Consider the following 72,089-nt stretch of genomic DNA (forward strand, 5'->3'; position numbering starts at 1 on the left):
TTTTCAAAATATGTTCAATTATCTCCAGTGTAAGGTCCTATCAAACTAGGGGCATTTTACTCAGACACCACCGAGGGTTTTCACGGATTTTGCTCAGACGCCGCCGAGGATTTTCTTGGATTTTGCTCAAATACCGTCGAGGGCTTTCTCAGATTTTGCTCAGATGCCGCCGAGGGTTTTTTCGGATTTTACTTAGACCCGCCGAGATTCATCTCGGATTATTCTCAGACTTACTCAGACCTACCAAGATTCTTTCTCGGATTTTGCTCAGATACCACCGAGGGTTTTCTCAGATTTTGCTCAGACGCCGCCTAGGGTTTTCTCGAATTTTGCTCAGATACCGCCGAGGGTTCTATCGGATTTTGCTCAGACCCGCCGAGATTCGTCTAAGATTATTCTTAGACTTACTCAAACCTACCGAGATTCTTTATCAGATTTTGCTTAGATACCGCCGAGGATTTTTTCGGATTTTGCTCACACCCGCTGAGATTCGTCTTTGATTTTACTCAAACCTGCTCAGTTTATTATCAGATTTTACTCAGTTTTATCTGATTTCCTGCAAAAACATGTTACACAGATTTTATGTTGACCTTACACAGTTTGCTATCATCTTAGCATGAATGTGTAGAATGGAGATGTGCATTTTCAAAATCATCACTACACAATGGCACACACGTGCACTCACATTGCATTTGCATTAGTCAAGGAGAATTTTTCAAAATTCAAGGATCTAACATTTTTCCAAGGAAGTTATCCTCAAGGATCTGGATACTTTGACAAATTGCCGAATCAGGCTGAAAAATAGACTGTCACTAGCTTTGGCATTCGGATGTCACACTATTTACCACAATTGATTGGGCATCTAGTTTACTTCCACCCTCTGCTAAAGAGGGGCATCTGTAGATACCCCATTATTGCATCTACCTAATTCGATAATTCGTCACCTGATTTTGGTGGATTCCTAATGGTGAACATAAAATAACTTAGACACTTGTGAGTACTGCTTGATCTTTTTTATTTCTGGTCTTTTCATTCTCTCTACTCATCACGAATCGACATAGAAATTTACGCACGCTTAGGATCGCTACATCTTACGACCGACTTAGCAAGCACGTACGCTTAGGTTCGTTACATATTTTGACAACTTAGAGACCTCACTACGCTAGAAAAATATGACTTTGAGACTTAGAAATAATCACGTAGGAACTAAAAGAAATCTCACGCTAAAATTTGTAAAAATCACAAAAATGACGAAAATACCCCTCATAAATTTTGGACCCCCGAAAAGTCTCGAAAGTACCTCCATTACACTCAGAAGGTGATTTCAAATCTAACGGGACCTAAATTGATGAAAACAGAGAAATTCATAAAAATCTGTAAAAAAATCGTCAAAATGACGAAAATACCCCTCATAAATTTCGGACCCCCGAAAAGCCTCTAAAGTACCTCCATTGCACTCAGAAGGTGATTTCGAGTCTAACGGGATCCAAATCGATAAAAATAGAGAAATTTAAGAAAAATCATCAAAAATCGTAAAAATGACCAAAACGCCCCTTAACATCCAACTCCAACATAGAGACCTTGATCCCTAGGAAAATAAAATTCAAATAAAAAATTAAACCAAAATAAAATTCAAATTGAAAATTAAACTAAAATTTAACTAAGATCCAATTAAAATCTAAAATTTAAATCAATTTAAAATTGTAAAATCAAATTAAATCTTAATTAAAATACAAAATAAAAATTACATTTAAATTAAAAATCAATAAATCGATTCAAATACAAAATTAAATTAAAAATCAAGTTAAAAATCATTCAAACAATCAAAATGTAAAATTGAATTAAAATTTTAAAATCAATCAACAAAATCAACCAATCAAAGTGCAATTAACAAATTAAAACACATTCGATTAAATCAAAATCTAATTAATCGACCAATTGAACTTCAAAGTCAATTTAAAATTTAAATTTAAATTAATCAACCCATTCAAAATTTAAATTAAAATTAAACAATTAAAACTCAAATCGAAATTCAAAACGAACCAAATTGAAATTAAACCAACCTAAATCGCAATCCAAAAAATTTGACAAATCCAAAATGCAAGTTCAAATAAAAAATTCAACCAATCAGAATTCAATGACAGTAAATTACCGTAGTACGAGTAGCATAGGATCCCCACCCCCATTCTTAAAAAAAATATATAAATAAAAAATAAAAAAATAAAAGAGAGATACGTGGGCACTCTTTCTTCCCCAACGACTTCTTCTTCTCCACCTTCTCTAACACCCCATTCTCTCCCATAACTGTTCCCAACGTCCTCACCCCTTTCTCCCTCTTTCTTCCCCACTTCTTCTCCCATCTCTTTGATCTGTGAACCGACCCATATCCTTTTGGAGTTAATTTTGGTTCCTAGATTTAAACTAGGTGGCAACTCCCTATTCTTTTAAAATCCTTGAGATACGTAGATCGGACCCCTATCCGCTATTTAGCGGGACGGTTGGGGGTCGAGACGATTTTAGAAACACAATAAGCCCACTTGAGGCCCAAGGTCTTAAACTATTCTGATTCGATTTATTAACGAATAGTTTTGTTTCTATTTTTTTGTTGGAATCATTGGTTAGAAAAATCCAGTTTGTTTAGTTTTCCAAAATTTGGGATTCCCATTGAGGGTGTCGTTAATGTTAAATAGCGATTAGGAATTTCACAAATCTGGTTTGTGTTCATTCCTCGTTCCAAATTCATACTGGTCCGTGTTTGGAGCATGGATAGAACTATCATTGTCTTATCCGTGCTTTAAGCATAGATGAGACATTCATTGTTCTATTCATGCTTCAAACACGGATGATGCTTATTTATGGTTATCCGTGTTATGAGCACGAACCATAAAGAAATCCAGTTCTTAAAATTCATAGAAACTGGATTCGTGGTCTCTAATTTGAAGGTTCTCCACTATTTTTTTCTTTTTTTTTGAACATGATGTAGTAAGCACATCTTCCCCTTTTACCTAAGGGGAAAGCAAAGAAATGAAAGGAAATGCAATCATAATTTATACAAGGTTGCCTTTGTGGGCTTACATCTTGGGCTTTGAAGCCCGATAACAACTTAAGCAAAAACAACTTTGTTTTGGGGGTCGATACATTCTTGAAAACTTGTGTCCTAAAACATCTAATCGGGCACATGCATGTGGCTAATAGGTGGATTTATGGTTGCCCGATCTTCAAACCTTGATGCATACCAGAGTACACACGTCGCTAGTTGGTGATCGGACTTGATGTGTTCATCCCCGACACTTGAAATAACAATCTCAAGCCATAGAACTACTAGGTATCAGGGTTAGATATATTGAGGGTAGGGGTGGTTTGTGCAATGGGCTATGCTTGCAAGTACTTGTGCATTTTTTTCCATCATCAACCGCCTTACAAGTATGTAATAAAAGAAAGAAAGTAAATAAATATTACAACTTTTCATATGTAAATAAAAGAAATAATACAAATAAAAGTAATGTTAGCAAACAAATATGAAATTCCTTTTTTGTTTTTTTCCTAAAATGACTAAGTTGACACAAAGGTTGAACCTAGTATCCCCAGTGGAGTTGCCAGCTATAGATGCGTGATTTTCAATTTTCAAATATCACTTCTACGAAGGTTTTGAGTTGCCAATATTTATTTTGTAAGAGGGGGTGAGTGGTCACCCAAAATGTATTTTTTTTTTGAAATAGTATTATTTTGGCATTTAGTGACTCTCGTTTGGATAATGTACCAATCAACTTAAGATTGGGACAAGTGGCTCGGTTAGAGAAAAGAAAAAGTTTTAGGCATCATTTCTCTCTACTAAGTGGTGGTAACCTCAACATAACTCGACCATTTTAGATGCAAACATAAATAAAATAAAAGTATCATGTGTTGATGACTTGTATCCTAAGTAGGGATTTGTTATTGACTTAGACTATAGGGATCATCTCATCGAAGGAGATGACTCTAAAAAAAATATAACATTGAAACAACATGTTTTTGAAGAGTGTTAGCTAATGGTTAGGGGTCCATTCTCATGGGTTGAGAATGACCCGAATATCGATTGCCTTAAAACTAGTTGAAGGATTAAAACGATTTTGTTTTAAAAGGGGTTACAACCCCTATACTTTCAACCAAATCAAAGTTCGATCTATCAGAGATAGGGGATGGGCATCACAACTTAAGTCATTTAAAAAAAAATTAAAGAGGTGGGGGGGGGGAGTAAAAGAGGGATATGAATAGGGAAGAGATAGGGGGATGCTTATTCCTTCAACCCACTTTGAAGCGTTAATGTCTTCTTTCTTTCCCTCATTCTTCTACTTCTTAGGTCCTTAGTAGAATTTGTGAAAGTAGAAATTTTTTTAAAAGTAGATGAAGTAAGGGGAGGAGAGAGTTGAGAAAATTGTTTTTCCCTTTTTAGACTTAGACTTGGTATCCATTTTGGAAGGTGATGGGGGGTATTTATAGGTGTTTGGAGGTTATTTTAAGGGTTTAATTGGGTGAAATAATAAAAATAAGTAGAATGATTTGTGATTTATAAGAGAGGATATTTGTAAATTGAAGGTGGTGGAAGGGCATTTGTGTAAGATGGCTTAAGTGGGTAATTTATGACTTAAAAGGGTTGGATCTTTCAACCCATTCGGATTGAGTGTTAGGTGAGATAAATGGGAGTTGTGCTTAATTTAAGAGAATATAGTATAAGAGAGTGGTTTATTGATTGAGTGTCAGATAGGTTGAAAGGTAGTGGTGTTTAGATTAGGAGAATGAGTTGTGTAAGGGATTAATTGATTGGATTTTGAGAAGGTGAATGAGGTGGTGACATGTGTTAAAAATAGGTGGAGAGTGGATATTTAGATGAATTGATTGGAGAGAATGAATGCTTGATTGGAGAGGAAGGGTGTGGGTTTGCCTTGTGAAGATAGATTTGTAAGGAATGATGATGTTAGTTTAGATAAGGGCATGGGTTGAGATTAGGGTAGATGTTTTTTAGAGAAAGGTGATGAGGGTAGGTTAGAGAATGGTATGAGTTGAGATGTAGATAGATGATTTTTTGGAAGGTGAGTTGTGGTGTGGATATGTGTTCATTTGATGATCAAAAGGTGATTGGTTGATATGGATAATGGTTTGTGGGTGATAATTTGTGGATTATGGATGTGGATTTGAATTGATTTGGGCTTTGATGTATTGGACTTGGGTTTGGAAAGGTTTTAAGTTATTTGGGATGAATTTTTTAGGGTGATATGTTTTAAGTTTTATGTGATGTGGGATTAAGTCTAGGTTAGGTTGGTTAAGGTGAGAAATGATTTTTGGGGAGTTGAGGGTTTGTGGACCCTAAATGGGTTTGGGGTATTTTTGATTCCAAGGGTGGAGCGGTGAAAGGTGGAGAAGGTGGGGGTACACCAAGTCATTATTATGGATCCCTTAGATCTTTAGGGGTTTTAGGAGTCATCGAATTAATAAAAATGACATGTTTCGACAAATTTAACGTTTTAAGCCAATCGGCAAACCTTATTAAAAAATTTGATATTTTTCTATTCTTTCGAGTAGGGGCCCATTCAAATAGGGGTGTCTACAGGAGGTACAAAAGTTTCAGGTTCGGTCGACCAAACAGTCTCGATTGCTTAAGTGATCAAAGAGAGGAGGTATAAGAGTTTCGGATTTGGTCGACTGAACATTCATCGGTCGACGGATCATGGACACTCACACATACTCTTACCTTTTTGGAATTTTCAGCTTGTGTTGATCTAAATCAACCCCCATTCTTTTTTTCATCCTTCTTTAACTTGATCTCCATCGAATATGACTTAAACAAGTTCTTCAAGCTTAGACTTCCCAAACTCGTCTTCAATATTTTTAATTATACAAGAAATAATTTTTTTAAGGGAAATCTATATATATCATGGATTAAAGACACATACTTTTACACTTAATAAACTAAACATTTCCTCTCTTTATCCACTTCATCTTCTCCAAACGGCAACCCATTTATCTTATCCAGATTGTTCATGGGTAAAATCATACAAATAAACCCCCTTACTTCCTTATTTCTCTTCTTCTTGGTTGTAAAAAAATTCAAGTCTATCCAAAAACCTAGATTGGTAAAGAGTGAGATTGAATGTGATAGAAATATGTACGAACTAAAGCAAATCCATAGTGTTCTATTCCCGTTGTTTTCAATAATTGAAAAATGTTTCAATCCCTCTCATTTATATCTATTTTGGTCAAATAAAAAAAATGCTTGTCTGATATTTTTGATTAAATTAAAAAAATGTTTGTATTTATTAAAATTCTTTCATTTTTTATATGTTTATAAATTTAAGATTCGTCTGAAAATCCATATCTAATAAAGATACTTATTTTTATGTAATTTTTTATTTTTATTTTTACAATTCTTTGTGTTCCAGTACTCAACCAAGCAATTGCATTGTACTTAGCATCGAAATTGTGTAATTGCAAAAAGTAATAAAGGCAAAACATTGTATTTTGTTGGTTTTCATGGATAATTAAAGAGGGCCATATGATTATACAAACTATCTTTATTTTTTATTAAAAAATACTGACTACATTTTAAAAATATCTTAAAAATCAAAATTAAATATATTTAAAAAAATTAAAATTAGGAAAAATATTAACCTCACATAAAGCATTGAACGTTAGAAATGATCCTTAGATGATAGGATTCCTCATAAGCTCACTACACCCCCCCACCCCCACATGCTATGGTACCTTATGTAAAGAGTTGTGATAATTTGACTACCCACGTGGCATATTCAATTGACCCTCTTGATGTGATATGTGTAAGAGCCATAGATATGTACTTTTTGATATCTAATTGTACATCCTCATAAAAAAATATAGTGTGTATCACGAGAAATACAGATCTACAGTTCTAACACATGTCATAATAAGGAGAGTCGATTGAGTATACCACATGAGATAGTCAGATTATCATGATTCTTATGTAAAGAAAGCTGATTTTATAGCTCTACCTGAGGGGATAATTCAACCTGACATGTGTAATTGTGATATTTTGAGAATGAAATTACGGTTATGGCAGGTATACTTCAATTGAGTCCCCGGTAAGATTGAGTTAAAAAATCGTTAACGGTTATGTAAATTTGATGTTCAAGATAACCTCGTAATCATCGAATTGTGAGGGTGGAATTTTTTTTATTTTGTGATAATTTTAATTTTTAATTATATGAGTCCAAGTATTTCACGTTTCACCGTCTAAAAGCGATTGTTTAGCGTTTTAAACCGCTAATTGCTTTTTATGACGTCAGCATTTTCTTGTACGGACAGAGGCGTTTATAATGTTTATAGTTTTATTTTTATTTTGGGATTGGTGAGCGGCGAAGAAAAGAAAAGAAAAGAAAAGAAAAAGAAAAAGAAAAGAGAGAAAAAGAAAAAAAAAAAAAAAAAGAGGAAGAATTTTGATTCGAGTTGAAAAAGGAGATATTTTTTTGTGTTGTGTCCCCGATCACGCAAACGCTGCGAGACAGATTTTGTCTGCGAAACTTTTTTTTAGGGTTTTCTGAGATTCTTCTCTAACTGCGCTCTACCTGCAACGATTCTAGGGTTTCTTTATTTTCTCGTCGCTATCTATCAGGTCTTGCTCTCTCTCTCTCTCTCTCTCTCACACAATTCGTTTCTTTGTTTGATTTCTTAAAAAAATGATTTTGAATCCTTCCGTTTTGAGTTTCAATTTGTGCTACTGTTGCTTCAGTACCCCCATCTTTTGCTTTATTATAGATCACAGTTTCTTCTTTCGTAATTTTGTAGTTATTTGGTTGGATTCATGTTTTTTGATTGTTTATTGCGTGCATGTGCGTCTATGTTTTGTTTTGTGTTCTGAGTTCAGTGGATTTGATCTTTTTGGTTGGTTAGGGCTTCGATTTGGTGGTTGTAGAAAAAGGCAGAGGAGAGGATATCCATTGATTTAGTTATTGTGAGAGTATATATTTGGGGTGATGGTAGAGAGATTTTTGGGTTTTTGATTTTTTGATTTTAAACAGAGATTTGTTTTTCCTGAAGAAGGATCGCTTTGGCTGTTTGTGGTTTAGCAATTCTTTTGGGGGGTTACGAGGGCTGGTGGAAGAAAAAGGAGGAAAATTTACAATTATGCGAACTTCATGGGCGGATTCTATGGCGAACTCTGCAGCTGAGAGCAGAGCTGATGGTTCTTCTGCCAACAATGGCATTGGAAGTGGTTCGCATCCTGCCCGATCATCTTACATTCCACCACATCTCCGTAACCGACAACCTTCAGCGGATCCTCCTGTTTCAACCCCTTCAGCTGGTAATGATAGATCTGCTTACGGAGCTCCCATTGGTGGGACCCGATGGGGTGGTGGTGGGACACGGGAAGATTTTGGGCGGTCGGGATTTGTCGGTGGTTCTCGGGTTGGTGGCGGTGGTTGGAACAGCAGAAGTGGGGGATGGGATCGTGGAAAAGAACGTGAGGTGAACCCTTTCAAAGATGAGGATAATGCTGAACAAGATCTTTCTGAGCAGAATTCTGGAATTAACTTCGATGCATATGAAGACATTCCTGTAGAAACGAGTGGCGAGAATGTGCCACCTCCCGTGAATACTTTTGCAGAAATCGATTTAGGGGAAGCACTTAATTTGAATATACGGAGGTGTAAGTATGTTAGGCCAACACCGGTGCAGCGTCATACCATCCCAATTTCTCTTGCAGGTCGAGACTTGATGGCTTGTGCTCAAACTGGATCTGGAAAGACAGCTGCTTTCTGTTTCCCAATTATTAGTGGAATTATGAATGGACAGTTTGCACAGAGACCGCGTGGTGCACGGACAGTGTATCCACTCGCTCTTATTCTCTCCCCTACGCGAGAGCTCTCATGTCAGGTGGGTTTCTTGTATCGTCCTTTTTTTTTCATGATATTGAGTCTAGTTTTGGTATTAATTGGGAGTTGGGACAATTTTAATATCATATTTTGTGCTTCATTTTACAGATACATGAGGAAGCTAGAAAGTTTTCCTATCAAACTGGTGTCAAGGTGGTGGTTGTTTATGGAGGAGCACCAATTAATCAACAGGTTTCATTATTTTGTTTCTTATTTGGTTATTTATTTAATGGAACTGACTATTTGTAGTTATTTTAATATTGTTGAGTCGTAAATTTTCCTTTGTTGTTACTTGCTTACTAACTAGGTAATCATATAATATACCTCAACTTCCTAGTTCCAACTTAATATTCTTGTGGGCATACCCCACTTTCCAAGCACTCATTATTAGAGAGCTGCTATTAGCACCCCAACTTTTACTTATTACATCCCAATTAGAAATAAAGTAAATAAGTGAGTGTGAGAATAAGTAAAAGTTGGGGTGCCAATAGAAGATCTCTAAATTTTTTTTTGTGGCTAAATTTATATTTTTGGGGTTTAGGATTTGATATGAGCCCAATCATTATTTTGAATAGCTATTGAAATTGTTTGACCGAGTGTTATAATGTTTTGTAATGTTGAGATTCGAATTTGAGCCAAATCTTTGTAATGTTTGAAGAGTGTGTTTTAATCTTTGATTGGGGTGATTAATAATTTAAGAAATTGGGGTGTAATAAGCATAGTTACCAAAGTCTCTGACTTATTGAAAAGGTCGCGATTATATCGTGATTTTTTTTCCTTCACTGATTTAATCACGATTTTTTTTATTTATAAAAATACATGATTTTTATGAACTTTGCGATTAAATCATGAATAATGCAAAAAACTAGTTATGCAAATGAGAATGACATTGATTTGATGTTTAGATCTGTTCATGTTCATGTATCTTAATTCGGACTCATGATTGTAGTCTTTTTTATATTTTAAATAGTATAAACCTTGAATTTGTTGTCAATCTGTGGTTACTTGGTGTGGATGCATAAATGATATTAACATGGGAATTCTTGATTTATCATTCTAGTTTAATAAGGAACTTGATTATATAATATGAAAATGTCCACTAGTAGGAACGATTACATAGCCCTAAGCCTCAAACCTAACTTGATTTTTCCCGACTTTTTTCCGATGTTTCCTGATTTAACTGAAATTTTCCTTTGCTGACTTATTCCAAAACCCATACATGGTGACTATGGTAATAAGTAAAAATTGGGGTACCAATAGCATCTCTCAATTATTACATGGTATACCTAACTTTACTTGAACCAATGAAATATGACTTGTTCCTCATTTTTTTTTTTACTTCCTTCCCATCTGTTTTTGCTCCATCACCGTGTGGTTACTTTGGATTTGTTGGCTCTGTTTAGTCTACTAAATTCCAACATGAATTATAAATTTTTTGATAAATGAATAGTGGTTGTCTTGTATGCCTCCAAATTACCAAATTTCTTATAATTAGTGTTAAGATATTTTTTGTTGATAAATTTGTGCTCTTTTTTGTTAGCTGCGGGAGCTAGAGAGAGGTGTTGATATTCTTGTTGCAACTCCAGGAAGATTGGTGGATTTGTTGGAGAGGGCTAGAGTTTCATTACAGATGATCAGGTATTTGGCTCTAGACGAGGCAGATCGTATGTTGGATATGGGTTTTGAGCCACAAATTAGAAAGATTGTCGAGCAAATGGACATGCCTCTGCGAGGTTCAAGGCAAACAATGCTGTTCAGTGCCACCTTTCCAAAAGAGATTCAGGTTAGTGATGTTGTCTTTGTCGAATTGGATCGTAAAGCTGTGAGAGTGAGTGATTCAAATTGTTGGATTATACGATTCATTGTTTTTCTTTATGAGTTAAGTAATATGAAATATTATCCAGATAACTGAAAAATATATAGGATACTATCTATGTCATATCATCGTAAAAGTCTCATCCCATGGTTTTGTGGTCAGTTAAATGAATCTTGCTCCTCTACTCCACTTTGTATACAACCACATCTTTTGTTATTGAAATAGTGCACTATCTCAATCCACAGTTCTTTTGGTTCTCTCTTTAGAACTTTCAACTTGAATATTTCTTCTAGTTGGGGATGTTATTGGTTGTGAACATGCGAAACCATCTCAATTGACTTTCTCTTAGTTTATTGGAGCTACTCCTACATTTTTGTGAATCCGTTCATTTCTAGTTTTATCGTTCCTAGTCTTTCCACTCGTACATCTCAATATTCTCATCTTTTAAATTGCCCTCAATGTATCAACATGATCACCCAACATTCAACTCCATAAATCATAGGTGGTCATATTACCATTTTATAAAATCTTCCTTTTAAGTTGATTAATATGAATTTTCACAACACTCAAAAAGCACACCTCCACTTCAACCATTCAATTCTAATCTTATGGGCGACATTTTTCTTAATATTACCATCCTTATGTATGATAAACACAAGATACTGGAAGTGCACGCTTTGGGGCATTTCTAGATTGTCAATTTTTTACTGGACATTCCTTTTGCTGGGTGTTAGTACTAAGCATGGTCTTGGTATAACTTATTCTAGACTCCTTCACTTCCAATGTGTTTCTCCATAATTCTAGTTTTGTGTTGACTCCCTCCCTAGACCCATCAACTAATGCATCATCTGCAAATAATATACACAAATGTTCATTCTCTTGAATGCGAGTAGTTACTTCATGTATACCTAGAACAAACAGATGCAAAGTCAAAGTTGATCCCTAATGTAAATAAATTGTAATTGGGAACTCATTCTTCACCTCTCCATTTGCACCAACTCTAGTGAAAATTGACGAGGTTTTCTATGAAAGTAAAATATAATGATAACAAATAATTTACATGGAAATCCCTTTTTGTACTTGAGAACCACTGTTCTAAACTCATTAGTTATGCAAAATTATGAACAAGTAATATTTTCTTAAAAGAAAAATCCAAGTCATGTATTATCAATTCATTGTTTCATTCGACAAGTCTTATTTTTAAAACAATTTCCACTCTCAATGTTTCAAATGCATGCATGGATATTTATGTCATTTATGCTAGGTTATGTTATTTAATTAATGAAGATACTTACCGTTTTTCTTTCTTGTAAAGTTTGTGATTTAGGAGAAACAAAACAAAATAAAAATCCAAGCATGGGGCTGTTGTTTTCACTTGGAAATCTACCCTTTGTATTTATTGTGATAGTAAAACTTGATGGAATTGTAAGAGTTGCTTCATTATTCTTATTTAAATTGTAAGATTCTTACAAATATTATTGGACTTATATCTAAATGGATTCAAACATAAGATTCAGATATATTGGGCTAGGATTTGGACAGTGGTTAAGACTTAAGGGCTCATGTGTCACGGCCCTATTCTTTCGAAGCGAGGTCGTGCGGCGCAAGGGGTGTCAATCCACTTGCAAGCATGTAAAAATGATGGTACACCATAAACGTAGTTAGCAAACAAGTAAACAAGGCAAAGCTCGGAGGCAATTTTGTTGATATAATATTGATTACACGGGGTAACATGTTACAAAAGCAAATAGATGTGTTACTAGCAATAGATAATCCCATGACACGCGGGACTTCCACGTAGCTTGACTCGAAGGCTTTAGTCAACGTGGGTGTAGGTTGGGGATTAGGAAGCACTAGACACCCTTCCTACAAGGTGTATAATACTCCTTTCCTAGGTTTTCAGAAGGAAACATCAAAAGTGGAGGTCGGTCATACTCCCTTTATTACAAAAATGCCACTAAGCTAACAGATATGCCTTGACACGGGGCTGACATGGCTTCATATTGAGCCTTACATACTGTTATATGGGTGCTCCCGGGTAGCGTCGGGGCGAGTTTACACCTAACTCTTGGTGACAGAAGTTATGGCTGTCAAAGACTCCTCCACCTATTCTGCAGACGTCCTTGTCGCATTGACCTGGCATACTTTTCAATCTTCTGCTTGAAAGGTTGTAGGTTCTCTGCACTCTCCTGTGTAGCTTCACATTCTGGCATGTTCTTCTGTGTGATGAAGTACTCCACGTGCTGCTGTTGTTGTTGTTGGATTGAACTGCTGCTGAATTGACGTCTTTGAAAATTTTGTCGACAACACGCTTTGGCTGAATAGCTGAATGAGAAGATGTACGTGTTGGAATGCTGCGCGCAGGATCTGCATGGTACGACTTGAGACTTCTTGCATGGATGACATAGTGAATGCTGCGTAACTTATGCGGTAATTAAAGTTTAGCAAACGTGTACGTCCTTGGATTATGCCTCCTGTAGTCTGAAACAATAGTGTGAGAAGTTAAATCCTGTTGGCCTGTGATAAGTTCAAAATCACTCTTGTTGGAGGAAGAGTTCTTTTAAAAGTTGGAATTGAACAAATTCACCCAATTCTCATGGTCGACATTGGCAAGATGCCTAAAATACTCCAACACGGAATTGAATTTCTCCGTTGGCCAATTTGATTGATGTCTACTGGTTGGAAAGTCAAGCTGAAACCTAAGTAATCTACATGGTTCGTCCCATTACTCTCCTGTGACTCTTGAATCTCTGTCGCTGACAATACTTTTGGGCACATCCCAATTCTTGTTAATACTCTGACGAAGTAACTGAGGGGCTTCATCTGCAACTTGAATCTAACAGTAACCTGATCTCAAACCCAACTTTGAAGAGTACTTGGCTGTCTCAAGTTTATCAAACAAGTCGGCAACTGGTTGGATGAGATACCTGTTCTTGATGGTGATCTTTTTCGATGTTCGATAATTGACACTACATCGTAAAAACTCATACTTTTTCTGTTGTTTACTCAACTCAGCTAGTCTTGGAGGATTCATCCTGAAAGGCCTCTCTGTAAGAGGTGTGGTAACAGGTAGCAATTCATCGTGATGATCTATCGACCTACGTGACTGTAGTGTCTTCAGAGGCTCATTCGCTATCACGTCATCAACTTCTGCTAAAACTTGTGTAATTTGTGTGGGAGTTGAACTATGATCTTGTTATTTAGATTCAATTATCAAGGTAGCAATGTATGGTTGCTCACCTTTCTTCAACCCTTTCTTTAGTTGAAGGGCTGAAATCAACTTTCCCTCTTCCTTGCCTGTGGAGAAGGGAACGAAACTTGGACATTCACCTAGCATGCCCAATGTGTTGGCGAATGACATCGGTACAACCCTGTTCTGTCGTATGAAATCCATCCCAATGACAACTCTGAACTCATTGAGCGGAACTGCGAGTAAATCAAGCTTACCCTTCCATGTACCTATCTTGACGGACATTGACTTGGTCGAACCTTGGATAGGAGTGGCTTAGGAGTTTACAACTTTCATGCGGTTTGAACCTTTATCTAGTTGGATATTGAGACGCTTCGCTTATGCAGGGGTAATGAAGCTGTGTGTAGTTCCTGTATCAACCATTGCTTGGGTGGTCTTGCCACCAACTTCAATATCAACATACATAAGACTCTTTTGTTGACGGTTATTTTTGAGTCTCAGATACTTGCTTCATTGCATTCAATAGATGCAAGGCTCCCATGTGAGGAGAATTTTCATCATCTCGCCCACTCGTACTCTTGTGACTAGGGTTACTCTGAGAGGCTAATAGTGCAGTTAGTTTGGTTTGCTGTGGGCACTTAAATGTTTTGTGTGGCCCACGACACAAAACGCATACATGCTTGTGACGACGCTTGACTGGCAAGGTACTTCTGCTTTGTGAAGGGGAGGAATTCCGTGAGGATCCTTGACTAGAACTATGTTTGTGCCCTCCATTCTTACTATTTGAGAATTTCTTTATGTGCTCATGTTGCTACGAATAATCCTTCGACTGAGGGTGTACATCCTGTTAACTCCCTCTTGTGGGAGTATAATCAGTCAATCGCTCGGCTGCTGCAATTGCAGACATGAGATCTTGCACACGTTGCCGTTGGAGCTCTGTCTGAACTCAAGGTTTGAGCCCTTCTTGGAATGAGAATAACTTGTTTTTCTCTGACATGTCACGGATATCAAGCATCAAGGCGGAAAACTGCTTGACGTAATCGTGAACTGTACCTCTTTGGTGGAGTTGCCTCAACTTTCTGCAGGCAATGAACTCCACGTTCTCTAGGAGAAACTGGTGCTTCAACTCTTTTTTGAGGTCTTTCCATGTATCGATGGAACATTTGCCACTTTCCATCTCGGTGTACTTTGTTCACCACCATAGTTTGGCGTCACCTGCAAGATACATAGAAGCAGTTGTTACTTTTACCTCTTCTAAATCCGGACGAGCTGCATGGAAGTACTACTCCATATCGAACAAGAAATTTTCGAGCTCTTTCACATTGCGAACACCATCGAAGGTGCGTGGCTCGGGGACTCTCAATCGTGAGGGAGAAGTATCATTACTGGTAGACCAATCATTAGCGATGGCTCGGACTAGGAGACCTACCTTTGTAGTGAACTCCGTAATCTGTTCCTGTAAGGTGGCTAGGATTCCTTGGGTATCTTCCTCGAGGTCAATTACTTTAGCTTTGAAGGTCACGGATTTTTCTTCCAGCGTGTTTTGGCGACCATCTAATTATGTAATACCATCAACGAGACCGGATAGCATGGCTATCTTCTCTTCTAATACCTCACTGTGTTCCTTGTTTGTACATGGTGGTGGTGTGTTTGGAGCGGGTTAGTCTGCGGTACTTACAGCTCTTCTTGCCATTGTTCACGTGAACTAATGGAAACTAGGGGAAGAGCTTGGGGATAAAACCAACGTGAACCTGAACCAACGTGGTTGAAATACCAACTGTGCTCAAACAACTGTAGTTCTGATAACAACTGTCATGACCGTATTCTTTCGAAGCAAGGATGTGCGGCGCAAGAGGTTTCAATTCACTTGCAAACTTGTAAAAATGATCGTACACCACAAACGTAGCTAGCAAACAAGTAAACGAGGTAAAGCTCGGCGGCAACATTGTTTATATAATATTGATTACATGGGGTAACACGTTACAAAAGCAAATATATGTGTTACTAGCAATAGATGATTCTATGACACGCAGGACTTCCACGCGGCTTGGTTCGAAGGTTTCAGTCAACGTGGGTGTAGGTCGGGGATTGGGAAGCATTAGACACCCTTTCTACAAGGTGTATAATATTCCTTTCCTAGGTTTCCAGAAGGAAACATCAAAAGTGGAGGCCGGTCATACTCCCTTTACAAAAATGCCACTAAGCTAACAGATATGCCTTGGTACGGGGTTGCTGACATGTGCCTCTAAGCTAACAGATATGCCCTGGCACGGGACTGCTGACATGTGCCTCTAAGCTAACAGATATGCCCTGGCACGGGGTTGACATGGCTTCATATTGAGCTTTACATACTGTTACATGGGTGCTCCCGGGTAGCTCTGGGGCGAGCTTACACCTAACTCTAAGTGACAGAAGTTATGGCCGTCACACCATGACAACACATACTAAAGGTGCTACAACCTTTTGGTATTTGAGGCACAAGGCAAGGTGTGCACCTGAGTGAAGTAAGGTGCAATAAATTCAAAATTCTTAAAACAAAAATATGAAAATCTAAGAAAAAAAATTGGATAGGTAAACAAAAGATAAATTAATAAAGAAACAAAAGGTGGCCGAGATGACCAACCAAGGGTACAAGAAAAGAAAAAAAACAAAGCAATGAGAGTCCTCAAAGGATCTCCCCATCTAAAAACAAACTCCTCAAAGATAACCCCTTTAAAATCTACACCCCCCTTATACCAATCAAATAAGAACCAAGAATTAACAAAATCATGTCATGATGCTCCCCTTCCATCCCCAAAAAAATTCTCCTGTTTGTTTCCAACCAAGAACCCCATCATACTGCAAAAGGAAGTATAGCCCAAAGCTTCTTTTTCCTGCCAGAGAACATATTAGAAGACCAACTCTTAAAGACGGACAAACAGTCTCTTGGAAAGACCCAGCTTATATGGAATAACTTCAAAAAATGGGACCATAATCACGTCACAAAAGGAGAATGGATAAGGATATGATCATTGGATTCAAATAAGATGACCAAGAGTAAGCAATTTGCCAAAGACCGCTAGCCACACATTGTAGACATTTTCCAATCATAATAAATGTACTTGTGATGTACTGTTATCATTTTGAAGCACTCAATGTATCAATTTTTATAAAAACCAAAAAATTACACTCAATTAACAATCTATTAAATGATTAACATATGAATCACAATTTCTTAAATACACAGCAAATAAGCAATCATAAAGATTATACAATGCAGAGCACAATATCAAGTTGTTTAGTTACAGCGCAAAAAAAAAAAAAAAAAAAAAATCCATCCCATATATCTGTGGAAATAATAATAATAAAATTGAAGTTCATGTAAGAAAAATAGAAAAAGGATAATTATGTTAATTATCAAATAGTTTAGGAGCTCACTGTTGCTTGCTACAAATGTACAAAACAATTTGCTTGGCTATGTAGGTAGGCACTTTATTTCAACTTATCAATAATCTCTGTCCTTGATCTTTTAAATTGCGTGCTGAACACATTTCTTTTCATCTATGCTGGGTTACTAGAAAAATACCAATTTTCCTTTTGGTAGTGTTTAAGCTTAATACAAGTGTTGTTTTCACCCCAAAATGTGCCCCATGTTTTGTTAAAATCGTACGATTCGATTTGTGAATCGTTCTTGAATTATAGAATTCTCTCACTATTATAGTATTTCTATGAAAAGGGATTCAGGCATAAGATACAAAGTCTTTCGGTTCAAGTTTTGATTGGGTCTCACGGTTTGGTTAAAAAATTGTAGGATTTTAATAACATTCCAAGTTAGTTAAACTGTTTAAAAAGATTGTGTTTGTGTGTATGTGCGCGCGTGTGCCTTTTGGTTAACCATTTTGGAGCATTTATCTGATGGATATTGGGAAGACTTATTATTTAAATGGAAGTAGCATTTGTTCTTTCGACATAATTCACAATATAAACTTTGATATGGTGTGTTTGAGTTACAGAATATGGCTATGGGAAGGCTTCTTATTTAAGTTGAATTCACATTTGAACGTTAGGCATAGTTTGCACATTTCAACTTCAATTTGGGTAGTTTTTTCGGTAACTGTGTTTTTGACCGCTAGACTGTAATTTCTTCTTCTTCTTTTTTAAAATATTTTTTTGTTATTTTTTTGTTATTTTTTTGATAAATACCGTGGTTTCTTTATTTTGTAGTTAGTTTCTAGTTTGTTGTGGCATGTGGTTTGGGTGAGGGTGCCTTGCATTTGGGAAGTTGATAGTTCCTTCTCTTATGCTTTTTCCATCATTTTTTTCCATAGTTATTTCTTGGTTCCTTCTTTCGTTCTTTCATATCCTATTGGCTTTACATGTTATAAATGTCTTGATCTTTTCTGCTAGAATTTTCTCTTATCAAATATTGATTATTTGTTTTTTCAATTTGATTCATTCTATTCGTAGTTAAGCATAAATATAGGACATAGTCACCTTCTTTAGCAACATATTCAAGTTTATGGGAAGTTCCAAAATGTTTAATTGTTCTATCCAGATTTATTTATAATTCTGTCCCCTTTTTGTCTGTACAGGAGTGGGGTTATACTCATGCTAACTCTAGTTATTATCGATCTCAAGAGAATTTCACAGATTTTTTTTTTTTTGTTTGAATTGTATGCTATTGGCAGTCTTGTTGAATATGATTGACATCTGATATTCCTTAGCATTTTTTTTAATAAATTGTGGTTGATTCTTTTTTCAGAGACTGGCTTCTGATTTTCTTTCAAACTACATTTTTCTGGCTGTTGGGAGGGTTGGTTCAAGTACTGATTTGATTGTCCAAAGAGTTGAATATGTTCTTGAGTCCGACAAGAGAAGCCACCTCATGGATCTTCTTCATGCCCAAATGGCAAATGGAGTGCACGGGAAGGTAATAAAGTAGAATGCACACTTTTGTTGTTTCATGGGATACGGTTTCTCAGTAGTTTATTCTTATCTTAGCCACATTATTGCCTTACTCGTGCTTTTGTTTCTTTGTTGCTATTATGAATGTTCACACTTAAAATTCATAATTCCTAAGCTTCCTGATTCTACTAATAACTCTAGTTTTGTATATATCTATATCTAATCATATAAAGATCTTTCCTGTTATTGGGTTTGCAGCAAGCGCTGACTCTAGTTTTTGTGGAGACGAAGAAAGGAGCTGATTCATTGGAACACTGGTTGTATCAAAATGGTTTTCCTGCAACTACGATTCATGGTGATAGATCACAGCAGGTAAGTTAGATCTGTTGTTTAGGAGATAGGATTCTGCTGCATTGTTTTTTAAATTTGCTTACTACTTCAGTAAATGCCCTCTCTGCTGGTATGCATTTTTAATGTGTCTGGATGTTTTAATTTCGTTCTAGTTAATGCATATATTTTTTGAGAGCTGCTATTGGCACCCCAACTCTACTTATTACACCTCAACTAAAAATAAAGAAAATAAGTGAATGGTTGAGAATAAGTAAAAGTTGGGGAACCAATAGAACTTCTCTCTCTGTTTTTTTGTCTTTGCTACGGTTTCTATTTTTGGGGTTTAGAATTTTATATGCCCGATCATTTTTTTTATATGAGCTCAATCATAATTGTAAACAACTACTGAAATTGTTTGAACGAGTGTGATAATGTTTTGTAATGTTGTGATTATAATTTGGGCCAAACCTTTGTATTGTTTGAAGAGTGTTTTAATCCATAATTGTGGTACGATAACTAATTTAAGAAATTGGGGTGTAATAAGAAAAAGTTAGGGTGCCAATAGAAGCTCTCTTTGATTTTTTTCCCTTGTATTTGAAAGCTACAAGCATGGAAGGCCAGATGTTATAAGCTATCATTTCTTTTATATCTAGTATTTGTTATTTTTTCATTGATTGTTCTCTAATACTTTTTTGGAGGTTTAAAATTTTTATTGATATCTGAAAATACTGAGTAATACACTTAATATTATAAAAGTCAGGACATACATTGGTTTCAGTGGGAATATGTGGCAGCCGGTGGACTTGTCAAAAATCTTCTGATCTATGTGGAGAGGTCAGCTTTGAATACTTGGGAAGGTGCATTGAGCTCATCAGATGCTATTACCAACTTTTCTAGTTTGTAGCTGCATGAGTTTTCTACCTGGGTTGCCACTTTTGCTAAAAATCTTACTAAAGTAATATAACATAGTGCAATATGTTATGGGTCTAGGGTGAGATTTTGGCAAGATTGGTGGTGTGAGAATGAACCGCTTTTGGAGCAATTTTTGGACCTTTTCAATTTGTTTGTGAAGAAAGGCCAAGTAATTTCTCTATTTGGAACCATGGGGAATGGGGAAACTAATTGGGATTTCGGGTTTAGGAGGGCGTTTAATGATTGGGAGTAGGAAAGTTTGGGGGGTTTGATACATTTGGTGGAAAATATTCAGATAAATGTTGGAATGGAGGATCGAAGAATGTGGCGTGGTGCGAGGGATGCTCGTTTTTATGTGAAAACAATGTATCTTGCTATCTCTCCAAGATGTTCTATTGACTTCCCCCACGTGATTGTTTGGGGGTGGGAAGGTGCTCTAAAAAATTTTGACTTTTATTTGGTTAGTAGCTTTGTTGCCAACTTTGGATCAATTAATCAGATGAGGTTTCATTTCTCCAAATCAATGTTGTCTATGTAGATCTTGTGAAGAAACATCAAATCACTTGTTCCTTCATTGCTAGGTTACCCATCAGATTTGGTCGCATTTCTTGTCTCTTTTTGGATTAATGGGTTGTTTGTCACTTTCGGTTAAGTTGTTGTTCGAGATATGGCTGGCTTGGGGAGGCTCCTCCCTATCCAAGAGGATTCTTTGGTGCTTGACCCCCTTTGTGATCTATTGGGGTATTTGGAAAGAACGTAATCTTTGTATTTTTGAGGGAAAGGAGTCCAACAGTCTTGATTTGATCTTATCTATTTTGGCCTTCTTGATTTCTTGGAGCAAACTCTTTTAAGGAATTCAAAGGGATCTTTGTCACGCCCCCAAAGTTGAATGCTCAAAATCATTTAGATTTGGACACAGATTTCAAGGGATGAGATTGAGAACATATCTCAGGCATAGAATATCACGATAACTGCAAATTTTATGCAATTGGAAATAAAACAACAACTAGCTAAATGTTTTCCAATAGTAAGAAATAATCCAAAATCCAAACATTGTAGTGAATCAAGAGAATTTGTTTGATCAATCTACCACAAACTAGAGAGTACTAAAAAGAGAATTTCACTAAGATCCTCACTACCTGTATTTCTAAAGTAAAATAGGCAGATAAAACTATTGAAATAAGCAAATCTACTAAGCTACTTCACCACCCCCGTCGTCTCCACGTACTACACTTGAAAATATGTAGAAAACAAAGGTGAGCCAATAGCTCGAAAGCTACTAACTACTCAACCTGCACCAATGATGCAAAGCATGACAGTACAATGTCACTATACAAATTATCAATAAATTAATAACTTATGCGGGCGCATTAATTAAGTTTAATTTATTACCATTGATCTAAAACATCCTATGTGTAATTCAACTACACGACTGGATTCACAAGATCATAGACTCGTAGAAGACACATGATCTTTTTTAACAACTAAATGACTGACGTTTTCTATTTATATCCAGTAGCCATCAATCCATAGAAAAACACATCCTGCCGAGTTCACTTCCTCTACACTTGCTTCTAAAGATACCATCTTTTAGCTGAAGGTAAATTTGATCCAGTTATCCAAGGCCAAGGACGCTCTAGATGCCAAGCATCAGAAATTGGAGCTGGCGCATCATAACCTTCTGTTGGAACACGAGAGCTTCAAGGAGTGCATGTAGAGAAAAGATGCCGAGCTAGAAGACCTGAGGAAGGAACTCAGGGAGAAAGAGTTGGAGTTGGGCTCTTTCAAGACCAATTTTGAAGAGCAAGTAAATGTAGCCTCCAACTTGGCTATTATTGCTCAACTTGAGCCTGTAGTACAAGAGGCCAGGGCAAAACAGGCCAAGGAAGATAAGGTGACAACCAAAAAGTTGCTGAATGAGGGCTCAATATGTTTTGACTATGGATGAGTCTTCTAATAAAGCTTATAATGATGGCTTCGAGGCTGCCTGGCTATCGTACAAGGAGGCAGAAGAAGAAGAATCAAACGATAGGTCTATGCTCTTAGCCCTTGGGAGATGTCCAAATTGGCAAGGCCGATGGGGACGAGTTCCTCCTCTTCTGGATGAGATTGATTAGCCCACTCCTGCCCAAACGTCTGTTGCCACTCCTGCTCATCTTCTTGTCCAACTTAATCCTCTATCAGAGCAGTAGATCTTGGTCGAGCAACAAACTTTGACTCAGGTTGAGCAAGCTAATCTTCCTCTTCTTTGACCAACAAGTCTTGTTTTCTTCTGTTTTCTTTGTACTACTTTCTTTTTTTTTATTGTCTCCCTTTAGAGGTCAATCAATGTAATCAAGTTTTGTATGAATGAGAAGATTTTTCCTTTCCACTCTTGATCTTAGATTTATTTTCGATGTATTTGTTTGTTTAAGGTTTCTCCCCCCAGATGTCATCTCTGGCTTTCTCTTGGGGATGACACCTTTCATTGGTCAAAGAGATCTGAACCTTTCTTTTCTATTTGTTTGCGTTATATTTGCACTACTCGGTAGCAACAAGTCTTTTATTGACGTTTTAGGACTGCTAAAAAAGGGCACTCGGGACCTCGAGCCACACATGATTAATTACACAATAATCCTAAGGTCTGCACTGTTACTTAGGACATCAAAGGTCACTTAGGATCCTGAGCCACACAAGGTTGAACTACACAATGGTCATAAGGGTTGTACTGCCACTCAGGACAGCAAAGGTCACTCAGGACCTTGAGCCACACAAGCTTGAATTAGACAATGGCAATAAGGGCTGTACAACCACTCAGGACAACAAAGGTCACTCAGGACCCTAAGCCACACAGGGCTGAACTACACAATTGGACAATCATTCTTTTATTGATAATACTTCTTGAGGTTACAAGTGTTCCATGGCCTAGGCAAGTCCTGACCTGACATTGTAGCAAGATAGTAAGCCCCTTTCGTTCCAGCCTGGGTCACTAGGTAGGGACCTTCTCAATTCGGACCTAATTTTTCGTTGATCAGCTCTTATGTATTCTGAAAAACCCTTCGAAGAACTAAGTCCCCTTCCCTAAATTGTCTAGTACAAACCTTTTTACTGAAGTGGCTTTGTAACCTTTGATAATAACTTTTCAACCTTACTCGGGTTGTCTCACGTTTTTCTTCTAATAAATCTAGCTCGACCACTAGCTATCTATCATTTTACCCGAATTTCACTATCCTTGAAAGTGTAGTGGGGAAACTGTTTTCTGTTGGGATCGTTGCCTCTACTCCGTATGTCATGACGAATGGGGAGGATTGAGTTGATGTCCTGTAAGCTCATAGTACTCCATGCAACACCGATGTCCATTTTCTTTTTGCCTCTCCTAATCTTTTCAAGATGTCGACCAAGACTTTGTTCATAACTTCTACCTACCATTTCCTTGGGGGTACTAGAGGGAAGAAAATAGTTGAGTTGTGCCTCACTCTCTACAAAAGGATTTGTTCTGCTTCCTTGAGAACTGTTTTCTAGTGTTTGATACAATTGTGCATGGCACACCAAATCGGTAGATCATGTTCTCCCAAATGAATTTCTGTACTTCTTACTGGAGAATCTTGGCCATTGCCCATTTGGTGTAGTAGTCTGTTGGTATGAGTAGGAAAGTTAGATTACTTAGTTCTCTAGGTAGTGGTTCGACTAAATCCATTCCTCATGGGGCAAAATGCCAGGGGTTGATTACTGAGTTGAGTTGAACTACTGACTGATGAATAAGTCTTACATGTCTTTGGCATTTATCGTAGCATCTGACATATAGGGAAGCATCCTTCTGTTAGTAAGGCCAAAAATACCGTTGTGAGTACTTTGTGCGCTAATGATCTGGCTTTCGAATGGTTTCCACAATCTCCCCCATGGATCTCACTTGACATTTGTTCGGCTTCTTCTAGAGTTAGGCAACGAAGATGTGGCCCACTAAATGACTTCCTATAAAGCTGATCATCGAGTATAATGTAACGTTCTGTTCTAGTTCTAATCTCTCTTAACTCTTTTGAGTCAAGTGGAAGTTGTCTTGACTGGAAATAGGAAATTATCGGATTGATCCAATTTTGATCCCTTGATGATACTACATAGCTAATCTGCTCTGGTTTTTCAATAGCTAGTCTATCCTGAAAACCTAGTGGGAGTTCTCTCCTGTCTTCCCCTGTTAACATAGATGCCACATAGGCTAAAACGTCAGCATGTTTGTTGTCAGATCTTGGTATATGCTCCACCTTCATCTCCCAAAGTTGGCTTGTAATTGCTCTGCTTTTTTCTAGGTAGAGCTGCATCCTAGGGTCCCATGCTTCAAACTTTTGTTGACATAGTTAACTACTAGCTAGGAGTCGTTGTAGACTACAACCTCTTTGACCTCGAGCTCACCTAACATATTTGATCCGAGCAACATTGCTTCGTACTCTGCTTCATTGTTTGAGGCTCTGAACCCCAACCTCACTGTCCTTTTGATTCTTGTATTCTCTGGAGTGAGCACCACCATTCCAATCCCAGATCTTTTCGAGTTTGAAGATCCATCTACAAAGAATTTCTACCTTGGTTGGATACCCATTTCTTCCAATCTTTCCTTTGTACCCAGTTCTTCTACTTGGAGGTCTGCGTTCTTTTCAGATGGGAAGTCAGTTATCGTTTGACCTTTTAACGAGACTTTTGGTTTGTACTCGATTTCGAACTCAATTAATTGAATTGCCCATTTTTCCATTCTTCTTGATCATTTTGTCTTCCCCAGTACAGATTTCAGTGGGTAATTTGATATGACTTGAACTTTGTGAGCCTGGAAGTATGGTCTTAGCCGAAAAGCAGAGTACACTAAGGTTAGACCTAATTTCTCAATCTTTGTGTATTGGTCTCCGCATCTATGAAGGTCTTGCTGAGGAATTAGATTGGCTGCTCCTTTACTGCCCCTATTCCGACTAGAACTGAGCTGAGTGCACACTCAGAAGTTGCTAGGTATAGTTCCTCTCCTCCTTTTGGTTTTGAAAGAATTGAAGGACGCCCTAGTATTTCTTCAGCTCTCCAAAATCCTATTTACACTCTTCTGTCCATTCAAACTTTGTATTGTTCTGTATGAGTAGGTATAGAGGTCTGTATTTGTCTACAGATTTGGAGATAAATCTGTTCAATGCTGCCACTCTCCTTGTTAAGTTCTACACTTGCTTCTTAGTCTTTGGCGAAGGCATCTCGAGCAATGCCCTGATCTAATCAAGGTTGGCTTCAATTCCCCTTTTTGTGACTAGGTATCTTAAAAATTTACTTGACGTCATCACAAAGGTACATTTTTCTGGGTTGAGTTTCATCCCGATATGCCTTATTTGGGAGAACACATTCTCCAGGTCTGCAATGTGATCTTCCTTTTTTACTTTTGACCAGCAGGTCATCAATGTAGACTTCAACAGTTTTCCCAAGTAAATCTCTGAATAACTCTGTCACCCGTCTTTGATACGTAGCTCCAACATTCTTTAATCCAAATGGCATGACTTTATAGCAGTAGAGTCCTTGTTCGGTGATGAAGGCCGTTTTCTCTTGATCTTCTGTGATGAGCTTGATCTGATTGTAACCTGAGTAACCATCCATGAAGGATGGTCTTTCGTGTCTTGATGTCGCATCTACTAGTTGATTGATTCTTGGCATTGGGAAGCTGCCCTTTGGGCATGTCTTATTTAAATTTGTGAAGCCTATACACACCTTAACATTCCCATTTTCTTTGGTACTGCCACAATGTTAATTATCCAATTTGGAAACGGCACCTCTTTGATAAATCCTGCTCTGATCAGTTTTTTGACTTCTTCATTTATAGCTTATCTTAAATTAGGTGCTAGTCTTCTTGGCTTCTACTTCACCAGCCTCATACTTGGTTCGACAATGAGGTGATGGCAGATCACCTTTGAACAATCCCTAGCATGTCTTCAAACGACCAGGCGAAAATGTCCTTGTTTTTTTGTAGATAATTCGTCAGATTTTTTAACTCTCTTGGATCCAACTCTGCTCTTATTCTGATTTGCCTTCCTTCCCCAATGTCTACCATCTTTATCTTTTTTGTTCGGCCACCCCTATTGTAATTGTTATTGCTGCACCTTAGCATTTTACTCTTTTTCTTGTTCCAACATATAGATCTGCGCTATTGTTTGATCTCCCTTGATATCCCACATCCCCTGAGGAGTTGGGAATCTCAATACCTGGTAGTCCATTGAAGGGACGACCCTTATCTTGTGTCCACCACCTTCCCAGGATTGCATTGTAGGGCAAAGCTGCCTCTACAATTGTAAAGTTGGTCATCAGAATGACCGGGTCTGCCTGTACTGGAAGAACGATCTCCCCCCAAGGCTGGTTTGAGCCTCCATCAAACTCCACTAGTGGTGTTCTAGTTAAGGTAAGTACGTTCCTGCTCAACCCCATTTTTTCAAAGGTCGAAGCATAGAGGATGTTCGTCGCCATTGTCATTCAAGACAATTTTTAGGGTAAAGGTTCTGACTTGGAGTGTCATGATCAGGGCATCATAGTGTGGATGTACCACCCCTTCCAAGTCCTTAGAGAAAGCCACCATGTATTCGTAATGTGATCTACTTTGCTTAGTAGGGCCACTTCTGGTAGTATAGACATGCATCATATGCTTTGCTCGTCGCGTCTTCACCCTTTTATCAGTCTTCCTTTCCTCAGTCTCCTTTCATCCTGCCTCAGTATTACATGTATCATTGTAGCTCTTTTGTTATGCTATTTTGCAAAAGGTTGATCGTGCCTTTGATCTTCTCTGTATTGTCTTTTTGGCCGGTTTCTATCTAATCTTCCCTTTCCTACAAAATCCCTGAGCTGCCCTTGCTCAGCTAACTTTTGCAAAAAACTTCTTAAGGCTTGACACCTATTGGTTCATGATATCCTGAAAGACGCAATAATAAGGGAAGAAATTTTTGCAATCAAGGTAGTCAACTTTTCTCTCAACTGTGTGGTAAGATTAGAAGATGCAGCTCTAGATATAGTCTTAGAAGTGGAATCAGTAGAACTCTGAGGAGGTTCCTCTTGAGCTTAATTAACCCAAGCAAGTTTACCCCATTTATCCCAACAAAATTGCTCAGTGTGGCTAGTGTTGCCATAATAGGTATACTTCAAATCACCACTATGACCATGTCCATGACCACCACAACCTCCTCTACCACGGCATCCTCTACCAACACCATCAAAAATCCCCAAATTTGCCATCTAGGGAGGAGTAAATTGAAAATCCGCATGGGGATGAAAAAAAAATCTCAAAAAAATATAATATCCCTAAGGATATTCTTTGAAATGCGGTTAGGGTTGAGAAGCCAACGAAACAAAATTGTAATAAAATCGCAAAACCCAAAAACATCTAGAAAAAAATTGAGATCTAGGAAAACTTCATACTGTTGATCGAAAAGCCGAAGAAGTCTTAATTGTTTTTTTTTTGTTTGTTTGTAAAAATACTGTTCATGCGGCACTATTCACGCAGAAAATACTATTCACAGGGCATTGTTCACATGACACTATTCACAGATTTTTTTCTATAAACTGTCCACAAATTCCTCAAACATTCAAAAACACCTTAAACGAACACAAACCAAATCCTAGATAAACATCTAGGTGCAAACACACAAACCTCAAATTCCTAATCCTTTTCGGAATTAAGGCCTTAGGGTTTGGAAATATCGGATTGAAGGGGGAAGAGAAAGAGAGTAAGAAAATGAAAAAAGAGAAGAGAAATCAAACAGATCTAATGTTAGAAGTGCTCTGATACCATGTTAAAAGATTAGGGTTAAGGAGAGGAGGAAAGTAGAGAAGAGAAATGAGTAGGTCACTCCTGATAGGGTTCAGTCTCTCTTTTATATTAAAAACATGTGGTTGGTCATGTGGGCTTAAGTATTGGTCTCACATGACCATACATTAATTAGAAATAAGGCATGGATCGTGTGGGCTTAAGTATTGGGCTCACACGACTAACAGTTTTGTTTTGTTTTTTGACTCTTGCCTTTGTTATACTTTTTGTTAAGCTGCTTTGTTCTCTTTGCGGACATCTTGTCCTCTTCTAATAAATTTGTGCATATCAAAAAAAAATTCTAAATCCTTAAATGAAAATGTTGACCACACTTCATATTTTTCTGTAAGTGAAATGTTTGGACTTGTCTGGATGTATGAATCTCTGAAATATGATACAGATTATTGTTTCTGTGTTTTTTTTTTCCAGTGATATGTCTTCTTGTTTGTCTTCTACTGCCCTTTACACCTCTTTTAGTACTCAATTCTTTGTGTATACGGTGACTTGCACATCTAACATGAGTGAATATTATTGTGTTTGCAGGAAAGAGAGCAAGCATTGAGATCATTCAAAAGTGGAACAACCCCAATATTGGTGGCAACAGATGTGGCAGCACGTGGTCTCGATATCCCACATGTAGCACATGTAGTCAACTTTGATCTCCCGAACGATATAGATGACTACGTCCATCGGATAGGACGGACGGGGCGAGCAGGTAAGTCTGGTTTAGCGACTGCGTTTTTCAATGAGAACAATACTTCGTTGGCAAGGGCACTGGCAGATCTGATGCATGAATCTAATCAAGAAGTACCTGCTTGGCTTTCCCGTTACGCGGCTCGATCATCTTATGGAGGAGGGAGGAATAGACGTTCTGGTGGAGGTCGCTTTGGGGGCCGTGATTTCCGGAGGGACACTCCTATGAATAGGGGTGGTGGAGACTACTATGGTGGAGGCAACAGTAGTGGAGGTGGTGGATATGGAGGTTCCACCGGTGGTGGGTATGGCCCAGGTGTGACCAGTGCTTGGGATTAGCAAAGCATCACACAATTTTCGCTACTTGTTTTAATCTAAATTATAATTTTGAGATAAGGTTGCACAATTTTTCATGGGTGAATGGTGATTCATTCTGTCTTTTATATGGAAGTTTTAGTCTCCTCATGGTTCAACTATTGCTGCTGGATGTATTTTTTTTTAATATTTAAATTATATCATCACCACCCAATAAAAGGTTAGGGAAAGGTGTAGTAATGTCTGAGTTTTTTCATTTTTTTTGGTGATACAACTAACAGATTAGGTTTACAATGATCTGTTACCCTTTTTTTTTTCTTCCTATTTTCATAATGTTGGGTGGGGGGTGATGGAATGTGTAGGGACAATTCCATCATCTCTAAGTCATCATATTCCTGTTCATCTAAATCGATGGTCATGAGGAGTGTTAACAAGCCATGGGTCCTGGGTTTTACATCTTTTTACCTTCTTTATTAAAGGTACCTACTCCCCAAATCATTTTTGAAAATTACCTGAAAGGTTGATTTGAATTAATTACTTTTAACTGCAAGGGAGGCTTCGAATTTTTTTTGTTTTTTTATTTTTTGTAAGGTAATCAGGGAGTTGGGCAGACCTCCAGGCCATATATATTAAAGAAAAAGAAATCAGCTAGTCTTTATTACAAGCATCCCCTAGCGTCCTCACCCACAAGGATATCTAGCTCTTTAGCGTTGGGGACAATAATAGCTTGAATGACCGAAAGAAGCTAAGCAATCAGCTACCCTATTAGTTCCTCCATGACAAAAAGAGCTATTAGTGTCTCTCTAATAAAGAGAGAACAAGATCCGAAAGAGGAACTAAGGATTTATGTCTTCCACAAATCTTCTAACCTTTCAAGGAATGCTACATCTCGTAAGAATACAATCAATTGCAGTGGATGAGTTGAAAGAAACAGCAGCCAATTCAAGATCCTTGAAGATTGCTTGAAGCTCGAGGAAGAGAATAAAAGAAGCATTACAACCTTCAGCAAACATTTTAAGGACCCTACCATCAGAATTTCTAAGCACAGGTCCCATACCTCCCAAAGGACCTCGTAGAAAGCCATCCGTGTTGAGCTTGACAAAGTTTGGAGGAGGATGATCCCATTTACATTTCAGCTCCTTTTTAATAACAAAAGGGGGCAGAAATCGACTAGTTAGAGAGGTCTCTATGGCATTGGGTGTCAAGGACATGAGAGGTCAGCCCACTGAACTTCAGTTTAACTTATTGAGAGATAATGGTAATAAGATCTTCAGTCTTTGAGGTCGACTTGAAAGTTCTTTTGCACCTTTCTCTACACAAATTGTAAATAAACGCTTGGAAGACGCACCTTAGATCAATCACCATGCTTTTGCCTTTGAAGATAGATGCGAGACAGCCAAGCAATCTCATTGTCCCACGTGATGGTACCTCTATTAAGCTTGCATTTGCTTTTTAATGAATACCAAACCCTTCTGCCATACCCACACTCAAGAAAGAGGTGCCAGATGCTTTCAGCGTATCTAGAAGTCTAGATTATTTTTCGCTTGAGCAACCAATCTTGAGTCTTTAGGCTTTTAGTGAGAGTGAGCCGGACAGGTTTTCTCAAGTGTGGAATACCTTTGCTCATGCTCTAACATCTTCTTGCTGGTGTAATAAATGGCTCTTTCATTACGATTGTCTTAGTCATATTTTGCCAGCATATATCCCATAGCTACTTTTGAGACTGATAGATAGAGAAGAAGTGGTTAACCTGGAGTAGGTGGAACCAAGACAAGCAGACTTGCGAGATACTCTTTAACTTGATCAAAAACTTTCTAACATTTTTCATTCCATACCGTCGATTCAGTCTTCTTGAGAAGCTTGTAGATAGGCTCGTAGATGTTGGTGAGCTAAGTGATAAATCTTTTGAGACACTGAATCTTACCTAAGCATCCTCGAATCTATTTTTCTATCTTGGGTGGTGATATTTCTTAGATAACTTTGATTTTTCAAAGATCTACTTCAATTCTTCTTTAACTAATTACGAAGCCCAATAATTTTTCAGAAGTACCTTTGAATACACATTTATGTGGGTGGAGACACAACTAATATTTTGGATCCTTGTGAGAAAATTTTATAGTGCATCTACGTGGCCAGTTCATTCCTTGGATTTGACTATTCTGTCGTCTACATAGACCTCGACTTCTTTGTGGATCATGTCATGTAGTACAGTTGTCACCACTCTCTGATAAGTGGACCCAACATTCTTCAAACTAAAAGACATGACCTTGTAACAAAATGTTCTCTATTGTGTGATTGACTATGTCTTTGCATATATGGTGGTTCCATCTTTATTTGATTGTATCCTGAAAATCCATTCATAAATAAAAGTTGAGCATCTCTCGATGTGTTATCGATTAGAACATTTATGTGTGACAGAGGAAGCTACCTTTCGAGCTTTATCTATTTACATCCTTAAAGTTCACACACATTCTAACCTTTCCATCCTTTTTAGGAATTGGGACTATATTAGTACTCTAGTTAGGGTACTTTATCACCTCTAGAAATCTATAGCATTAATTTGCTTCATGACTTCTTCCTTGATCTTAAAAGTCCATTTTGGCTTCATACGTCTGAGCTTCTGTTTAATTGGATGAACATTTTGATGTAGCAAAACCCGATGTTGAATAATATCTGTGCTTACCTTTATAAGACCATGCGAATACCTCTCTGAACTTTCTAAGTAAATTCACTATCTCATTTTGTTCGTCGGGGGATAAGGTAGCACCAATCTGAACTTCTTAAGGATCTTCTTTTGTTTTGAGATTAATTACCTCTATCTCTTCCATTAGAGGTTGAACCTGACATTCATCTTCTTGTTCACGTAACTTGATTAATTCGGGAGGAAGTTCTTTGTCAGAAGATTTCCCCCCTGAAGTCAGATTATTAGTTAAATTATTATTGTGCTCGGGGTAATCAGAAATTTCATCTATTTCATTAAAATTAGATGGGGTAACAGACTTCATAGTAGACTTAATAGACTCAAGAGAAATGAAATACTCAACAGACATAACAGACGTGCTAGACTCAGTAGACATAACAACATTGACAAGACTAGAAAGAGATTTGATAGTAGGTTTGATTACAGACTGTGGATTTGGGGTACCAAATCCGACTGATAGACACTATGATCTTCGAGAAACATTTGAGTAATATTGAGAGTCTGTAGTAGTTTGCTAATTTTTGACTTTTTATTCTTTAGACTTTTTATCTTCTTCCTTTTCAAGCCAATTCATCCCAATTTTTTTTCATAAGGGTGTACCTGTGATGTGATCAATAAATGGCTCTAAAAAGTTGTAATAAGGAAAATATTCTCCTACTTCTATGAAGTATCTATTGAGGGTCTTAGGATATCACTTCATCTTAATCAGATTTGTAAGATGTCCTTGCCTTTTTGTATTTTTTTTTTGTCTCATTTGCTTTCAAGTATTAGGCCCAATCTTCCTTAATAGGTCTGTATCTTAACCCGAATGTAACAATGACTTCTTGGACAACTGATGTGACTTTGATACCTTGTTGTCTTCGGCCTAAGCCCACGCCAGGGAAGAACCTCATGTTCTTGAACATATTAGCTATGTAACAATTGGAGGTGTTCTTGATAGGGAAATATTCTTTTATGGATTTGTCCCACTGAATTGAGTAGATTTTCTTGAATTCAAATGCGCTAAACTTTATCTCATGTTGTTTTGGTTGAATCTCAAGCAATGACTCACTCTTGGCTTTTGTATTGTTCACGACTCCTACAATCTCAATATCTTTGTGAAGGGTGATCACTAAACCATCTTTGATAAATTTGACCTTCTGATGATGTATCCATAGTCTCCCCAATAGCAAATTAAAGGAAGACTTAATGTCTAGCACTTGAAACTTTATAAGAAAGTTAGTTATATCTGTGAACAACCAGAGATAGAAAGTTCCTAGTATGTCTCTTTTAGTATATCATAAGTTCTGACACCCTAATTGGCTGGTTTGAGATCCTTTACTTTAAACCCAAGACAAGTAGTAGTCCTCAGGGGATAAACGTTTAGTGCACTTCCATTGTCAACTAATACTAAAAGGACCCTTATTCCATTGTAGTCAATTGTGATGTGCAATGGTTTTGTGTGACTTGACCCTTCTTTAGGGAGGTCTAAATCTAAGAATGATAAGATGTTTTTCACATATGTTGCCCCTACTATGTTTGCCAACTTATTTTGAGAAGTGTAAAGAGAAACCTGAGCTGCATTTAATACCTTTAGAACTACTTCTCCATGAGCGGCTAAGGCCATTAACAATCCCCAAATCGAAATGTTAGTGCCTAATTTCTTTAACTGCTTTATAATATCATCATTTTCTTTGATGATTTCCTTAATGGGATCTATCTTTTCCTTTCTAGCCAAAGTTGTGGGATTGTCAACGTTAAGTTCCGGGGGTTTAAAAAATTTTCCTCCTCAGGTCATATGCTCGACTTCATCACTAGAAAGGGAGAAATATTTATTTTCTTTGGTTAACGTGTAAGGGTCCTTATTAGTTAGGGAGAAAATTTCTCCTAGGTACATTTGGGCCAAGAGGTAGCTAGTGAAGGCGGGGATATCATAATAGGGTGGGGATAAATAATACGTTTCATCCGAACTTAGATCGAATGGTTTGTAATTGGTGGTATAGACATCAAGCAATTCCAATAAGGGTGTAATTGGTGAAAGCGCCCTCGATCTGCGGGTTGCGGATCCGTTTTTTTTGGGTGTTTGAGAGTCGCCACCTAGTTATTATGGTCTAGGAACCAAATATTGACTTTAAAAAAATAAATAACACTAATCTACGAAAAAGAAATTATGGGTCTGGGGATCACGTTACGGGATTGGAAGGTGTTAGGCACCAACCTTATCCGGCAAACACCGGTCTCTACTATTCCCAAAAAAGATTACATTGTTAAAAGACCTAAAATCAATAAATAAAAAAATAAGAAGTACCTAGACGATCGCAACGATTTGTTCCCTCAAAGCTGGCGGAGACATTCCTCGTATGAGATTCCTTATTTTGTTTTCATCATTGGATTTGCTTATGATCTCCAAGTTGAGGTATCTAGATCTGAGTGTTTTCTATATATTTTTTAGAGGTTTCTGGATATTTTTGAAAAATTTCTAGGAGTTTTTTTTTATAGCAAAACTAGGGTTTGGATGATAGGTAGGGTTAGGACTCCAAAATTAGGGTTTGGCGAATGCTAGGGAAACTTTTTGACCTATTTTTCTTAAGATTTATTTTGACCTACGAGATTGGGTTGTGGAGGCTCCTATTTATAGATTTTTTTGGAAGAGTTGATGTTTAATTATGTTTCTTTTAGATAAGGTGAATTAGAGTTTTGACTTAAGTTTTATTTAATTGATTAGGTTTTTTGAGATTATGGTTTTAATTAGGGTTTTGACTTAAGTCTTATTTGATTGATTATGTTTCTTTAAATTAGGATTTTGATTCTCACCTACAATGAAATAATATATTTTTGATTTTTTGGAGAACCTTTCTTAATTATATTTTAATTCTTTAGGCCCCCAAATGGAGGGGTCTTTTAATAAATATCAGGGGGTTCCACTTAAATAAGTGGGCAACCATCAACAACTTAGCCTGAGAACTCGATTGATTGGTTTTAAAAATTTTAATTTTAATTAGGATTTTACTTTACATTAATTAATGTTTTAATTATTAATTTTAGAATTTTAAATTATTAAAATTGAAAAATTACTATTTTACCCCCAAAGAGGACTTTTGCATTGAGAAGTCGTTTTTTGATGTTTTTGAATATATTTTTTGTAAGGAATTCGATGGGATTATTAGTTTGTGTCATTTATGAATTTTTTGGTATGAAATAATTGTGAACCCTATGAAGGGCATTTTCGTAATTTTGTCAAATTTTATGAAAATTGGCGAAACGATTTATTTGGTTTTAGTTTATTATTTTATGAGTTCGAAAGGATTTTCCTAAGCGTAATATAGGCTCTAAGGATGTTTTGATGTTAGAGGTATTTTGGTAATTTGATCATTTTTTAGTGATTTTTATTGTAAAGCTTTTTTTTTTGTCTGAAAAATGACGATTTCTATGTTTTGGGTCATGTCTTCCTAGCGTAGCCTGATTTCTAAAGTTTTGTTCGCTTGAGATACCTCATCCGAATTTTTGAAACATATCTAGTAACAAACAAAAACATTGGAATATTCATCTATCATTGGGAACCGTTGCAATCGAGTTAACGAGTTGATTAATCAGGCGAGTGCAAAAATAAGGTGTCTACAGATGCCCCTCTTTGGCAGATGGTTGAAGCAAACTAGATAGCAAATTTATTTTGGTAGATAGTGCGAAATCTGAATGCCAAAGCTAGTGATAGTTCATTTTACAGTTTTATTTAGCAATTCGTCAGGATGTTCGGATCCTTAAGGGTAAAATTTTCCCTGAACTAAAAGTTGTTAGGTCCTTGAGCCTGAACTCTCACTAACGATGTCAGATCCTTGAATTTTGAAAAATTCTCCTTGACTAATACAAAAAGTGCACGTGTGTGCAAATGTGTGATACTTATTGAGTATTCTATTGGATCATTGAGAATAAATTCTCATCAATAACTACAAATGTTAGGTCCTAGAGATCTTCTCTTAGTGACGATAATGATTCAAACTGAAATACACATACGTAATGAAGACAATCACACAATATTGAATTATGGTAAGTTTGAATAACGAGATAGGTGATGTAAAACTGCATTAAATCCTACTGAAATTCTTTTTTAGAGTTCGAAAAAATTTTTAGTCTCGTTTAATCAGACTCAAGCTTATTAGAGCCACACTTCTCGGATTAAGGTTTGTAGGAACTTAAAAAATCTTATTCAAGTTGGAGTCTCGTTTCTCGGACTCGAACTGAGGTTTACAGGAACTTAAACAATCTCGTTAATTCATTCTATGATTAAAAAAAAGCTGGAGTCTCATTTTTTGGACTCTAACTAAGGTTTATAAGAATTTAAACAATCCTGTTAATTCATTTTATGATTCAAACAAAGTAGGAGTCTCGTTTCTCGGACTCTAGTTAAGGTTTGTAGGCACTTAAAAAACCTACTCATTCTATGATAAAAAAAAAGTCAGAGTCTCGTTTCTCAGACTCGAACTTATTTGAACCATGCTTCTTGGGCTAAGGTTTGTAGGTACTTAAAAAACCTACTCATTCTATGATTCAAATAAAGTCGGAGTCTCGTTTCTCGGACTTGAACTTATTGGAGCCACGCTTCTCGGGCTAATGTTTGTAGGTACTTCAAAAAAACCTACTCATTCTATGATTAAAAAAAGTCAGAGTTTCGTTTCTCGGATTCGAACTTATTGGAGCCACACTTTTCGAGCTAAGGTTTGTAGGCACTTCAAAAAATCTACTCATTCTATGATTAAAAAAAAGTCGGAGTCTTGTTTCTCGGACTTGAACTTATTGGAGTCAAGCTTCTCGGGCTAAAGTTTGTAGGTACTTCAAAAAATCTACTCATTCTATGATTCAAAAAAAAGTCGGAGTCTCGTTTCTTGGACTCGAACTTATTGGAGCCACACTTCTCGAGCTAATGTTTGTAGGCACTTCAAAAAATCTACTTATTTTATGATTCAAAAAAAGTCTGAGTCTCATTTCTTAGACTAGAACTTATTGGAGCCACGCTTCTCGGGCTAAGGTTGGTAGGCACTTCAAAAAACCTACTAATTCTATGATTCAAAAAAACTTCGGAGTCTCGATTCTCGGACTCGAACTTATGGGGGCCACGCTTCTTAGACTTGAATTAGTAAAAAACTTGGTATTATCGAGCTTAAAATTTGAAGGATTGGGCCTTTATTGGCTTGTCATGCATCTGGATTCATAATTATCATTAGGCTTCGCTGGACTTTTAAGCTTTTGTAAGATTTTCCTTTTTGATCATGTGATTAAGAACAAAACTTTGGAATAATAATGATTTTCAAAAATGCCCCTGGAACTTGACTACGAAACTGATGGAATGGATTACACTTGAAAAATATGAACAAGCCACTATGGACTTTGATATATGACAAACAGAAGAATCGACATTCTTTTAAATTTTCAAGACTCTTAAGATTATCATATGTGCAATAAAGGATTTAATCATTTTTTTTAATTTTCTTTGAAAAATACTTGAGCTGAACTTAAAATCTTGATAATTATGGGAATAGAAGATCTTTCTCTTCAAAGTGGTTGATGGTTTTATATTTTTCTTTGGCAAACATTTGGATAAGTAAACATACTCTTAAAGATCTTACAATGTTCAAGATGGCTTCTGAGTTTCTTCAAATTCAACATTATTTTTGTTAGATGTGAGCTTCAAGTCGAAAAATGAATGTTGTGGCTTGAATAATTTCTTGCATTTCCTAGTTTCTACACAAACTTCCTTCTGAATTTTTGTTCTTGATGGGACATTTCCCCCTATTTGATTATGCCCTAATTTTTGCCTATATCTCCTCTTCAGGTTTTCAATCTAGTAGACTTTATTTTTCTTTTTCTGATGATGTCTTGATTTTTTCCTAGGTCGTCTTTTCAAGTTTTCAACCTAGCAGACCCTTTTTTTATGGTTATGCCCTAACTTTTGCCTAAGTCGCCCTTTTGGGGTTTTCAATTTAGCGGGCTACTTTTTCTTCTTGATGATCTTGAATATTCAACTCGACAACTTCTTGGTTCCTTGCACCTTAATCGAGTCAATCAGCATTCAGGAGGACTTAATAGGTGGACTTAGGACATGGTTTAGAAAGAAAATATATAAGGTTCGACTTTCCCAAAATGCCCCTAGTCTGATATTCTCTTTTTTACTAATGCCCCTAGTTTGACATTCTTTTTTGTAAATTCTTTTGACTATTTTTTTAAAGCCCCTAGTTTGACATTATTTTTTTTCTGTCAATTCTCTTGACTCTTTTTTTTAATGCCCTTAGTTTGGTATTACTTCTTTTGTACCTTTCAATAGGGGATTTTCCTTTTGAATGACACTTTTATTAAGAGAATACATTTTTTTACGTGATCGGGCTTGAAGTAACTTCTCAGGTTGCCTACGTACCCCAAATATTTCTTTTCTCTTTTGGGATTAGGTCAAAACATAGTTTATACTAGACTTCCCTCCCGAGGTTGGTTTGTGTTGTTTAAAAAGAAGAGACTATTGATTTTTTTAAAGGCTGCGAAGGGCTAAAGAAGGTTATCTTTTTATTGGTAAGACAGGAAAATGGTTCGATTAAAGAAAGCCTCCTTTAGAGAAATGCTACTTCAATTGGTCAAAGTTTAGGGAACTCGATGCCTTGATTGCTTTGTCGAGTAAAGTCTTCTTTTGAGAAGGAGTAATTTTCAGTTTTCTTCTACGAAATTGAGTGTGGTTGAGTTCTTTGTATTTAATTATTCAACTTTTCTAGAACTTTAAGAAAATCTTTTATTCTTTTGTGAAAGAGAACTCTCTTTTCTCGAGTGAAAAACATAAGGAATCCCTTCTTGTGTATCTTATCACCCTCGTCAATGGTTTCAACTATATCATTTTTGACCGATGAACTTTGAATTTGAAAATCACCCTTGACTTTATATCTTGATCTATCTCGGTGCAATTTATCAATATATTCTCATGAAAGCATGCAAGAACGTTGTTGAATTTCTCAAGTATATTTATTATTCTCTCATATTCCCCTGTGGATCATGTTGTACCAATTTGCACTTCTTGAGTATACTATTTAATCTCAATATTTATCAAGTTCGATTTGTCATCATTGAGTCATTCCTCATGTTTGATATTATGCTCAAATCATTATTATACGCATGATAATCAAAAACTGATTTATTTTATTATAATTAAAAAAACATAGACTGACAAATTCGACTAAAGAAAGACTAACGTAAGTGAAATGACTAATTGAATTTCAAGACTGACGAAAACTGATCTGGCATTAAAAGGAAACTCAGGAACACTTATCTACAAAACGGGGAGGTCTTTCTTGGTATTTTGGCTGGATGATTTTTTTGACGGACCCAAAATAGCATAGATAACGGTTTAGAAATTTGGGGGCAATTATTACCTGAGGGGAAGTACACCTAAGATTAACAATTGATTCTAAAGGTTTGACTCTAAACCACATGAATAAAAAATTGATGTAAATTAACCCAAGTCCAGTGGAAAACATCGAATCCAAATCTATAAGTCTATAATGGCCATAAGGGTGAGAAATGTTAGTCACGGGTCTACCCCTGATTGGGATAGAACCTTCGACCAGACAAATTAGTTTGACCCTAAGATCGAATCTTTTTGGTATAAAATAGTATGAATCTTTGAAAGTAAAAGCAATTGGTCCAGCTTGTTTGGTGTTAATCAATTTGATCCATTTGTTGATTGGGCCAATTGATTTACATTTCACATATTGGGTTGGATCGATATTACGGGTTTAGTTTGAACAGTTTGGATTGGTCAGCCTAGAGTAACCCGGGAACACCCATAGTCGGTTCGGGTCGTGATTTATAAGAATGCTTATAGGAAAGCTCTTAGATTTTAGGTTTACTATGTGCAATGCAATTTATCCGGCCACCCTTACCCAAATGCACATATATACCTCTTGAGCGTACTTAATCAGACGGTACATGGTGACTTGGTTTGATATATCGTATAGGTGATAATTTAAGACTATAACCCAAATCTCTGAAGTCAAAAGCAACCAGTTTAATCCCTAGTTGAGAAGTGGCACACGATACTGAGCAAGAGCATTCTTAAGTCACCTTTCCTCTAGAATAGACATAGTCTATCCCCCTTGTACCATAGTATATCGGGGCAGGATCTCGCCTAGGTACTGATTTTAACCAAGAAGTGCACTTGGTGAACTTAGATTAACTTTGATATACCATATAGGTACGAGTCTAGGGTTGGCAATCGGGGCATGTGACTTTGCGGCTTACAATAGGACAAAGGCTTAGGTCGCTCCAGCGTGGGTGCATTGATATACCTTTCAGAGTCACCTGATCAAGCGGTACTGATACCCTAGTTTTATATACCTTAAGGTATGTGATTGGAGTTGTGATTTTCATGAATGACGTCGCGCCTCACGAGGAGATCGGGCCACGCATTAATGCCACGTTGGCTATAAGAGACATGCAAGTGTGCAATGTAATAAAATAAACCTGCTAGTGGTGTGTGCCAAGTGGGGTGGGGTGTGCTCGGGGCATTTTTCGGATAAATTGGCCCATGGGCCAGATCAAACCATCAACATATGGATATCAAATAAATATTGATCAAGAAATAGAAATATATCCAAAACATCCAATTCAAGATTAAAGCATTCACATCATAGAAATATATCAATCAGATCATGGCATATTAGATGGACAGTCAATTAATATAGCACAAGGAATAATCAATCAAATCTAATATTGAAATAGGCACACAAAATGTATTTTTTTATCTATGGTCCAATCAAGGATCGCTTTGGGTGACCCAAAACAAATATGGTTTTCAATAAACATTGAATTGTGGATATATTAATAATTGTAGAAATAAGGAGCGATGTCTTTTTTTTTTTTTTTTTTAAATGAACCAAAATATATATATTTTTTTAATAATCCAATCAGAGATCACTTTGGGCGAGGACCAAACTAGCTTGACTAACACAATAAGATTTCAAAATTTTACTAAGGGTCATTAGGCCACGTGGCCTTTCATGTCGGCAATTCAATATCACAACCTTATAGATTTTGATGGAAAAATTTGGATCTGAAAATAAAATTCACATTACTTTTTTTTTTTAGGTTTGATCCAAGGTTTTGAAAATGAGTGACTATGAAATCAAAGTTTAAATAAAGATTTAAAATGAAAAATCATTTTTAAGAATTTTCTCGAAATTTTTTATTTTTTTAAAAAGTTCTTAGAGTTTCATCCGCCACAAGCACATGGCATTGAATCATTCTTGAGTGCCATGTGGCAAAGTCAATGACTCTTAGTAAGAAGAAACCTTACTAAGCTAGTAAGACTAGCTAAAAAATTAAAATTTGTTTTTCATGTTATTACCAGCAACACACAAACCCCAACTAACAAGTTTTTAATATGTTGCCACCATCACAAAAAAAAAAAATAAATAAAAAAATTTATACATTGCTGGCAGCACAACAAAAATAATGACAAGAACATCATCTAACACTTTTTTTTTTGTTTTATTACTACCAACGTACACATAGCAATTTTTTTTTTGTTTAGGACTTTGTTGCCTATGTTGCTACCAGTACAATATATTTTTTTATTTATGTGAAAATATAAAATAAAAAAATCATTAATTCAGAGAAGACCCACTCACATGAAAAAATTATAGGGGTTTTTAAAAAGAGGAACAGAGAGAGAGAGTTTATTTCTTCTCTTTGATGCCCCTTCTTCAAATCGTTCGATCGAAGTAATTTTTTCGTTGGATTTTCAGTCCTCTAAGGAAAAAATTTCAAAGCTTCTCCTCCAATCTTACTTGGAGTTTTACAAGCAGCTCTTCTCGCTCTCAGATTCCACGGCTTCGCAGCCATGACACTGATACAGAAATTAAGAAAAAACCAAAAGAGACATTTTTAAAATGGTAAGACTAGAATTTTATTGATAAAGAAAAAGCCTATAAATAGGCTTTACATCAAAACAACATCAGTACACTTCATCATAGAACTAACCACAACTATTATAAAATAGTACCACACAGCCACTTCATCCTAATACTAACCACAACTCCTATAAAATAGGATCACACACAAGACACTTTCTCAGCCACTAAATCAAATAACTAAATTCCTAAAGACTTGGACAAACCTACCAATTACTAGAGCTTCCAATATGAAATAAAACATTTAAGTCTTAACACCCTCCCTTAAACTGAAATCTGCAGAAATTAGTTTAAAAGAAAATCAACCTTCTACAAAGTCCTCATTTACAGTAGCACGTGAACAAACTCCAAGTAGACCACGCAGCTTCACAAATGTAGCCAACTTGAGAGGCTTGGTCTGCATATCTGCAACTTGGTTTTCATTTTGACAATAAATCAATTTGATTGTTCCATCATTGCTGAGATCTCTTAAAAAATAATACTTCACATCGATATGTTTGCTTCTTTTGTGTAGCATAGGATTCTTGGAGAGTTTGATTGCTGAGTTGTTGTCACAAAAAACTATAGTAGTGTAGACACCCCATTTTTTGCATTCGCTTGATTAATCAACTCGTCAACCCGATTGCGACGGTTCCCAATGATGAATGATTATTCTAATGCTATATTTTGTTGCTAGATATGTTTCAGAAATTCGGATGAGGTATCTCAAATTAACAAAACTATAGAAACCGCGCTACGCTAGGAAAATATAACTCCAAAAACATAGAAATCATCATCTTGCAAACAAATAGAAGCTTTACGATAAAAATCACGAAAAAATGATCAAATTACCAAAATAATCCTAACCTCAAAACATTCTTAGAGACTATATTACTCTTAGGAATACCCTTTCAAACACATAAAACACCAAATCGAAACCAAATAAATCATTTCGTCAATTTTCACAAAATTTGATAAAATTATGAAAATGTCCCTCATAAAGTTCACGATCATGTCGCACAAATTTTTTTCAAAAATCAATATTCCCATTAAATTCCTTATGAAAAATCGATCCCAAAACATCCTGGAACATTAAAAAACGATTTAAAACACAAAAAGTCCTCTCCGAGGGCAAAACGATAATTTTATAATTTTAATAATTAAAAATTCTAAAATTTTCTTAAGTCAAGTCAATCAAGTAAGACTTAAGTCAAAATCCTAAAGTCAAGTCAATCAAGTAAGACTTAAGTCAAAATCCTAAAATCTAGTCAACTAAGTAAGACTTAAGTCAAAACCTTAAATTCTAGTCAATCAAGTGAGACTTAAGTTAAAACCCTAATAGAATTCTAATTAAACTCTAAGACTATCTAAAAGAATTCTAATTAAACTCTAAAACTATCTAAAAGAAATCTAATTAAACTCTACAACTATCTAATAGAATTCTAATTAAACTATAAAACTATCTAATGTAATTCTAATTAAACACTAACTTTATTTAAAAATAATTCAAATTAAACACTAACTCTATCTAAAATAGTTCTAATTAACACTAACTCTATCTAAAATAGTTCTAATTAAACACTAACTCTATCTAAAAAGTACTTAAAAAAATTATAAATAAGGGTCTCTACAATCTATTTTCGTATCCAAGAGAAAACCCTAGAAAAATAGGTTAATGAGCCTCCCTAACCACCCCAAAATCCTAATTTTGAAGCTCTAACTCTTTACCTAACATCCATACCCCAAGTTTAGCTCAAAAAACACCTAAAAACCTTTAAAAAACACCCAGAAATCCATAAACAAATCAGAAAAATTTCGATCTAAGAAGGAGGTACTTCGTCTTGGAGATCTGAAGTGAATCCGATGACAGAATGAAGCGAGGAGTGCTGCACGAAGAGTTATTCTATTAGATCTGAGGGAACAAAATCGTTGCGTTCATAAAGATAATTTTTTTATTTATTATTTAGGTCTTTTTAGTAATGTAGTTTTATTTGAAAAAAGTAGAGACCGACATTTACCGGACGGGGTTGGTGCCTAACACCTTCCAACCTCGTAATATGATCCCCGGACCCGTATTTTCTTTCGTAGATTAGTGTTATTTGCCTTTTAGAGTCAAAGTTCGATTCGTAGACCGTAATAACTAGGTGGCGACTACCAAACATTCAAAAGTCAAAAGCGGATCCGCACATACCGCGGATCGAGGGCACTTTCAAGTCGCTCCAACTTGCTTGAACTGTAGCTCATCAAGAATTCTCCTCAACCAGATAGCTTGACAAGCACAAGCTGTTGCAGCAATAAATTCAGCTTCTGTAGTTTACAAGGTGACAATTGGTTGCTTCTTAGAAGACCATGAAACGGCCCCTGTGCCCAACATAAAAATATAATCCGAAGTGCTCCTTTTATCATCTTGATCACTTGCATAATCACTGTCAGTAAACCCGAAAAAATCTAACTTTTCACCCTTCTTGTAATTCTTGTAGAACAGCCCAAAATCTTTAATTTCTTGCAAGTAACGAAGGATTCTCTTAGCAGCTATCAAATGCATTTTTATTGGATTCTCCATATATCTATTTATTAAACTCACAGAATACACTATGTCTGGTCTTGCTGCAGTTAAATACATCAAACTGCCAACAATTTCCTTGTAAAGTGTGTTGTCCACTTTCTTCCCTTCATGATCATTGTTTAGTTTCAAGCCAAACTCAGTTGGAGTACTTACAGGATTGCAATCCTTCATCCGAAACTTGTCCAAAATTTCTCGCACATATTTCTTTTGAGAAATAAAGATCCCATTAGCAGACTGCACTACTTCTATGCCAAGGAAGTAATGCATCATACCAAGATCAGACATATTTCAAATTCAACCATCATAGATTTCTTGAATTCTTTAAACATAACACCATCATTTCCAGTAAATATAAGATCGTCTACATATAAGCAAACAATGAGAAATTTCCCCTGATTTCCAATTTTAACAAAAAATGTGTGCTCATATGGACATTTATGAAAGCCTTCTTTTAAAAAATAAGTCTCAATGCAACTATACCAAGCTCATGGAGCTTGTTTTAATCCATAAAGAACTTTCTTTAATCTATACACTTTATGCTCATTTCCGATCTTAATATAACCAAGTGGTTGTTCTACAAATACCTGTTCCTCCAAGTTTCCATGCAAGAACGTCGATTGACATCTAATTGGAAAATAGGCCACGAGTTTTGCGCGGCCAATGCGATCATCAATCTGAAAGTATCATGTCTTGCAACGGGAGCAAAAACTTATGTATAATCGATCCTATATTCCTGCTTATATCCCTTAGCCACCAAACGCGCCTTATACTTATCAACTTCACCATTTTCCTTTAGTTTTGTTTTGAAGACCCACTTTACACCAATGGCTTTCTGCCCTTTCGGAAGATTAGTGAGCTCCCAAGTACTATTTCTTTCAATGACGTCAATTTCATCATCCATCGCCTTTAGCCATTTTGCTTCTTTGATGGCACTTTCAAAAGTTGTAGGATCACAATCTGAAAATAAAGCAAAGTGAGTGATTGGATCTTCAATTTCAGTTACCTCATAGTCTTCCATCCATGCGGGCCTTTTTCGAATACGACGAAGAGTTTAAGCTACTGTATCAGTAGCTTCTGTTGCTATGGCAAAATTTCAGCAACTGTTGGAGTTGCTTCTATTGAATTTTCGGGCATAGAGGCTACTGGAGGTGGCTCCTTTTCAGAATCATTATAAAAAAAAACTTGAGTAGGCTGTTACCTATTCCAATCCCAAGTGTTTTCCTCATGAAAGACAACGTCTCGGCTGGTCACAATCTTCTTGGTTAGTGGATTAAACAATTTATACGCTTTGGATGCGTTACTAACACCAAGAAAGACACACTTTTCCCCCTTATCATCAAGTTTCTTCCTTTTCTCATCTGGGACATGTGCATAAGCGATGCAACCAGAAATTCTAAAATGATATACAGCTGGTCTCCTTCCACTCCAAGCCTCTGAGGGTGTCATATTTTGAACATCAAATGTAGGACTAATGTTCAAGATATGAATAATCCAATTTACAGCTTCGGGCCAAAAAGTTTTTGGAATACTCCCTCTTGCCAACAAGCTTCTCACCATATTGAGGATGGTTCTATTTTTTCTCTCCGATACACCATTTTGTTGTGGTGTATAAGTAGTTGTTAGCTCTCTTCGAATGCTATGAACTGCACAAAAAACTTCAAATTTGGTTGTGCAATATTATCTACCACGATCTGTTTGAAGGGTCTTAATGGTCTTTCCTGTTTCATTTTCCACATGAGCCTTAAAGCTTTTAAAAGTACAAAGAGCTTCTGATTTTTTTTGTAAAAAATAAACCCAAAATTTTCGAGCATAATCATCAATGAAGGTAGTTAAGTATATTTTACCTCCATTAGAAGATGGTTTTATTAGACCACAAATATCAGAATGAATTAGCTCAAAAACACCTTTTGCTCGCCATGACTTTCTTTGTGGGAATTGAGAACGATGTTGTTTGCTAACAACACATTCTTCACAAACTTGGGAAGGAAGACTAATATGAGGAAGACCTGTCACCATATTTTTCTGTTGGAGGGTCTTCAGTTCACCAAAACTCAAATGGCTATAACGAAAATGCCACAACCAAGAAGCATCTTTTACTTCAGCCACCAAACAAGATTGCACACTTTCAATCTTCAATGGAAACAACCTGTTTGATCTCATTTGCACAACAACAATAGCTATTCTAGTAGGATCATAAATCTCACAAACACCTTTCTGAATAGTGATTACATAACCCTTTTCTTGTAATTGATGAGTCCTTAACAAATTACTTTTCAAGTTAGGAACGTAAAGGACATTAGAAATTGTTTCTACAAAACTATTCTTAGTTCTTATCTCAATATCACCCTTTCCCATCACATTCACAGTAGAACAATCACCAAAACTTACTATAGAGTGAAAGCTTTCATTTAAATAATAAAAAGAACAGTTACTTCCACACATGTGGTTACTGCAGCTTGTATCCACATACCAAACATTTGACTATGGTTCCTGGTTATCTTGAACAACCATCAACAAAGTTTCCACTTCCTTTTTTTTTCAGCAAAATTTGATTGCTCTCCCTTTTCTTTGTCAATAGGCAACCTAAAATAACATTCAGAACGATAATGTCCAAATTTATGACATCTAAAACCCTCTACCTTGGATTTGTCAAAATGATGATCCCGTCCTCTGCCTTTGCCCTGAATTTTATCATCGTTGACTTTGAAATGCCTGCTGCCATCTCTACTGCCTCGATCTCCCCTTCCTCTAGAGTTTGAGAAATGAGTAAAGTTAGAAGCCTTCAAAGCTTGCTCCTCTGAAGTTGAATTTCTATTCATCTTCTGTTCATGGACCAGCAAGGAGCTTTACAGTTCATCAAGTGATAGTGCATTTATGTCTTTCGATTCTTCAATTAAACACACGACATAATCAAACTTTGGTGTTAGGGATCGCAACATCTTCTCCACAATGGTGACATCTTTCATCTTCTCACCATGAAATCGCATTTTGTTGCTTATCTCCATAGTCCTAGCACAGTAGCTGGTGACAGATTCCCCATCTTTCATTTGTAGGGTCTCAAAATCTCTTCTCAAGGCTTTAAGCTGTGCACGTTTCACTCTAGAAAATCCTTGATATTTTTTCTTCATGGAATCCCAAATATCCTTGGAAGTTTCTTTGCTAAGAATTGTTTCCAAGATGGGACGATCAATTGCCTGAAAAAAAGTAATTTTTTACCTTCAAATCTTTTAGCTTTCTCCCTTCCAACTCTATTTTCTGGGAATCTATTAAGATTGCATTTGTTGCTGGTTCTCCAATTCCAGATTCAACAATCGGCTTATATTCTTTTAACCATAGAAAATTCTCCATTAGCATACTCCAATGGTCATAGTGACCATTAAAACGTGAGATCGTCGCCTACACAAAATTGGAATCTGAAGCCATCGTTTCCTACAAAAAATAAATTTGAGGAGAAAATAGCTGCTGCTATTTTGGATTGTTTTGGGAACTCTCACTATTTGGAAACTCTTTCTCTTTTGCTTTCTCTCATACTTTTTTTTTGCTCTGGCACCACTGATACATAAATTAAGAAAAAAAATCAAAAGAGACATTTGTAAAATGGTAAAACTCGAATTTTATTGATAAAGAAAAGGCCTATAAATAGGCTTTACATCAGAACAACATCAGTACACTTCATCCTAGTATAACCACAACTCATATAAAATAGGATCACACATAGGATACTTACTCAGCCAGTAAATCAAATAACTAAATTCCTAAAGACTTGGACAAACCTACCAATTACTAGAGCTTCTAATATGAAATAAAACACTTAAGTCTTAACAAGAAGATTCATCTTCTTCTTCGCCTTCGCCTTTCCTACACGCTCGCCCACCATTGCTGCATGTTGATCACTTAGGTAGCTAGCAATCGGGACATGGTAATAGGCTACCTATTTGTGATTTTAGCGGTGATTTCAGAATTACTAATGATCTTAGGCAGGATTTCGATGAGAATTCCTAAGATTTTTTGACGTGGGTTGATCCCATTCGAGAGTCTTGATGGAGAAGAGAGATGTGAGATCAATGGTGTTGATTGGTTGATGCTGTTTGTTGTTGGAGAAACTGAAATGGGAAAAGGAAGAATAGGAGAAAGAGGAGTTGGAGGGATTGGGCCATAACAGAGAGAGAGAGAGAGAGAGAGAGAGAGAGAGAGAGAGAGAGAGAGAGGGGGGGGGGGGAGGAAGGGTCACCGAAATCTCTTCGTAAACCTTTAGAGCTTCAAGTTTTTTTACCAACCTTGCTGTAATAAATTTCCATTCGAGCTCCATTGGTTGAGATGAAACCAAACGTTTCAAGATCTTCAAAGCTTCTTTATTTTCTCCATTTTTGACCTCAAGATCTATGCTTGTTGTAGAGAAGCCCAAATCAAAAACGAAAAATAAAAGACCCTTTGGATTAATCAAAGAGTGAACTCCATTGCAGAACAACAAAAAACATCCACAAATAAGATTCTTTTCGAAGAACATGAGAAGATATCTTTAAACTGAAGAAAACCCAGATCAATTTCTCTTATTTTTCTGCCTTTGTCCAGCAACTAAAGGTTAAAATATTTCTCTCTTTCGTTGTCTCTTCTCTCTTTACACATGGGAGAAGAAGATATAATAATAAAAAGAAAACTTTACTATTGGCACACCACGCCTAAAGTGTTTTTTTTTTTTTTTGCGAATTTTTTTCTATGATTTGTTTTTTAATTCATCTCCTCATTATGTAGAACAATAAAAAAAAAAGTAAAAATAAATTTTATTTCTTAGCGCATCACTTACAAATAATTTATTTTCACGACTAGTGCCACCCATGCATAGTAACATGCTAACAAAAATTTCAACCAAAATTTTTTTTTCTAAAAAAAAATGTATGGTTCCTCATCCCAACCACCATTATTCCATTTATATGTCAATTTGAATCTTTCATTGTTTAGGGGTCATCAAAAAGTGACCTTCAATTGGATCATGAAAGAAATAAAAAATACCATACTCAAAATCTAAACAAATTGATACACAATTAAGCCAAAAGAATAAAAATAAAAATAAACAAATCAAAATAAATCAAAATAAATAAAAAACTAGGTCGATTTGGCAATGTACCAAAATTTGGGATATTTTCAAGTTTGATCCAGTTTAATCCCCAACGGAGTCGCTACTGAGAGTGCCCTCAATTCGTGGGTTGCAGATTTGTTTTTTTTGGGTTTTTTTGAATCGCCACCTAGTTATTATGATCTAAGAACCAAATATTGACTCCACCAAAATAAATAACACTACTCTATGAAAAATAAAGTATGTTTCCGGGGATCACGTTACGGGGTTGGAAGGTGTAAGGTACCAACCCCGCCTGGCAAACGCTGGTCTCTACTATTTCTGAAAAAAGATTACATTGCTAAAAGACCTAAAACCAATAATAAAAAAAAAAGTACCTAGACGATCGTAACGATTTGTTCCCTTAGAATCGACGGAGAGACTACTCATATGAAATTCCTTGCTTTGTTTCCGTCACTAGACCTGTTTTTGATATCCAAGTTGAGGTATCTAGATCTGAGTGTTTTCTATATTTTTTTGAAAGGTTTCTGGATGTTTTTTAAAGGTTTCTAGGAGTTTTTTTTAGCAAAACTAAGGTTTGGATGATAGGTAAGGGGTTAGAGCTCCAAAATTAGGGTTGACGAAGGCTAGGGAGACTTTTTGACCTACTTTTCCTAGGGTTTATTTTGACCAGCGAGATTAGGTTGTGGAGGCTCTTATTTATAGATTTTTTTTGGAAGAGTTGGTGTTTAATTAGGTTTATTTTAGATAAGGTGAATTAGGGTTTTGACTTAAGTTTTATTTGATTAACTAGGTTTCTTTAGATTAAGGTTTTAATTCTTACGTACAATGAAAAAATATATTTTAATTTTTTGGAGAACCCCCTTTATTTAAATTTTAATTCTTTAGGCCTCCAGATGGAGGGGTCTTTTAATAAATATCTGATGGCTCCACTTAAATAAGTGGGCAACCATCAACAATTTTGCCTGAGAGCTTGATTGATTGATTTTAAAAATTTTAATTGTAATTAGGATTTCACTTTACATTAATTAATATTTTAATTATTAATTTTAAAATTTTAAAATTAAAAAATTACCGTTTTACCCCCGAAGATGACATTTGCATTGAGAAGTCATTTTTTGATAGTAAACAGACTCAAAAATAGAATCTAACTTATCAAAATCTTACTGACAATGTTATATTTTATAAAAAAAATTTGTTCTACCCCAAATCGATACACTATAATAGTTAATCGGAGATCGGAACAAAAAATTACAGTCAGTTTAAGTTCTACTGTATAGGGTAAAAAAGAAAACGAGAATGACTTTTTTTTTCAATGTTTTTTCTTCTTTTTTCTCTCTTAAAACCTCAAGAATATTTGAACTTACAGAAAGAAACCAAAAGAAAAAATAAAATAAAATAAAAATGAAAGAAAGAAATTTTAAATCAAAACTTACCACTACTACCTTTACTTTTTCCCGGCAGTGACGCCAAAATTCTGATGAGACTATCGTTGTTCTTCTCACCAGAGTTAATATTAATCTTATTTTTACCTTACTTATTGGGCAAGTAAGGGATCGAACCCAAGAGAAAGGGGGAGTAGAGTTAAGCTAAGAGGATAAAATTTGAATTAACCAAAAGAAATTAAAACTATTTTTCTTTATATTTTTGAACTTACCAAGAATATGTAAAGTTGTTAGAAAATTAATCAAAATAAATAAAATTAAAAGCAAGTAAACTTATGAAATTAAAGCACCATTGGAGGTGGATTTACCTAAAACATGTTGATGAGCCATTCCTAGTCTCTAGCCTTTTTATAACTCACTCGTAAGGTCTTGGTGTTAGCTCCTTAGATCGAAAATTTTTGTAAATGAAATCAAATGAGGGAACATAAGCAAAGTAGAATTCTTTGAAAACTTCCTACTATCAATTATCTAGTTTAAACATATTTTATCTTGATCTAATCTAAGCATAAAGTATCTATATTAAGAATAAAATGTGCAAGAAATCTTAAAGAGAACTCATAAGTATTTTAAATAAAAGAAAGACATGAAATTAGAAACAACATAAGAACTTGCTCTAGGCTTTTCCACTCTCCAATGGAGGGGAGCTTAGCCTAATATCATTGCAAAAGAAGGAAGATAAGAGAGGAAAAAACTTTTCTTCATTTCATAGAGAAACTTACAAATTCTTCTTCTTATAAGACTATTTAGCCAAAAGAAAATAACTAGAAGATAAAAATACAAAAAATAAGAGAATAGGCTAAGAGCCTTATATTAAAGAAATTTTGGATAAGAGAACCAAGAGGGAGGGAGAGAGCCTCTAGAGATTGAAGTTCTATTTATAGAGAAAAATGTGTGTAGAAGGTTCTAAAATTTGGTTCCACTTTTCTTTGCACAAAAAGACAAAAGATGAGAACATGAGTTAATGATTAGGGCATTTTAAAGGATAAGGGCATTCCAAAGTGGGCCCAAATACTTTTTCCTTGAGATTTTGATCCCAAAATGTTGATTTTCTGCACAAGAAACACACGTAATTAGATTTATCTAGTAAATGAATTTATTTATATATAATTAAGCCTAATTAACATGCAACATGATGTTTCGAGACTTATCATGATTATTACCATAATATAGAGAAATAAGGACAGAAATAAAGATAAATATCCAAAAAATGTACATATAATTGAGTGTTTCGAGACACTCATCAACTTGACCTTTAATTCTGCAGACGTCCGATTATCCCATGTGTTACGTTCTATCAAATGAGTAGTTAATCCTTTGATAGGGTGCATATACCTTGGGTAAACAATGATCCATAAGGGGAGTCCTATTTGCCTTGGTATCATCATTAATCAGTAAAATGATGTATTTAATAACCTGTAAGTACTATATGATCGTATCTTTTTGATGCAAATGTGGCACCTTCATTTATTCATGGTTCAATTTTCTCCCAACTAATATCATGTCCAATAAAACCTATGAGCTAGTCACTCCAGTCATGTATAGATGTGAAATCAACCAATATCTCCATGCTTGAAAATCTATCTCACCTACTTTCCTTAATCTAAGGAAATTCTATAATACAGAGTTGGATGCATCACCATACGCAGAGAAAATACAGATTTTTTCTGAATCTTGCCCATTCATATTGGATAATCCCTCAAAATTCTTGGCAAGTGTTATGGGAACTGGATTAGCTTTGTTTTGAATTTGTCCAACAATGTTTGCAAAGAAGTTCGATAAGTGATGACCGATTCAAAAGAATACCATGAAGTATTGATCAGTTTCTCAAAACATTAATTTATCTGCACTTTTTCCAGGCATTTATCTTGATCTCTATCATTATTTTTATTAGATTAGGTAAACAATCATGCTAAGTCAAAAATTATCACATTACATGTTCTACCATGCTAATTAGACTTAATTGTACAAAATTAATGCATTTATTAAAAGATTGATTACGTATATTCATCGTATAGATCAAATATCAAATCATCAAGATGGACAATCAAATCAATCAATCAAGTATGCATTATAATCTATAAGACCAATCAAGCAACCATGCATAAATGGAGATCTAGGTGTCTCTAGATGAATGTGGTGCAGCCCAAATCCAATATGGCATAGTGCTTTTTGAATGGAGCACCCTAAAATTGTTTCAGTATGCTTTGCATGTGATATTATATGCAAGAGTGATGGTGATTATTTTTGCGACTTTCTAGAGTACCTAATGTCTATAAATAAATCATTTACCCAATTAGGAAATAGTTCCTTTGAGCTTTGTCTATTTTCTCTTCCCCTCCCAATGTCCTTTGGCATATTCTCTGTAATTTTCCATTCTTTAGATAGGTTTTATTTCAACTACTCTCTGTCAATAGATAATTTTCCCAATTAGGAAATGATCCTTGGCCCTTGGTCCATTTTCTCTTCTCCCCTTAATGCCCTTAGCATTTTCTTTGTAATTTTTTATTTTTAGATAGGTTTAATTTTAGTAATTCTCTATAATTTCTCAAAGAAGGAGATAATGTATTTGGTTAGTATATGAATACAAGTGTTGATTTCATAACTTCTCCTTGTATTCTTGCAATGAACATATGCTAGACTTATTCCATTAGTGAGAGGAGGAAGCCTAGGAGCAAGCTTTAATTATGTGTTTATGTTCTTTATCGTTTTATGTCTTATGATTATAGGATTCTCTTCAAGGTTTTATCCAACTCCAATGGATCAAAGCTTTAGATGAATATCTACATCTCTTATACTTAACTTAGATGTTTTATGCTTGGATAAGATTAAGATAAAATATACTTAATCTAGATAATTGATAGTAGAGACTTCATACATTAGTGAATGAAGGAGTTCTAACTATTATATTATTTAAAGTTTCATGTTATATTTTCCAACCCAAGGAGCTCACACCAAGCCCTTGGGGTTGAGGGCAAAGAAGGATAAAACTTAGATATAGTTTTATTTGTTAATCATAGGCTACTCTAATCACTAATGACTTTATTTATTGTTTCTAAGTCTAATTTTCATCTTTATTGCTTTATTTTTTTAGTATCATTTACTTCCACTTTTGTATTACAACTATACAAAAACAATTTTAAAATTTGTAACTTGAAGTAACTTTATTTTGCTTAGTTTGGTAACAATCTCCCTTTCTTTTGGATTTGATCCTTTACTTGCCCACAACTTAAAGAGAGTATAAACATATTAATTTCTGATGAGATGACGATGACATCGGAATTTTGGCACCATTATCGAGGAAAGGTGTAGTTGTTATAAGTTGGATTGAAGTTATTTTTGTTATTTTGTTTATGTTTCTATTTTTTGTCGATCAATTTTTTTTCTAGAAAATAAAAAATTATGTGTTCATTACAACCAAGGAGATTATCTAAGATCTATGGACAAATTCCAGACATAGATCTCAAGGTTTCAATATGACATAGTTAATATTCACTATGCCACATTGATTCTAGAGACTTGAGTCTTTTGATTTTAACATTACTGTTAGTTTTGCTTAAGGATTGTAACAGTAGGTTTAGTTTTTGTTAGTTTTTTTTTTAATTTTTTTTTTTTCAGTTTCTTACACTCTGTTTTTTTTTTTTTTTTTTGTAGGTTGGAGAATTTTTTAACAAAATTTTCAAATTTGATCCATTAGATACAAGATTCATTCCATCTTGTTATGTTTTTTTTTTTTTTTCTATTTTTCTACATTTGTAGTTAGGTTTCTTTTCTATTTTAGATTCATTTGTATTAGGTACTTATTAAAATTTTCATTGCCTAATTAATAATTTAAGAAGGCTTGGATTGTAATAAACTAGGGAAGGATGACGGTTAGACGATATTGAAAGTGCTTTTGATCCGCGGGGTGCACGGAACCGTTTTTGACCTTTGAGGTTTGGGAGTCGCCACCTAGTTATTATGGTCTAGGAATCGGACTTTGACTCTAAAAGACAAATAAACTAATCTACGAAAGAACAACTGAATTCGAGGATTACATTACGGGGTTGAAGGTGTTAGGCACCAATCCCGCCCGGTCAATGCCGGTCTCTACTTATCCCAAATAAGACTACATTGCTAACAAAAAAACCTAGATAGAAAAAAAATAAAAGAAATTTTACCTTCGAACGCAACGATTCTATTCCCTCAGATCTGATAAATCTACTCCTTATACCTTACTCCTTGCTTTGTTCTGTCTCCGGATATGATTTTCTATCTCCGAGGCAAGGTATCTCTTTCTTAGATCTGAATTCTTCAAAATTTTTTTTTATAGATTTTGGGATGTTTTTGAAGGGCTTCTAGGTGTTTTTCAAGCTAAAATCAAAGTGTGGGTGTTAGGAAAGGAGTTGGGGCTTCAAAATTAGGGTTTATGGGAGGTTAGGGAAGCTTTTTGACCTACTTCTCTTTGGGTTTATTATTTGATACGAAAATAAGGTGTGGAGGCTCCTATTTATAGATTTTTTTTAAGGGTTGATTTAGATAGAATTAGTGTTTAATTAGAATTCTTTTAGTTAGAGTTGTATTTTAGTTAGAATTGTTTTAGGTAGAGTTGTATTTTAATTAAAATTATTTTAGGTAGAGTTATATTTTAGTTAGAATTCTATTAAATAGAGTTATTATTTAATTAGAACTCTATTAAAGTTTTGACTTTTGGTCTTATTTGATTGACTTTAAGATTTTGACTTTAGTCTTAATTGATTAACTTTAATATCTTGACTTTAGTCTTACTTAATTGACTTTAATTTTGACTTTAGTCTTATTTGATTGACTTTAATACCTTGAATTTAGTATTTCTTGGTTGACTTAATTTTTTGGAGAAGTCCCCCTCTATTATATCTTTAATTCTTTGGACCTCCAAATGGAGAGGTCCTTGAAGAAATATCTTGGCAACCTTCAATAATTTTACCTGAGAGCCTGATTGATCGATTTCTTTGGTTCAAAATTTTAAATTAATTTCATTAATGTTTCATTTTAATTATTTAATATTTTATTTATTAATTTCGAAATTTTTAATTATAAAAATTATGAAATTACCGTTTTGCCCCTAGAGAGGACTTTTCGCGTTTTAAGTCGGTTTTTGATGTTTTAGGATGTTTTATAATCAATTTTTCGTAAGGAATTCAATGGAAATATTGGTTTTTATCATTTATGAAGTTTTGTGTGAAATGATCGTGAATTTTATGAGGGGCATTTTTGTAATTTTGTCGAATTCTGTGAAAATTGACGAAATGATTTATTTGATTTCGATTTGTTGTTTTATGTGTTTGAATGAGTTTTCCTAAGCGTAACGTAGGCTCTAGGGTTGTTTTGATGTTAGGGGTATTTTGGTAATTTTGTCATTTTTTAGTGATTTTTATCCTAAAGCTTCTTTTTGTCTGAAAAATGATGATTTCTAAGCTTTTGGGGTTATATTTTCCTAGCGTAGCGCGGTTTTACAGTTTTGTCAGTTCGAGATACCTCATCCGGATTTCTGAAACATCTGGTAACAAAATAAAACATTGGAATAAACATCCATCATTTGGAACCGTTGCGATCGGGTTGACGATTGACTAATCAGGCGGATTCAAAAATTGGGTGTCTACAGTTGCCCCTCTTTGGCAGGGGGTTGAAGCAAACTAGATAACAAATCTATTTTGATAGATAGTGCGATATCCGAATGCCAAAGTTAGTGACAATTCATTTTGCAACCTAATTTAGCAATTCGTCAGGGTGTTCGAATCCTTGAATTTAAAACTCTCACTGAATTAAAAGGTTGTCAGGTCCTTGAGCGAGAACTCTCACTGACAGTGTCAAATGCTTAAATTTAAAAAGAAATTCTCCTTGACTGATTTAATAACTATGCAAGTGTGTGCACTTAAAATTTGAGATAAATTTCAAAGAGTTTGAGTAAAATCTGAGCACAAGGTGAATATAAATTAAGCATAAACTAAGCATAATCTGAGCATAAACTGAGCATAATCTGAGCATAATTTGAACATAAACTGAGCATAATTCCGAGAAAACCCTCGGCGGCATCTGAGCATAATTCCGAGAAAGCCCTCGGCGGCATCTGAGCATAATTCCGAGAAAACCCTTGGCGGCATATGAGCATAGTTCCTAGAAAGCCTTCAACAACATCTGAGCATAATTTCGAGAAAACCTTCGGCGGCATCTGAGCATAGTTCCGAGAAAGCTCTCGGTGGCATCTGAGCATAGTTCCTAGAAAGCTCTCGGCGGCATCTGAGCATGATTCCGAGAAAGCCCTCGGCGGCATCTGAGCATAATTCCTAGAAAGCCCTCGGCGGTAACTGAGCATAATTCCGAGAAAGCCCTCGCCGGCATCTGAGCATTGTTCCGAGAAAGCCCTCGGCGGCATCTAAGCATAATTCTGAGAAAGCCCTCGGTGGCATTTGAGCATAATTTCGAGAAAGCCCTCGGCAGCAACTGAGCATAATTCTGAGAAAGCCCTTGGCGTCATCTGAGCATAATTTTGATAAAGCTCTCAGCAGCATTTGAGCATAGTTTCGAGAAAGCCCTTGGCGGCATCTGAGTATAATTTCGCGAAAGCCCTCGACGGCATCTGAGCATAGTTCAGAGAAAACCCTCGACGGTAACTGAGCTTAGTTCTGAGAAAGCCCTCGGCGGCATCTGAGCATAATTTCGAGAAAACCCTCGGCGGCATCTGGCTAAGTAAAACTGAGAATGAAGGAATAAATCTGGGAAAAAAATGATTGAAAATGAATCTGGAAAATAGTGATTTGGGAATGAATAAATCTGGGAAAGAATGAATGAATTTGGAGAAGACTAATTAAAATGCATCGGGGAACGAATAAATCTGGAAGAGAATGATCGAATCCAAGATTGAATGGATCTGGAAAAAAATCTTGGAACGAAATAATGCCATATCTCCTAATGAGTTATTAGTTAATCTCTGGGCATAACCAAATGTGAGATCCAAAATGCTTTTGTTTGAACCTCAAAGTTTTATGAATTTAAGAGCTGAGTTTTTATTTCTTTTGAACCTCAAGGGTTTTTCGAAAAACTGTTATCAAGAGAGTAACCTCAAGTTTGGGGTTCCCATTATCTTTTAGGATTAATATTGCTAAAAAAATAAAATGCCCCTAGTTTGACAATAAACATGGCATTAAAAATAATTGAAAACATCATGCAAAAATTTAAAAAATGCCCCTAGTATAAGGGGGAAAACTACATATTTAGAGAAAAAAGAAAATGCCCCTTGTATGAAGGTTTGAAATATTTGATTACGACAAGCGCAATAAAGACTCATCTTTTAATTTTGATTAATTTTATTGAAGGTTTTGAGTCAGGCTCAAAAGAACAAAATTATTTCCTTTTGAGACACATCATAGAATTCACCCTTCTCTCCTTTGGTTCACTTGGGAAAGTAAAAATTTTCAGATCAATCATAGACGAGATACTTGTGTCTTTTGAGTCTGTGCCTGGTTTAAGCTAAGTATTGAACTTGATTATTCAGATTTCTGATATTTCAGCTCGGATTGCTCTTAGTTTTTCTTCTGTTTTGCTTTGTTGTTCTATCTTTTGCCTAGATCGCCTTTTCAGATTTTCAATCTAGCGAGCTTGCTCTAACTTTTGCCTATATTACCTTTTCAAGTTTTCAAACTAGTGAGCTTTCTTTTTTCCTTTGCTCTGATTGTTGCCAAAGTTATCATTTCAGATTTTCAACCTTGCGAGCTTGCCTTAATTTTTGCCTAAGTCGCCCTTTTTGGGTTATCAAGCTAACAGGCATTTTTTTTCTTTTCTTCCTTATGGAATTACTGTCTGATCATGCTTTGTATCTTTCCTGACTTTTTGTACGGTACATAGGAGGACTTTTATAGGTAAGCTTAGGACTGGGTAAAAAAAGAAGGAATTTTGAGGCTCAAAAACCCGAATGCCCGTTGTGTGGCATTTTTTTTATTTTGTCTTGAATTTTCTTCCCCAGTTTGAAGATATTTCTTTTCTTCTTTTGAATTTTTTTTACTAGATTTTTTTTGTATGGGGAAATAGATTTTTTTTATATTTTGATGTCGTCGGGCTTGAAGTAACTTCTCAGGATGCCTACGTACCCCAGAATTTTGGGATCAGACCAAAACGTAGTTCGAATTTTTCCCTCCCCTAGGTTAGGTGATCGGGCTGAGAAAGAAAAATGCATCATTTTTTTTTGAAAATGCTGCAAAGGGCTGAGAAAGGAGATATTGAACTAGGTAACAGGAAAATTGATTCGACCAAAGATGGCCTCTTTAAATGCAGTACCGTTTGATCTGGTCAAGGTTGGTTGACTCTGGTAGTTCAATCATGATCTTGAAATCTGACGAGTTTTTAAGGCACTATTTTCTTAATGAATGAATCTCTTAAATTAGGTTTGAACTTCCCTCTAGGGTAAAAAATAGGCACTCTATTCTCTTTGAAATCTGATGGTTTTCCAAAGTAGTGTTTCCTTACTAATGGATGAATCTCTCCAATTAAGTTCAGACTTCCTCATATGGTCGAGGAGGGATGGTCAATTTTCTTCGAAGTTTGATGGTTAAATCATTGACTTGTAAGTGGTGAACTTTAACCTTCGTGCGGGTGACTATTTGTAGACACCCCATTTTTGCATCCGCCTGATTAATCAACTCGTCAACCCGATCGCAATGATTCCCAATGATGGATGTGTATTCCATTGCTTTATTTTGTTACTAGATGTGTTTCAGAAATCCGGATGAGGTATCTCAAACTAACAAAACCTTAGAAACCACGCTACACTAGGAAAATACGACTCCAGAAACATAGAAATCATCATTTTTCAGACAAAAAGAAGCTTCACGATAAAAATCACTAAAAAACTATCAAATTACCAAAATACCCCTAACATCAAAACAACCCTAGAGCCTACATTACGCTTAGGAAAACCCTTTCAAACACATAAAATAACAAATTGAAATCAAATAAATTATTTTGCCAATTTTAACAGAATTTGACAAAATTATGAAAATGCCCCTCATTAAGTTCATGACTATTTCACACAAAAAATTTCATAAATGACACAAACTAATATTTCCATTTGATTACTTACAAAAAATCGATTCTAAAACATCCTAGAACATTAAAAACCGACTTAAAACATGAAAAGTCCTCTCCGGGGGTAAAACAGTAATTTCACAATTTTCATAATTAAAAATTTAGAAATTAATAAATAAAACATTAAATAATTAAAGTGAAACATTAATGAAATTAATTTAAAATTTTGAACCTGAAAAATCGATCAATCGGACTTTCGGGTAAAATTGTTGAGGGGTTCGTGGGATATTTCTTTAAGGACCCCTCCATTTGGGGGTCCAAAGAATTAGATATATTTTAGAGGGGGATCTCCAAAAATTAAAAGTCAATTAAGCAAGACTGAAGTCAAGGTATTAAAGTCAATCAAGTAAAACTGAAGTCAAAATTAAAGTCAATCAAGCAAGACTGAAGTCAAGATATTAAAAGTCAATCAATTAAGACTAAAGTCAAAATATTAAAAGTCAATCAAATAAGACCAAAAGTCATAATAGAACTCTAATTAAATAATAACTCTATCTAATAGAGTTCTAACTTAAAAACAATTCTACCTAAAACAATTTTAATTAAAACACAATTCTACCTAAAATAAGTCTAACTAAAACACAACTCTAATTAAAAGATCTCTAATTAAACACTAACTCTATCCAAATCAACCCCTAAAAACATCTATAAATAGAGGTGCTCACACCCTATTTTCATATAAAATCATAAACCCTAAGAGAAGTAGGTTTAGAAGCTCCCCTAGCCCCCCATAAACCCTAGTTTTGGAGCCCCAACCCCTTACCTAACATCCCCCCTTCAATTTTAGTCTAGAAAACACCTAAAATCCCTCCAAAAACACCCCTAAATCCGCAACAAACTTGAAGAGTTCAGATTCAGAAACAAGGAGATACCTTGATCTAGGAGATCCGAAGTCAAATCCGGAGACAGAACGAAGTAAGGGAATACAGTACAAGGAGCTCTTTTTGTCAGATCTGAGGGAGTAAAATCTTTGCTATCGGAAAGGTATGAATTTTTTATTTTTGTTTTTATCTAGGTTTTTAGCAATGTGATATATTTGGGAAGTTAATAGAGACCGGCTTTGGCCGGGCGAGGTTGGTGCCTAACACTTTCCAACCCCGTAACATGATCCCCGAATTCAGATTTTTTTATGGTAGATTAGTTCTTTTTATCCATGTTAGAGTCAGTTTGGTTCCTAGACCACAATAACTAGGTGGCGACTCCCAAACCTCAAGGGTCAAAAGCGGATCCGCGCATCCCGCGGATCGAGGGCGCTTTCACTATTCTCTAATAAGTTTGCATGTGGTATAAAACTCTATGTTTTTTTTTTCAATCAATTTTAGCCCTTCATACCCAATGATGAACTTAGTCTATTTCTAGCAATTGATTTTCCATCAAGAGCTTGATATATGGGACTTCCTTTTCAACTGGTATGATCGTTTCTGTACCCTTGTAGTGTGAATGGTAACTAATCCTGGTCTGATTGACGCATTGTCTTGATGATTGTTTTTAGATTTTTTTATTGACTGCTTCAACATTTCCATTAGTCTGAGAACGTAGAGAGATGATTTGTGATGCCGGATCCTAAACTTTGAATATAGAGTAACAACTTAAGCTTTGATGTACGACCCATTATCAAGAATCAATACCGCTTCAACTATTTCATTAGTCTGAGAATGATAATCTATTCTGGGAGCTCTACCAGTTCGAGAAGTGTAGCACTGATACATTTTGTAACATCTTCCTTGATCTCATTTTCTCAAGCCAGTATCTATTCCGTGTCAAACAACACCCAAGCTTGCACCTAACATATCCTCATCAGACTACACGAACAAGTTTTTTGAAATTTCTGAGTAAATTTATTATCCCCTTGTGTTCCTCTAGGGATATGAGGGTTTCTATTTGAATCTCTTTAGGACTTTTTTTTTCCGAGGTCTGCTTTTCCGATTAAAGGTTAAGCCTGACTCTTATCTTCTTGCTCAGGAAAGAAATCTATCCTTGAAGCCAGATTAGTAGTTAATTCATTAATGCGCTCGAGGTATTAAAAAATTTATTTATCCAATCAAATTCAGAAGGGGCGATAGACACTTTTATAAACTCGATAAACTAACTCGACTCAACAGGAAAATAGTAGGCTCACTTTATAGAAGACATGACCTTACTGAAAAAAAGGACTCGAGCTAACCCAAATGACTCATGATAACTCAAGACAACTACCTACACCGGACTTGATTAGGACTGAGGACTGAGACATTGCTTGCAATCGACAGGGTTAAGGCACTGTGATCTTCAGGGAACAACTGAAAAATGTTGAGATATTCTAAAGGATTGATTTGGCGTTGACGTTCGTTCCAACTGACCGGACTAGTAACCCTAGCTAGACGATGGACGATTGAGTTTAGGTACAATGATAACCCTTAAACCTCATTGAAGATGAATTTAACCAGTTTCAGTGTTACCCCCTTGATAACATTTTAATGAATCTTGAGATTTTATTGAATTCTGTGCACCAATCCATTAAACAATTCATCCATTCAATGATTATTCAGGAAGGAAAATAATTTTATTATTGAAAAATAATGTTTTTATTGAATAATAATTTTTACAAATATATTTCAATAATTTTTCATGCAAAAATAAATCTTTTGTAAATCATTTTTTTTTTGAAAAATATTTTTCTTCCTTTTCTTTTTTTTTTGAAAAACATTTTCTTTTAGAAAACTTTTTTTTGAAAAGCATTTCCTTTTGGAAAATCTTATTCTTCTGGAAAACATTTTACTTTTGGAAAGCATTTCTCTTTTAGAAAGCATTTTACTTTGAATTCTATTTTGATTCAAATGGATCATTCCATAATGATCATTGGATCGAGATGGACTAGGTCATTATGAATCATTGCCAAGTTTAAAATAGATTTTTATTGGGTTAGTGCACCCATTTTAATCAAGTAAAATAAAAAAATTTAATCCTTGAGGACAACCATACATTCTGATCTCATCATTCACATACATTCTGATATCATCATTCACATACATTCATCACTCACAAGGTCTCATTCAATAAACAACCCGGGAACATCCAATAAGTTTGAGTCGTGATCTATAGGAGAGGTTTCTAGACTCTAAGCTTACTACGTGCAATGCATTTTTATCTGGCCACCCTTGTCCAAGCACACCTATATACCTCTTAAGCATACTTAATCAGACGGTACGTGGTGACTTGGTTTGAAATACCGTATAGGTGATAATCTAAAACTTTAACTCACTTCTCTGAAGCTAAAAACAACCAGTTTGATCTCTAGTTGAGAGGTGGAGCACGATGCTGAGCAAGGGTCCACTTAAATACCTCTTGTCTAGAATAGACGTGGTCTATCCCCCTCGTACAGTAGGGTACAGCGGGGCAAGATCTCGCTTAGGCACCGGTTTTGACCAAGAAGTGTAATTGATGTACTTGAATTATCTTTTACATACCTACGGGTACGAGTCAAGAGTTGTAGCTTTCATAAATGGTTTGGCATCCCACGAGGGTACCGACCACGTACTAGTACTACGTTGGCAATCAAGACATGTGACTGTGTGGCTCACAATAGGTCAAAGGCTCAGGTCGCTCCAGCTTGGGTGCATCGATATACCTTTCAGAGTTACCTGATCAGACGGTACTGATGCCCTAGTTCGATATACCCTAAGGTACGTGACTGGAGTTGTGATTTTCATGAATGACGTCGCATCTTCGAAGAGACCAGGTCACGCACTAGTGCCACGTTGGCTATATGGGACGTGTATGCGTGCAAAGCAGTAAACATGCTAGTGGTGTGTGCAAAAATAGGATGGAGTGTGCTCAGGGCCTTTTTTCAGATAAATGGACCTATGGACCATATCAAACCATTAATGGGCCACAATCATAGTGAATACAATCATCAAAAGATTATCAAGATCAAAGTTATGGTATGCAAATCAGGAGGAATTAAAATCAACCAATCAATTAATTAAAACCAATCAGTTAATATGTTAGAGTTAAGGTTCCATCAATCAAGATATCAAAAGGGTATCATCATATCAATCGGGTATCAAAAGGGAAATCATGCACCCTAATCTAACACATAACCTATTCAAACATAGACTCATGGAGTTAACTTATCTCATAGCATTCAATCCTCATATAACATGGAAACAATATCATCATAACATATCAAGGGAATGTATAAGAACAAGCAACAAATTGCATGAAACCGATAAATTCAAACGAGTTGACTCGACTCATTATGTTCAAAATTGGGTATCATGGCAACACATTATGGTAAAATCACACAAAGAGAATAAATAGCACACAAACTAGTTCCTCACGTGATGTAAGATGAGTTCAACTAAGTTGACTCGCCTAAAAAATTCACTCCTATGGTTGATTTTCGAAATCCAATCCCTTTTTTTAATTTTATGGTCCAATCAAAGATCACTTTGGGCGACCCCGAACAATTCGAGATTTCAAAGAATATTATATTGAGTGTAGAATGATAGTTGTGAGCATAAGGAGTTATGAATATTTTTTTTTCTTTTTTTTCTTTTTTTTTTGCCACGTGGTGAGGTCCATGACCGTTAGCAAGATTTGAGATCTTACTAAATTTGTGAGGAAAGCAATTCCTAATTTCTTTACCCAGATGCAACAATAAATCTACCAAGTGAATTTCCTAAAATTTGAACAAAAAAGAAAAACCGAATTTAGTTTTATAATAAAAAAAATGTTTTGTTTTTATAAAGATAAAAATCGAATTCTGATTTTTTTTGTTAAAAAAAAAATAAAAAATAAAAACTAACAACTAATAACCAAACACATGGGCTAACCCGATGAAGAAGGCCCAGCTTGATTCAACGAGATCCCTTCTTTTGTCCAAACCCAATTCAGTGAGATTCCATTCGTATTCGAAACAATGATGGACATACATTCATAAAAGATGAAAGAAATTAAGCTGAATTATGACCCTCCTCTACATGAGCTGAATCTTGTGATAATTCTTTTTGGCTTGATGGTTCTATAAAAGGTCGTGATGGAGCCTCAATCAGCCTCATCATCCTCGACCCTACAATCGTTGAGTACATCAACATTTCGCTACTGAACATAATCAAATTAAGATGCCATCTTTGTATGCAAATAAGGCTAGTTCTGCATGGGGCAGTCATTAAAGGGGCGAGGAATAAAGATGGAGTGGACCCCTTTTGACAGACAAAGCAAGAAAAGAGCCCACCATGGAAGCACATCAGCCTTTTCATATACTGCTGGCAGCAACCACTCACCCTTTATTTTTAGTTTTTTTTTTGTTTTTATGTTGCTGGCAGCAACATCACTCATACCCATTTGGTTTTTTTTTTTTCAGTCAAAGATAATAATATTTTCATTAAAAGTAAATGATATATCAACTTTCTTCATGATCATAGCCACATTGAGTAATCGGCCAATAGGAAAATCCCATATGGCCACACCCCATCAAAAATGGATCCTTACACGCACATGAAAAACCAGAAAAATAACACTACTTAACTCAACAGTAGTGTGTGGATAGATAATTTTGAGGTCTAAATACTCCTACCAATCATCAATTGGGATCACTGGTTTCAAAGGTTAGAGCTAAAAGGAGATTACTATTTCGTTACAATCCTAGGTAGAGAGAACGGAACTATACAAGCAGAGATTGAATGGGTACAAAAATAAGTGACTCATGCTGTAATGGAGAATTTCATAAAGAAACCAAATCAAGAGATCGATGAAAATAAATTAGATTGGATCTAAAACTTACGTTGATTGCTGGATATCCGTTTAAATTGATGAATCTCGATGAGATGCCAAAAAACCAGCCAAGAAATAATAATTTCTTCAAACGTATAGTGCAAGAACACTAAAACTAATTTTCGACAACGTGAAGGATACTTGATCTTTTCTTTTTTTTCTTAGATCAGATAGGTGAAGAAAGAAGACGTTCTTTAAGTAAAAGCGGATGAGTTTAATCAAAATAAATAGATGAACAAAACAAAAAACAAAAATAAAAAACAGATCGATTTTCAGAATGAAACAAAACAGAAAAAATAAAAAATAAAAACATTCGATTGAAATCCTGCCCTATGGCCATCCTTCCCATTTACCCCAAATCAAGCGCTCACCACCGATCGGAACCAGCAAGCCATGAAATCGTGTTCTTCAGCAACCAACAGAGACATCGATTATCATTAAAATTGTTTGAAATTGGTTAAGTTCCAAGATGAATTAACGATTTCAAACATTGAGTTGCAGCCTCGAAACAAATCGAAAATATTCTTCAAGCAATAGGGGTTCTAAACCGATCAAAAGGAAGATCAGCCCGATTGGTCTCTGTTGCAAACAACGGAGTTGGGAAGAAAACAAATTGAAAGTTGAAATATATAAGGGTTTAAAAATAAAAATAATGCTTCTATTAAAACCACACCACCCATCCTATTAAGACATTAAGGATTTAACTATTAAAACATATTTTTATTGGGGACACACCACCCCTAAAACCAATTAAAACGAGGGGTTGCTTTAAACAGAACCTTAAAGACTCTTTTTTCTTTGTTTTTTTTGCCTTTCTTCTTATTGTTAGTCTTGCCCCAAATTAAAAAAAAAAAATAATAAAATAAAATAAAATAAAATAAAAAAACATCAACCAACAAATCAAGCGCACACTAAAAAAAACAAATATACTCATATATCTAAAAAAAACATTTATTGTCCAACTATCAATATCCCATCATTAATAAAATCATCCATCTTGAAATATCACATTATTTAGGGTCATTCCGAATGACCCTTGATTGAACCATAAAGACTAATATGTTAGATCGAAGTTTTCCAAGTAGAACCAAAATAATTAATGATCGTATCAACAAGAAAAAAGAAATCCAATAAACAAATAATAAAAAGAGACTAAAAAAAAAAAAACTAGGTTATTGGCAACGTTCCCATACTTGGGGCTTTTCAAGTCTGATCCTCAAGGTCCCCAATGGAGTCGCCATTGAAAGCGCTTTCGATCCGTGGGGTGCACGGAACCGCTTTTGACCTGTGAGGTTTGGGAGTCGCCACCTAGTTATTACGGTCTAGGAACCAAACTTTGACTCTAAAAGGCAAATAAACTAATATATGAAAGAAAAACTGAATCGAGGGATCACATTACGGAGTTGAAGGTGTTAGGCACCAATCCCGCCAGGTCAATGCCGGTCTCTACTTATCCCAAATAAGACTACATTGCTAACAAAAAAACCTAGATAGAAAACAAAATAAAATAAATTTTACCTTCGAACGCAACGATTCTATTCCCTCAGATCTGATAAATTCGCTCCTTATACCGTACTCCTTGCTTCGTTCTGTTTCCGGATCTAATTTTCGATCTCCGAGGCAAGGTATCTCTTTCTTAGATCTGGATTCTTCAAATTTTTTTATAGATTTTGGGGTGTTTTTGAAGGGCTTCTAGGTGTTTTCTAAGCTAAAATCGAAGTGTGGGTGTTAGTTGGGACTTTAAAATTAGGGTTTATGGGAGGCTAGGGAATCTTTTTGACCTACTTCTCTTTAGGTTTATTATTTGATACGAAAATAGGGTGTAGAGGCTCCTATTTATAGAATTTTTTTAAGGGTTGATTTAGATAGAATTAGTGTTTAATTAGAATTATTTTAGTTAGAGTTGTATTTTAATTAGAATTGTTTTAGGTAGAGTTGTATTTTAATTAAAATTATTTTAGGTAGAGTTATATTTTAGTTGGAATTCTATTAAATAGAGTTATTATTTAATTAGAACTCTATTAAAGTTTTGACTTTTGGTCTTATTTGATTGACTTTAAGATTTTGACTTTAGTCTTAATTGATTGACTTTAATATCTTGACTTTAGTCTTACTTAATTGACTTTAATTTTGACTTTAGTCTTATTTGATTGACTTTAGTATTTATTGGTTGACTTTAATTTTTTGGAGAAGTCCCCCTCTATTATATCTTTAATTCTTTGGACCCCCAAATGGAGAGGTCCTTGAAGAAATATGTTGGCAACCTTCAACAATTTTGCCTGAGAGCCTGATTGATCGATTTCTTTGGTTCAAAATTTTAAATTAATTTCATTAATGTTTCACTTTAATTATTTAATATTTTATTTATTAATTTCGAAATTTTTAATCATAAAAATTGTGAAATTACCGTTTTACCCCCGGAGAGGACTTTTCGCGGTTTAAGTTGGTTTTTGATGTTCTAGGATGTTTTAGAATCCATTTTTCGTAAGGAATTCAATGGAAATATTGGTTTGTGTCATTTATGAAGTTTTTTGTGTGAAATGATCGTGAACTTTATGAGGGGCATTTTCGTAATTTTGTCAAATTCTGTGAAAATTGGCGAAATGATTTATTTGGTTTCAATTTATTTTTTTATGTGTTTGAATGAGTTTTCCTAAGCGTAACGCAGGCTCTAGGGTTGTTTTGATATTAGGGGTATTTTGATAATTTTGTCATTTTTTAGTGATTTTTATCGTAAATTTTTTTTTTGTCTGAAAAATGATGATTTCTAAGCTTTTGGGGTTATATTTTCCTTACGTAGCGCGGTTCTACAGTTTTGTCAGTTCGAGATACCTCATCCGGATTTCTAAAACATCTGGTAACAAAATAAAGTATTGGAATAAACATTCATCATTGGAAATCGTTGCGATCGGGTTGACGAGTTGACTAATCAGGTGGATGCAAAAATGGGATGTCTACAGATACTGTCAAGGCTCCTTAGGTTTGCACACCAAAATTGAAGTTGGTGGCATAAGTCGACTCAACTAGTCTTTACCCCATCTAGCATTGGAGGTAATTTCAATTCACCTATGCCTTTCATTGCTAGTGGGTTATTCTTTGTCTTTGCTTGTTATTTTCCAATTTGCACACTTGGATTAGTAATTAAATTTGTAAAGAGCACCCTCCTCCTAAGGTTGACCCAATATGATAAGGATTTGAAGTGATTAGCAGTTCCTTGCTCTAATTAGGATAATCAATTTACTAGTCATCAAATCAAATTAATTAAAATTAATTAGACTTGACTATAGGGTTTATGAGCTTAGTAAGAGAAATCTACTTCAAGTTGCACCGATTGCGTTTCTTGATTATTTTTGGTATTTAGTAAGATTTTGCCTCTTGAAGAAATAAACTCATTTTATTATAGAAAGAAGGCGATTTAAGAATGCCCATGCTTATGCATTGTGTGCCACCTTCAGTCTGGAGATCAACCTATTTAGGTCTAATATTTTCTTTCTTTTGATTGTTTGGTCGACTGTGTGTTTTGATCCCTTAATAGATATTTGAAGAGTGTAATAGTTCAATCTCTTGATCTTCGATAGAGAATGGTTATGAGTATGTCATGTCAAATATGTTGAGCGAGGTGAATAGAGTAAATGATAGAATCAATACTTTCTAGAAGCCACCAATTCACAACCCGCTTCATAGGTCTAAGAATATCATAGGAATAGATAGATGAACATGATCCTTATGTGTCTTGAGCGATAGTTATGATCACATAGCTGAGTGTTGTCCAAACTAATCCATCATGAGGAATATACAGTCCCAAATCTTTCATGAGTACATTTGCTATTTGACACCTACCCCTAACCTGTTCAGTCAACCATATCATTCGAAAAGTTGGTCCCTTTCAAATTTCTCATATAGGCAGAACGAGTTCACTCAGGACATGCACGGCAACTCAATAATTCTTCAAAATTCTTAATCAAATTTTCAACCATCGATAGAGCATTAATCGATGTACAATTGTCATAATTTAACTTTTCAATTACCAATCGCATTATAATTCATGGGGATAGAGTTGCTAAATCAGCAACAACAACTCATTCAATAACAACAACAAAAGAATGCTCAAGCCTTAACCCATATGGAGTCCTAATTAAAGTACCTAAAGCTATCCTTAGAAGATGCAAAGTTTGATCTATTCGAAAATGAAGGTATCCCAATCCCATAAAATTTACCACTCTTACAAGATACCTTTACTAACCAATTTCAATTCCCAAGGAACTAAATAGTTGTCTATCCATAGTTGACAACCCATTTTCCTTTCAAGCCAAAATAAACATCAATTAAGTTACAACATATACCATAAGGAAGATGAAAGTACAACTAGAGCAACAAACTATATCTTTAGAAGAGATTGGTCAATTTCTAAAAAAAATAATCTCCCAAAACCAATATTTGGAACAACCTCTCAAGGAAGAATAAATTCATTTAGAGTTGTCTATCAATCTATTCTCAAAAGACAATCTTATCTTAGAGGGAATGAGTATTTACACCAGCTCCTAAGAGTCTAATCACCACAAATAGTGAAATCTTTTTAGAATTCGATCACAACCTATGTCCTTCCCAACCTATAATTTCACAAAATTATAAGGATCCTATCGATCCTATAATCTTCATCATCACAAGAAACATGATAGTTGAACAATTTTTCAAAGAGGTAAAATTTTTAACTCAAAAAGACTTAAGTAGGATGTTGGGTGTTTTGCAACATAATTTCCAAATCGTTCAAGCCATAGAAATTTGTCTAAGTTATACACAAGATGAAAAATCAATTAAGGTGTCAATCAAATTTGATGACAGAAAAATTCTTTTCAATAACACATTTTCAAAGGTCCGACTAAAGATGTTAAACTTAGCGCTGCTTGGAAGGTAACCCATGTAATCCAAGTTCAGACCCACAACTCTAATATGTTTGCCTAAAAACATAAAACTTAGCGCTATTATGGGGTAACTTACCTTTATTTTTAGTAGTTACTTTGTCTTGCATGTTTATCTAACATATCCTATGAACCATTCGCCTAGGTTATGAGCACAATACCTCTCTACTTTATATAACATACACTACGATAGTGGTGGATGGTGTGGATATTGTGTTAATATCAACAAGAATTTATGATTTTTTTTCAAGTGCTATCCAACCCACTTCATTTTTTTTTTGTCAATTTTAGTTTTGCATATGCATGTGCATACTAAAATATTGAGGACAATATCACATTTAAGTTTGGGGGGTATATGGTTCAGATTTCCACCTATCTTCTTTTATTTTATTTTTCTTCTATTCCAAAAATCATAAAAGGATTTACACCTAACTTCTTTAGTTTTCTTCTTCTATTCCAAAAATCATTAAAATTTGAAAAATATTTGAAAAATATTTTACCAGGAATTTTATTGTATTTTCTTCAAGATCTTAGTTTGTATCTTTAAGTACTTGGTTAAAAATCTTAGATCATTATTTGGTTGGAAGCTTTGATCTAGATCAAAATTAGAGCAAAGTTACATTTTGTTTGTAGTTACATCTAATAAGGTTACCAAGTGTCTAGGTTGAATTAAGTGAGCTTTTTTACTTTATTTCTACCTAGAGTATAAGGAAAAATTGGGTTTGATGAAGTTTGACTTTCTTGTTCATTTGATTGACTAATTAGAAAAAAAATAGAACTGATTGAATATATCGTGAACAACAACCATTGAATTAGACTGGGTACTTTGAAAAAGATTGCTGCTTTTCTTAAAAAAAGTGAAAAAAAGAGTAGAAAACAAAAAGAAAAAGAAAAAGCAAAAGAGCAAAAAAAGAAAACGATCCCCTGAAGCAAGAAAGAAAGAAAGAAAGATTCAAAATTTAAAAGTTTAAAGTTTCAGTAGGGTGAAAACCATCAAGTGTAAAAACATGAGTAGACTGGAATATCATAGTTAAAGTCCCGTAAAGGTATTAAATTAAATATCCATGCTTCTCACTACCTTAGATAGGATGCTAAGTTTTGAGTTAAATCCTAAGTTAATCCAACTATTCCTAGGTAGATTGAAGGTTTTTTTGAACTCACTTTAGGAAATCGAATCTCTAAAGTTTCTTAGTTAGAATTATTATTTTTTAAAGGTTAATTTAAGTTTAAGTTTATTCATAGAGAAAAAAGAGTTGAGAGTCTATACTAAGTATTACTTCCAAATGATTGACAAATCTTGAAACAAGTTGTGTTTTTAAATATAAGTTTTGATTTTGACTAGTGTTACTTTAAAAGTTATTTCGAATTTTGTGAGTGTATTCTCTACAAATCCTTACGAGTCAAACTCGTCTACTAGGGGTAACCTACTGGTTTAAGGGTTTATTGCATTAGTTAAATATAGTTGAGATACCTGCAAAAGTGGCAATTTATTTTATAAAAAAAGATAAGTTTGGAGGTGTGATTAGTGTCTTAAAACACTAATTTATTCGTATTTTTCCCAGGCAATTATCTCAATTTTCCCCTTTATTTCATTAGATTAGGTAAATAATCATGCCAAGTCTCAAATTATCACATTACATGTTCTACCATCTAATTAGACTTAATTGCATAAAATTAATGCATTTATTGAAAGACTAATTACGTGTGTTCATTGTACAGGTTAAATATTAAATCATCAAGATGGACTACCAAATCAATAAATCAAGTGTGCATTATAATTTAGAAGATCAATCAAGCAACCATGAAAAAATGGGAATCCAGTTGTCTTTA

At 35.3% G+C, this 72,089-nt stretch overlaps 1 protein-coding gene across 1 annotated transcript; it reads left to right on the forward strand.

Moving 5' to 3' along the window:
- The first annotated feature begins 7,356 nt into the window (after nt 1–7,356).
- LOC147400362 (DEAD-box ATP-dependent RNA helicase 37-like) lies at nt 7,357–28,949 on the forward strand. The gene is made up of 7 exons (XM_086446026.1): nt 7,357–7,621; nt 7,900–8,883; nt 8,991–9,074; nt 10,423–10,665; nt 18,630–18,797; nt 19,031–19,144; nt 28,341–28,949. The coding sequence occupies exons 2-7, from the start codon at nt 8,134–8,136 to the stop codon at nt 28,827–28,829; spliced, it is 1,848 nt and encodes a 615-aa protein (XP_086302152.1). The 5' UTR covers nt 7,357–7,621; nt 7,900–8,133; the 3' UTR covers nt 28,830–28,949.
- Nucleotides 28,950–72,089: the final 43,140 nt, after the last annotated feature.

This window comes from Akebia trifoliata, chromosome 6, assembly GCF_017979445.1.
Source record: "Akebia trifoliata isolate Shusen 1 chromosome 6, ASM1797944v1, whole genome shotgun sequence".
In the NCBI taxonomy this organism is placed as follows: domain Eukaryota; kingdom Viridiplantae; phylum Streptophyta; class Magnoliopsida; order Ranunculales; family Lardizabalaceae; genus Akebia; species Akebia trifoliata.

Excerpts from the sequence above, each read along its gene's own strand:
- LOC147400362 (XM_086446026.1), top strand. The coding sequence starts at position 8,134 with ATGCGAACTTCATGGGCGGATTCTATGGCGAACTCTGCAGCTGAGAGC. Across the intron at positions 8,884-8,990 it reads CGCGAGAGCTCTCATGTCAG|ATACATGAGGAAGCTAGAAA; the intron begins GTGGGTTTCTTG and ends TTCATTTTACAG. Across the intron at positions 18,798-19,030 it reads CAAATGGAGTGCACGGGAAG|CAAGCGCTGACTCTAGTTTT; the intron begins GTAATAAAGTAG and ends TTGGGTTTGCAG.